We start from the raw sequence: 72,089 nt of genomic DNA, 5'->3' as shown, positions 1-72,089 counted from the left end.
GAGGTGTCTTTTTGTCTCCCAGCGCGCTTGTAAAATGACGGGCGTAACTCCACAATTTGGTCTCACTGGTGATCTGTCAGCTGACATTTGGGTCAGAACGAAAAACAGCTACGACAACAGCATGGTCAGTTGTCCTGTTGGTGAGGATACGGAAATCTTGCCTGTTAGCACTCTGGGACGCATGGCTGACTTTATGTTGCGCTGCCTTTCCCGTGACCTTCGCATTATGAACATTTTTGGTGACACTCATTACTGGTTGGTGACACTTCTAGATCCACGCTACAAGGAGAACTTTCAATCTCTGCTTCCAGAGGCAGACAAGTGTACTAAAATGGTGCAATACCAGAGGACCCTTTTGCGGAACTACTAAAAAAATTCCAATCTGAGAATGCTGGTGGCAGATGTCATAGTTCATTGGACAGCCAAGGAGTACAGGCGAGAGAGATACAGCTCCAATCCAGCAGAGGCAGGGGAACACTGTCAAAGATCTGGGAGAGTGTCTCAGACCCTCCCATCGCTCAGGCCCTAAGGTGCGGGGTACTTTCACAAGGAGTGCAAAGTTTGGGAAGATGCTGAGGGAGTACCTTGCTGACCGTACCAATGTCCTCTGAGATTCCTCTGTGCCTTTTAATTATTGTGTTTCCAAACACGTGGCATGAATTTGCTCTCTATGCCTTGGAGGTCCTGGCCTGCCCTGCTGCTAGCGTTTTGTCAGAGCAGGTTTTTAGTGCCACTGGTGGAGTTATAACTGATAAGCGCATCTACCTGTCAACTGAAAATATTGACAGGCTGACTCTTATAAAAATGAACAAGGGCTGGATTGGGCCTGACTTCTGTACACCACCAAATGATAACAGCGAAACATAACCTCCAATAGTGTTTTTGGGGAGGTGTATTCCCATGCACATCTTCACATCCACACATGGGTATACTGTATGCTTCTTGATTTTGGCTACTTGGTGTTATCCTCCACCTTATCCTCATCATCCACCACCACTAGAACACAAGGGTGAATGTGTTCAGTGCTGCTACAGCCACTCCAGTTTTTTGCAAGGGTGTTTATGATGCCCATAAATATCTATCTATATATATATATATATATATATATATACAGTATATATATATATATATATATATATATATATATATATATATATATACAAACAGGCAAAGGAAGTGAGCATGAGGATGTGGGCTGAATAAACCTCACTACTTTTCACTTTATGACATTTGGAGTGCTGCCTTCCTTTGCCTGTTTGTATACATTTGGGGATAGTGGACCACTTGATCCAGGAGGCCAGGCACCCACCGGTGAGAATTGTGCTGTTCCATTTTTGTTTATATATATATATATATATATATATATATATACACAATGTGTATGTAGGGAGATAGCCCGAACTGCAGGTACCTGCATGCTGGGTCCGGAACTGAAAGGGCTGCATCCTCTGTTCCCAGGAAGAAGCCTGAGGGAGTCTGACCTTCCCCTGCTGCAGGAGGGAAGGAGGAGAGAGACAGAGCTTCCTGCTCATCCATGAGAGCTGGAAAAGCGCGTGCAGCAGCAGAGGCATAAAAAGAGAAAGCGCGCAAAGGAAGTGAGTCTAGAGTGTGGTGAGCAGCGCACATAGCGGTGTGCAGAGCAGTGAGTAGCAAGCTCTGCTTCTTCTATCTGAGTGTACCGGTTTGGCGACAAGCCATATAGAAGGAGCCTCCGTCGCATTCAGAGCAGAGACATACAGAGCAGAGCAGAGCCATGCAGAGCTAAGCTGTATACACCCAGCAGAGCCGTGCAGACTGAGCGGAGCTGAGCCAGCTCTACAGCAGCCAGAGAGAGAAGTGACCAGTAGGGTTGAGCGACTTTTAGTTTTTTAGGGTCGAGTCGGGTTTCGCAAAACCCGACTATCTCAAAAGTCGAGTCGAGTGGAATCGGCCGATTATCGCAAAAAGTCGGGGATCGACCGAAACACGAAACCCAATGCAAGTCAATGGGGAAGCATAGTCGGCAGTGAGTGGAGGCCAGGAAAACACCTACAGTGCCCATTTTAATGGCAAAAACATCCATTCTTGTTACTGAAGCTTGTCAATCGTAATTTACCTTATAATAATAGTTAGGCATTGGAAATTGGGGGTCATTTGGCTAAAGATGTGGGGGGTAGGGCTGGTTCAAGTATTTAGTGGGCCCAGGTAATCTGGACCACCTCAGGGCAGTGGAGCAGGGAGAGGTAAGTATTTAAACTTTGCAAGTGCTGTGATCCTGAGCAAGCAGGGGGGGGCCCACTCGTTGGCATTGGCACTGGCACAGGGCCCCTCAAAGTACAATGGTGTGTTTGCACGGCGGGGGCGCCTCACACCGGCAGCGACACTTTTTGTGTACCATGAGGGGCCCTTTGCCAGTGACTTCGCCAACGAGTATTCCTCCCCCACCTGATGAAGGAACCTGCACTTTCATCTGCACCTTCCTCTTTGTCCCCATGTAAGGTGTTATGGTATGCGGGAAGGGGAACCTGACTTTCAGCAGGGTCACATTCTAGCTGTGTAGCGTGCACGGGGAATGTAGCGTTCTGGGTCAATGTACCAGCAGACTCATCTATCACTGGCTGGGCAATGGGCAGGATGAGGAGGAAACACAGATATAGGCCCAAAGAATAAAGTGGGCTAAATGCAGTTCAAAATTGGTAACAGGACTAACCAGGGGGCATTGCTTTGTTCAGTGGAGTACAACTGTAATGAGAGGCTGACACAGTGAGTAGGCCCAAATCAGTAAGTAGGCTATATGCAGTTCAAAATTGGTAACAGTAGTAAACAGGTGGCACTGGTTTGTTCAGTGTAGGAGAACATCAAGGAGCGGCAGACACCGTTAGTACGGCCAACAAAACAAGTAGGCCAAATGCAGTGTTATATTACAAACAATTTAACGAGAGCCTGAAGATAGAAGCTAGGGAAAGGCAACCTGGAGAACACCTTGGAGCGGAAGACACCGTTTGTAGAACCCAGACCCAACTTGTAGGCCTAATGCAGTGTTGTTTCAACAACTATTTAACGAGAGCCTGAAGATTGAAGCTCAGGAAAGGCAACCTGGAGAACACCTTGGAGCGGCAGACACTGGTGGTAGGCCCCAACCCAACTAGTAGCCCCACTGCAGTTGTTCCATTAAAAAACTATTTAACAAAAGCCTGAAGATTGAAGCTCAGGAAAGGCAACCTGGAGAACACCTTGGAGCGGCATACACCGTTAGTTGGCCCCAACCCAACTAGTAGGCCAAATGCAGTTGTTCCATTTAACAACTATTTAACAAGAGCCTGAAGAGTGAAGCTCAGGAAAGGCAACCTGGAGAACACCTTGGAGCGGCAGACACTGGTAGTAGGCCCCAACCCAACTAGTAGCCCCACTGCAGTTGTTCCATTAAAAAACTATTTAACAAGTGCCTGAAGATTGAAGCTCAGGAAAGGCAACCTGGAGAACACCTTGGAGCGGCATACACTGGTAGTAGGCCCCAACCCAACTAGTAGCCCCACTACAGTTGTTCCATTAAAAAACTATTTAATGAGAGCCTGAAGATTGAAGCTCAGGAAAGGCAACCTGGAGAACACCTTGGAGCGGCATACACTGGTAGTAGGCCCCAACCCAACTAGTAGCCCCACTGCAGTTGTTCCATTAAAAAACTATTTAACAAGAGCCTGAAGATTGAAGCTCAGGAAAGGCAACCTGGAGAACACCTTGGAGCGGCATACACCATTAGTAGACCCCAACCCAACTAGTAGGCCAAATGCAGTTGTTCCATTTAACAACTATTTCACAAGAGCCTGAAGATTGAAGCTCAGGAAAGGCAACCTGGAGAACACCTTGGAGCGGCATACACTGGTAGTAGGCCCCAACCCAATTAGTAGCCCCACTGCAGTTGTTCCATTAAAAAACTATTTAATGAGAGCCTGAAGATTGAAGCTCAGGAAAGGCAACCTGGAGAACACCTTGGTGTGGCAGACACCGTTAGTAGGCCCCAACCAAACTAGTAGCCCCACTGCAGTTGTTCCATTAAAAAACTATTTAACAAGAGCCTGAAGATTGAAGCTCAGGAAAGACAACCTGGAGAACACCTTGGAGCGGCATACACCATTAGTAGGCCTCAACCCAACTAGTAGGCCAAATGCAGTTGTTCCATTTAACAACTATTTAACAAGAGCCTGAAGATTGAAGCTCAGGAAAGGCAACCTGGAGAACACCTTGGAGCGGCATACACTGGTAGTAGGCCACAACCCAATTAGTAGCCCCACTGCAGTTGTTCCATTAAAAAACTATTTAACGAGAGCCTGAAGATTGAAGCTCAGGAAAGTCAACCTGGAGAACACCTTGGAGCGGCAGACACCGTTAGTAGACCCCAACCAAACTAGTAGCCCCACTGCAGTTGTTCCATTAAAAAACTTTTTAACAAGAGCCTGAAGATTGAAGCTCAGGAAAGGCAACCTGGAGAACACCTTGGAGCGGGATACACCGTTAGTAGGCCCCAACCCAACTAGTAGGCCAAATGCAGTTGTTCCATTTAACAACTATTTAACAAGTGCCTGAAGATTGAAGCTCAGGAAATGCAACCTGGAGAATACCTTGGAGCGGCATACACTGGTAGTAGGCCCCAACCCAACTAGTAGCCCCACTGCAGTTGTTCCATTAAAAAACTATTTAACGAGAGCCTGAAGATTGAAGCTCAGGAAATGCAACCTGGAGAATACCTTGGAGCGGCATACACTGGTAGTAGGCCCCAACCCAACTAGTAGCCCCACTGCAGTTGTTTCATTAAAAAACTATTTAACAAGAGCCTGGAGACTGAAGCTCAGGAAAGGCAACCTGGCGAACACCTTGGAGCGGCAGACACTGGTAGTAGGCCCCAACCCAACTAGTAGCCCCACTGCAGTTGTTCCATTAAAAAACTATTTAACGAGAGCCTGAAGATTGAAGCTCAGGAAAGGCAACCAGGAGAACACCTTGGAGCGGAAGAATCAGTTTGTAGACCACAACGAAACTTGTGGCCCCATTGCAGTTTTATAATTCTGACAGGCTGAAATCCAGCCTTTTTTTTTTTCAGAGGAGAACAGCTGTATTAAGTGGCGCAGACAGACACTGCTAGTAGATCTTACACCACAAAGTTGGCTCACTGCAGGTTGAAAAAAAGGTACATGGGCACACGGTCGGCATTGGTGTGCTCATCGGAGGACAAATGGAAGGATGGACCGCAGACAGACTTAGTAGGCCTACAATAAAGAAAGTAGGCTCTATGCACTTTTAAATAGGTTCCAGGGGTACACAGGCAGCATTGGTGTGGTCAGCGGAGGACTATTGGAAGGAGGGACCGCAGACAGACGTAGTAGTCCTAAAATAAAAAAAATTAGGCTCAATGCAGTTCGAATTATCTTGTAGGGGTACACAGGCAGCATTGGTTTGTTCAGCGGAGGACGATTGGAAGGAGTGTCTGACACAGTTAGTACTCCCCAAAAATAAATAGATGTTAATGTCTCTCAAAACAACTAAACCAAAAAACAAAAGGGTGGCATACTTAGGTACAGGGGTGGGTTCCTCTGCTGAGTTTCAGACATAGTAATTTGGCGCCGCTAACTATTTACTGGTGTCAATATAGGACACTGACCCTGACTATTTTAACTAGCATCATACATGTCAACAAATTGGTATTGTCAGTGCCAGGCATTGAAGGATGTCAGCGCATAGACTAAACATTGGTGGAGCTGTGAGAGATAATTTTGCAAGTGGTAGAGCACTGTTTGAGCTGGGGGGGGGGAATCTCTTCATGTTACAACGCTGTGTCTGACGTTGGTTGCGCACCACCACCGCCAGAGACACTTTATTGTACTATGAGGGACCCAGTGGCAGTGCCGTCGGCCAAAAGCGGGCACACCCACCTCTTCAGACAAACGGCACTCTCACGGCCACGTGGGGGGAGTTAGCCCATTTAGGGAGGTGTAAACATGTCGTATGCTGGACAAACGGCTGCTGCAGATTAAGAGATTGGAACAGTCAGTAAGACCAGTCCACAAGCAAGACCTTTTTATAGGAAAGCTAGGTGTCAGCCGGGAAAGGTGGGGCAAAATAATTCGAAATCCATGAGTGGTTCATTATAATGAAGGTTAGATCATCAACATTTTGGGTAGCCAGACGAGTCCTTTTTTCGGTCAATATTGAACCATCAGCACTGAATACTCTTTCTGATAGCACACTAGCTGCTGGGCAAGCAAGCTCCTGCAATGCATATTCTGCCAATTCAGGCCAGGTGTCTATTTTGGATGCCCTGTAATCAAATGGGAATGACGGTTGAGGGAGAACATCAATAAGGGATGAAAAATAGTTAGTAACCATACTGGACAAATGTTGTCTCCTGTCACTTTGAATTGATGCTGCAGTACCTGTCCTGTCTGCGGTCATTGCGAAATCACTCCACAACCTGGTCAGAAAACCCCTCTGTCCAACGCCACTTCTGATTTGTGCACCTCTAACACATCTGCCCTGTTGCCCCCTGCACCTCTTGTGAGAACCATCACCGGCGCTGTGTGCTGGGAATGCCTGAATCAAACGGTCTACCAGAGTTGCTTGTTTGGTTGCTAATATTTGTTCGAGGTTCTCATGTGGCACGGTATTTTGCAATTTGCCTTTATAGCGAGGATCAAGGAGGCAGGCCAACCAGTAATCGTCACCGGTCATCATTTTAATAATGCATGGGTCCCTTTTGAGGATACGTAAGGCATAATCTGCCATGTGGGCCAAAGTTCCAGTTGTGAAATCTGCGGTTGTGCTGGGTTGAAGGGCATTTTCAGGCAAATCTACGTCACTTGTCTCCCTCAAAAAACCTGAACCCGGCCTTGCAACGCCAACAGTTTCTATTGGCCCCTGAGAAGCTTCCTCATTCAAAAAATACTCATCCCCATCATCCTCCTCGTCCTCCTCCTCTTTGCCCGCTATCTCGTCCTGTAGACTGCCCTGACCAGACAATGGCTGACTGTCATCAAGGCTTTCCTCTTCCTCGGCTGCAGACGCCTGCTCCTTTATGTGTGTCAAACTTTGCATCAGCAGACGCATTAGGGGGATGCTCATGCTTATTATGGCGTTGTCTGCACTAACCAGCCATGTGCATTCCTCAAAACACTGAAGGACTTGACACAGGTCTTGTATCTTCGACCACTGCACACCTGACAACTCCATGTCTGCCATCCAACTGCCTGCCCGTGTATGTCTATCCTCCCACAAATACATAACAGCATGCCTCTGTTCGCACAGTCTCTGAAGCATGTGCAGTGTGGAGTTCCACCTTGTTGCAACGTCGATGATTAGGCGATGCTAGGGAAGGTTCAAAGACCGCTGATGGTTCTGCATACAGCTGGAGTGTACGGGCGAACGGCGGATATGCGCGCAAAGTCTGCGCACTTTGAGGAGCAGGTCGGGTAACCCCGGATAACTTTTCAGGAAGCACTGCACCACCAGGTTTAAGGTGTGAGCCAGGCAAGGAATGTGTTTCAGTTGGGAAAGGGCTATGGCAGCCATAAAATTCCTTCCGTTATCACTCACTACCTTGCCTGCCTCAAGATGTACAGTGCCCAGCCGTGACTGAGTTTCTTTCTGCAAGAACTCGGACAGAACCTCCGTGGTGTGTCTGTTGTCACCCAAACACTTCATTGCCAATACAGCCTACTGACGCTTGCCACTAGCTGTCCCACAATGGGACACCTCGTGTGCAACAGTGGCAGCTGCGGATGGAGTGGTCGTGCGACTGCGGTCTGTGAATGAGCTCTCGCTTCTGCAGGAGGACGAGGAGGAGGAGGAGAAGGGGGCGAACGCCTACAGCCAACTGTTTCCTAGACCGTGGGCTAGGCAGAACTGTCCCAATATTGCTGTCCCCTGTGGACCCTGCATCCACCACATTAACCCAGTGTGCCGTGATGGACACGTTACATCCCTGGCCATGCCTACTGGTCCATGCATCTGTTGTCAGGTGCACCTTTGTACTCACAGATTGCCTGAGTGCATGGACGATGCGGTCTTTTACATGCTGGTGGAGGGCTGGGATGGCTTTTCTCAAAAAGAAGTGTCGACTGGGTAGCTCGTGGCGTAGTACAGCGTTGTCCATCAGGGCTTTGAAAGCTTCGCTTTCAACTAACCGGTAGGGCATCATCTCTAATGAGATTAGTCTAGCATAGTGGGCGTTCAAACCCTGTGTACGCGGATACAAGGATGAGTACTTCCTTTTCCTAATGAGAGTCTCATGTAGGGTGAGCTGGACTGGAGAGCTGCAGATGGTGGAACTAGCGGGGGTGCCGGTGGACATGGCAGACTGAGAGAGGGTTGGAGATGGTATTCTTGCTGGTGCCCTACATGCAGTGTTTCCTACCCTGAACCTGGTGATTCCCTGGCTGCTTTGGCCTGGCGATGAAACCTGCACATTTACTGCAGGTGGTGCGGTAAACGGTGGGCTTACAGTGAGGGAAGGGATGTAGTGTTGCTGACAAGCTTCATTGGCCAAGGGTGCTACAACCTTAAGGGACGTTTGGTAGTTAGTCCAGGCTTGCAAATGCATGGTGGTTAAATGTCTACGCATGCAACTTGCATTTAGACTTTTACGATTCTGACCTCTGCTTAAGGTAGTTGAACATTTTTGACAGATGACTTTGCGCTGATCATTTGGATGTTGTTTAAAAAAATGCCAGACTGCACTCTTTCTACTATCGGAGACCTTTTCAGGCATTGCAGACTGAGCTTCTTTAAACGGATGGCCACGCTGTCCTACAACTGGTTTTGCCACGCGTTTTTGACCAGATACGGGCCCAGCAGATGGAACCTGTTGCGATGTTGATGCCTGTTGCGGCTCCTCCTCCTCCGCTTCAGAGCTACTGCCGCCTGCACCCTGTTCCCCCAATGGCTGCCAATCGGGGTCAACAACTGGGTCATCTATGACCTCCTCTTCTATCTTGTGTGCAACTTGGTCTGTGTCACCGTGTAAGCCGGTGGTATAGCGTTTGTGACGGGGCACCATAGTCTCATCGGGTCTGATTCTGGATCAGTACACTGCGAGGGCAATGTTCTGGTCTGAATCAAAGGAACAGCATAGTAATCTGGCTGTGGCTGTGCATCTGTGCACTCCATGTCAGATTCAACTTGTAATGGGCATGGCCTGTTAACTGCTTCACTTTCTAACCCAGGAACGGTATGTGTAAAGAGCTCCATGGAGTAACCCGTTGTGTCGCCTGACGCATCCTTCTCTGTTGTTCTTGGTGAAGAAGACAAGGAAGCGACTTGTCCCTGACCGTGAACATCCACTAACGACGCACTGCTTTTACATTTAGCAGTTTCAGAAGAGGAGGCGAAAGAGCTAGAAGCTGAGTCAGCAAGGAAAGTCAAAACTTGTTCTTGCTGCTCCGGCTTTAAAAGCGGTTTTCCTACTCCCAGAAAAGGGAGCGTTCGAGGCCTTGTGTAGCCAGACGACGAACCTGGCTCAACAACTCGAGACTTAGGTGCTATATTGCTTTTCCCACGACCACCTGATGCTCCACCACCACTACCATCATTACAGCTGGCAATGACCGCGTGGCCATGACCTCTTCCACCAGACTTCCGCATTGTTTGAAAAATGTAACCAAACTAATGGTATTTGTTACTGTAAAACCAGTTACAAGGTAAACTCAAACTTCTGTTGGATTTATATATCCCTTTATAGGTGGGTGAGACTGCAGGGAAAATCAGGACCAATGTATAACAGTACACAGCTTCAGTGGCAGACAGATATGCCACTAACAGGACAGACACTGATGCAGACACTAACAATTAAAATCTCCCCCTTTTTATTTTTTCTGGGAGAATATTGAAGAAATGTGGCCCACTCTTATACAGTATATGTTCTGTGGCACAAAATTAGAGACAGATGCCACACACAGCACTGGCACTGAGGCAGAATTGCCAATCTTAATCTCCCACTATTTGTTTTTTTCAGGGAGAATTTAAAAGAAATCTGGTTCAGTGTTACACACTAGGTTTACTGTGGCACAAAATTAGAGACAGGTGGCACACACAGGAATGGCACCGAAGCAGTAATGCCAATCTTAATCTCCCACTATTTTTTTTTTCCAGGGAGAATTTGAAAAAAATCTGGCCCAGTGTTACACACTAGGTTTAATGTGGCACAAAATTTGAGACAGGTGGCAAACACAGGACTGGCACCGAAGCAGAAATGCCAATCTTAATCTCCCACTATTTTTTTTTCCTGGGAGAATTTAAAAAAATTCTGACCCAGTATTACACACTAGGGTTTCTGTGGCACAAAATTAGAGACAGATGCCACACACAGCACTGGCACCGAAGCAGAAATGCCAATCTTAATCTCCCACTATTTTTTTTTTATTTATGTGAGAATTGGCAAGAAATCAGGCCCACTGTTAGACTGTATGTTTTCTGTTCCAGAAAATGAGACACAGATGCCACAGAAAGGACTGCCACTGATGCAGATTTGTCAATTTTAATCTGCACCCTTTATTTTTTTTTTTCTTCAGGGAGACTAGTGAATAAATCTGGGCCACTGTATTAGAGTATATTTTCTGTGGCAGAAAGTGGCTTGAAGAGATATAACGAAAAAAAAAAAAGGGACTGTCCTACAATTACTATCTCCCTGCAGTAATCTCAGCAAAGTATGGCAGGCAGCAATAACAAGGAGTGGACTGCTGCACAAAAAAGTCAAAAGTTTGGACAAACAAACAAGAAAGCTATGCAGAAAGGAAGGAGCAACAGGATTTGTGCTTTGAAAAAAGCATTTGGTTTGCACAGTGGTGTACAAACAGCAATGCAGATATCAGGGAGCCTTCTAGGGCAGCCCAATGAGCTACAGCGCTGAGGAAAAAAAAATGTAGCCTCCACTGTCCCTGCAAACAAAAGGTGGTGTTGGACAGTGGAAATCGCTACAGCACAAGCGGTTTGGGGGTTAATGTACCCTGCCTAATGCTATCCCTGCTTCTGACGAAGCGGCAGCAACCTCTCCCTATGCTCAGATCAGCATCAGTAAGATGGCGGTCGGCGGGAACGCCCCTTTATAGCCCCTGTGATGCCGCAGAAAGCAAGCCAATCACTGCAATCCCCTTCTCTAAGATGATGGGGACTGAGACCTATGTCATCATGCTGCCCACACTCTGCGTCCACCTTCATTGGCTGAGAAATGGCGCTTTTCGCGTCATTGAAATGTGACTTTGGCGCGAAAGTCGCGTACCGCATGGCCGAGCCCACACAGGGATCGGGTCGGGTTTCATGAAACCCAACTTTGCCAAAAGTCGGTGACTTATGAAAATGACCGACCCGTTTCGCTCAACCCTATTCACCAGAACAAGCAGGAAGTGCCGAGGCTATGCTGCAGAAATACATTTCTGGTGCGGCTGAGGGCTTGTGTTATTAGTATTTGTGGGGCCAATATACATGGCCTCTTACCATAAAGCATATAAAACATACAAAAAAACTAAATGAGCAAAAACCCTCCGGTAGCTAAATAATTAAAAAGCAAAAGTACATCTAAATAACACAGGGTTCTTAGTAATACTGTTTTTGATCAAAAATAGCATAAAAGCCATCCCACTATCGACAAGATGACCCTCATCGAGACAGTCCTACGCTGTCTAATATTAAAAACCTTGCCATGTGTCAAAGTTGACCTCAGTGTGTGAATAATGGCAGATAAGTTTTATATGCTTTATATGCTTTATGGCCTCTTTCCAGCCTATTAATATCAGGCTGCAACTTTCGGCTTTGCCTTAGCTGGTTATTAAAAATAGGGAAGACACCATGTAATTTTTTTAGGGGCCATCCCATTTTTAATAGCTAAAGCAAAGAAGACAGCTGTGATCTGATCTTAATAGGCTGGGCAGCTCCTTGGATATTGGACATTTCCCAGTCAAAAATACCAGATCCCAGTTCTGTTTTCTCCTGACTGATTTTAAAAAGAAAGGGGATCTCACATTTTTTTTTTAATTATTTATTTACTTTACCTGTCCAGCCAATCTCAGTCATTCCATTACGTGACATGGCTGTGATGGAGTCGTAAATGCTCACAGTCTTAAAGCTTGTTGATTGGCTGGGCTGCAGCCTTTCAACAAGCTTTGTTAGACTTCCAGACTCTAACAGGAAACAGGACATACAGTAAGTATTCCATCTTTGGGGTCTGGTACCAGAAACTAGAACTCCGGTACGAACCCCAAACTTTCCAGTTCAGGTTCACTAATCCCTAGTCATAAACCTAGACAACCTCTCTCAGGGAACTTATGTTCTGTTTAAAGCTAGCTTTTTCTGTTCATACATACGTCATCTAGTGCTTATTACATTGTGTCCTTAATTAATGTAACTACATATATATATATATCTGTTTAGTTGTAAGAGGTAATAATTGCTGCTCTCTTTACATGTTAACATTAAGATACAAAAGCTTCAATTAAATCATCATACCAAGGTCACCTACTTACAATAGTTAGTGAGTCACTGATTTCTGATTTATTGTTACCTAATGGACTGAAGAACACATAAGTAGTACCTGAATCAAAAAATAACAATCGTATTCTTCGTCTACACCAGCATTTCTGTACTTGACACTGTAGCGTAATACAAATGTGACTTATAATGAAAAGAAAAGTCATTAAACAACTATGCCTTGAAAAAAGTTAATTGAGATATGGCTTTTGGCTGCTAGGGATACAAAATGAATGAGAAGAATGAAAAATATATGTGACTATTTTCACAGTTGCTAGTTTGTTGGTTTGTTTTTCTCGTTTGTTTAACCAGTTAAAGACCAGGGGTATTTCTGCTTTTGCATTTCCGTTTTTTGCTCCCATTCTTCCCAAAGCCATAACTTTTAAATTTTTCCATCAATATAGCCATGTAATGGCTTGTTTTTGTGGGACAAGTTGCTGGCAGAAGTAAAGGCTCTTTTCACCTACAAGGATTACAGGCAAGGGACACACACTCCAGGTGCAACTCAGGCGAAGGGAAAATGTCCACCAACTGGGCCATTTTCATGAAACTGTCACATCAGCAATGGCTATCTGTGAGTGTAGTTATGACAAGGGGGAAGAAGTTGACCAAGATGGTGAAGGAGTACTTAAGTGACCATACCAGCGTCCTTCCTGATTCTTCAGCGCCCTTTAACTATTGGCTATCCCAGCTGCACATGTGACCCAACCTCTCCTTGTATGCCTTGAAGGTGCTGCCATGACCTGCAGCAAGTATGTTATCTGAGCGGATTTTTAGTTCGAACGGTGAAATCATAACAGATAGGTGAACACGTCTGTCAATGGAAAATGTAGACAGGCTGACTCTTCTAAAATTGAACAAGGGCTGGATTTCCTACAATTTTGTGAGCCCTACAGATGACAGCAACCAAACGTAAATGCAGCCCAAATGCTCTTTTTTGGAAGTTGTCTTAACGCTCATCCCTTACCTTCCAAACCCGTTTTGTTCTGGAAATCATGTCATACACCTCCTGCTTCTGCAACAAGTACGTAGCGGTCATATACAGAGGCGTAGCTAGGGTTTTGGTCCAGGGGGGGCGAAGCTTCTGAGTGGGCCCCTAACCAGGTAGCCTTGAAAACAACTGGGTAACGCCCCCTAATAGTGGAGGAGAACCTCAGCAGATGACCGCGCTATTACTGAAAATAATCTCTATATAAACACCAACACTGATATTACTGCCATATTGTCAGTGGTAGCCAGCCCTACAGAACATATAACAGATCACTGCACAGTTACAGATAAAGTCTTACCGCTGATGTTCTTTTTGATGGAATCGTTCACTTTTCCCATCTTTTCCATCTGGCCCAGAACGACATGACAACTTCTTCCAGCCACGACTCGTCTGCAGAGAATACAACAGACACGTTTCACTTCTCATATTCCAGCCCCATCACCATCTATTCCCAACCTGCACAATCTCCTCATTCTGCTGATAACCCAATACTGAGCCGCTGCTACCATATGTGTCCCTATTATTGCCCCTGATACCCCAATACTGAGCCGCTGCTGTGGTATGTGTCCCTATAACTGCCCCTGATGCCCCAATACTGAGCCGCTGCTGCCGTATGTGTCCCTATTACTGCCCCTGATATCCCAATACTGAGCCGCTGCTGCTGTTGTATGTGTCCCTATTACTGCCCCTGATACCACAATACTGAGGTGCTGCTGCCCTATGTGTCTCTATTACTGCCCCTGATACCCCAATACTGAGCAGCTGCTGCCGTATGTGTCCCTATTACTGCCCCTGATACCCCAATATGGAGCTGCTGCTGCCGTATGTGTCCCTATTACTGCCTCTAATACCCCAATACTGAGCAGCTCCTGCCATATGTGTCCCTATTACTGCACCTGATACCCCAATACTGAGCCGCTGCTGCCGTATGTGTCCCTATTACTTCACCTGATACCCCATTTCTGAGCCACTGCTGCAGTATGTGTCCCTATTACTGCACCTGATACCCCAATACTGAGTCACTGCTGTTATGACCTGGTGGTCAGGACAATAATGGACCTGGTGGTTAAGAGCACACGGAATGACCTGGTAGTAACTGATAATTAAGGACGAGCTCTGGGACGTGGGAACTCTGCTGACCGCAATCCCTAATCCTATCAAACACACTAGAAATAGCCGTGGATTGCGCCTAACGCTCCCTATGCAACTCGGCACAGCCTAAGGAACTAGCTAGCCCTAAAGATAGAAAAATTAAGCCTACCTTGCCTCAGAGAAATTCCCCAAAGGAAAAGGCAGTCCCCCACATATAATGACTGTGAGTAAAGATGAAAATACAAACACAGAGATGAAATAGATTTAGCAAAGTGAGCCCCGACTTACTGAACAGACCGAGGATAGGAAAGGTTACTTTGCGGTCAACACAAAAACCTACAAAAAGACCACGCAGAGGGCGCTCCCTCTGCGTCCCAGAGCTTCCAGCAAGCAAGACAACAATAAAAATAGCAAGCTGGACAGAAAAATAGCAAACCAAAGAAATACAAGCTGGAACTTAGCTTCTGCTGGGAAGACAGGTCACAAGAACGATCCAGGAGAGAACTAGACCAATACTGGAACATTGACAGGTGGCATGGAGCAAAGATCTAAGTGGAGTTAAATAGACCAGCCAGCTAACGAATTAACCTCGTCACCTGTGGAAGGAAACTCAGAAACACCCACCAGAGGAAGTCCATGGAGAGAACCAGCCGAAGTACCATTCATGACCACAGGAGGGAGCCCGACAACAGAATTCACAACACACTGCTGCCATATGTGTCCCTATTACTGCACCTGCTGTGTGGTTCTCTGTGCCCTCTATATTCTAAAGCACCCCTCTATAATATAGTAATGCCATGTGCAAGTGTTCTAGAAAACAGTGCCCATATTTTGACCCCTGGAAAGTAATATTGCCCTGTGTGCCCCTTTGATAGTCACAGTAACCTGAGTTCCCCTATAACAATAAGTGCCCACTTTACATTTAATAATGTCCAGAGTCTCCCCCCTGTGCAGCTCCCCTATACACAGTATAATGCCCCCTAACTGTATAGTACCACCCACACAGTATACTGACCCCTTAGTAGCCTCCAAACTGTTTGATGGCTCCAACAATGTATAATGGCCCCTGCACTGTAATCTCCACACTGTATGGTGGCCCCATAAATAACCTCCATATAGTATAATGTGCCAGATAGTCCTCAATATAATACAAGGCAGCACCCCCATAGGCAGACCCTGTAGTATAAGACAGCACCCCCCATAGGATAGGCAGATCATGTAGTATAAGACAGCACCCCACCCCATAGGCAGATCATATAGGATATGGAGCACCCCATAGGCAGATCCTGTATATAAGGCAGCACCCCCCCAAAGGCAGATCCTATATATAAGGCAGCACCCCCCATAGGCAGATTCTGTATATAAGGCAGCACCCCCAATAGGCAGATCGTGTATATAAGGCAGCACCCCCCATAGGCAGATCCTGTATATAAGGCAGCACCCCCATAGGCAGATCCTGTATGTATGGCAGCACACCCCCATAGGCAGATCCTGTATATAAGGCAGCACCCCCATAGGCAGATCCTGTATGTAAGGCAGTACCCTCCCAAAGGCAGATCCTGTATATAAGGCAGCACCCCCATAGGCAGATCCTGTATATAAGGCAGCACCCCCATAGGCAGATCCAGTATATAAGACAGCATCCCCATAGACAGATCCTGTATATAAAGCAGCGGCCCCCCATAGGCAGATCCTATATAAGGCAGCACCCCCATTGGCAGATCCTGTATATAAGACAGCACCCCCATAAAAAAATACAATAAATACTCACCTCTCTTCCTCCTTGTTCCAGCTACGCTCCTTTCTCCCGCTCATCTCCTGACAGCGGGCGCCGGGCAGTGATGTCATCGCGTCCACTGTCAGACGATGTGGGGGATGATGGGAGAAGGAGCGCAGCTAGCGCTCCTTCCCTCATCACCACGGTCAGCTGTATCGGCTAGATCCACTGCTGGCACCGGGCCCCCCGCCTGCTCAGGGGCCCCATAGCGGCAGAGCAGGGAGATCGATTCTCCCTGCTCTGCACGTACCAATGCAGTTACAGTAACGTAGCTCTGAGTGGGCCCCCTCAGAGCATGGGGCCCGGGGTGATGGCCCCCTCTGCCCCCCCGGTAGCTACGCTACTGATCATATATGTATAACCCATGTGGGTAATGTTTTTAAATTTGTAAAACTTTGTACATTGTGCAATGGTGAAACGTGTACTACCTATCTTTAGCAATTATAATAATTGCAAAATTTATTGAGTGGTCACCAAGGTCACCATCACGTTTTTTTCAGCGTGTATGATACAGATTCTTTGGGTCATTTTTAGAAACCTTTTTATATTGTGGAATGGTGAAACTTGCACTCCCTACTATATCTCAAGCAATTATAATAACTACAACATTTATTGCGAGGTTCCCATCACGATCTCTTTCAGCATTTAAGATGCAGACCCCTTAGGTAATTTTTGGAAACTTTTATATATTGTGCAACAGTAAAACTTGTAGTCTCTGTTAGAGATGATCGAATATTTCAATGTTCGGTTCGGATTACGTCGATTTATTTGTCAAATATTTTCCTAGCACAGACGAGCGCCATTCAAGTTAAAGGGAGGCAAAACTAAACGCATGTATAACACCTTCAAAAGGCCCCAAAAGCTGCCAAAACACATCAAATTATGCGGAGACACCAGTAAAGTGGTCTCAATTCACCCACAGTACAAATTGTAGCATTGCACGGCAGCAATCAGCCATGCATGAGGTATGGGGGTATGGGCCAGCATTTACAGCTTTCAATTGAATGTCAAATTAAGACTAGGAGGGTGGCGGATCGATTGCGGTCTGCTGTGCTGGGAGACCTGATAACACATGCAACAGCTCAATGTGTTTCATGCTCAGCCACATTCAGTTGGCACAAATATTAGTTTCATAGAGTACTATTGTCAGAAAAATCTAAGGCTAGTAGTAACACGAGTAGTTAACTCAAAGGAAGTGGAGGCCTGACGGTCTCGGAGGCATATTGTTACAGGCAAAGTAGACCCAACCAGGAGTCTACACATTAACCAAAATTATTGGCAGACACCACTGAAGTGGCATCAATTTCACCAGAGTACAAAAAGTATAATGGAGAACGATATATCTTTCACTGCAGCCAAACCAGCAGATGGAGAGACACAATCAAGACTCTCCACATTTCTTAAAGTTATTGTCAGACACCACCAAAATGGCATCAATTTCACAACCGTATATATAGTATAATAGGGACCGACAGGTCTTCTACTGCATGCAGCCCTGCATATGTACACCCAACCAGGAGTGTTCACATTTTCAAAATTTAGTGGCACACACCACCAAAGTGTCATCAAATTCACCAGAGTAGAAATAGTATAATATTGACCAACAGGTCTTCCACTACACTCAACTCAACAGATAGACACCCAACCAGGTGTGTTCACATTTCCAAAACTTAGTGACACACACCACCAAAGAGGCATCAATTTCACCAGAGTAGAAATAGTATAATGGAGAACGATATCTCTTTCACTACAGCCAACCTAGTGGATGGAGAGACACAATCAGGACTCTCTCCATGTCATGTCGGACGCTGTTCACACTAGGGCGTCCGACAGACAGCGGTAATTCCACATTTGTCCACTATACGCTCAGTGGCGGCGGCTAGATTTTATCCAGGTTATTCAGGGTTAATCTGGCTGGTAATCTGGTTGGAGGCTGGGTCACGCCCGTGGCCTTTAAATAGTCATTCTGGACTTTGGGCGTTGCCGATTATAGCTTGTGTCTTGTGCCTGGTGATCTCGGTCTGGAGTGGTGGTCTAGGAGTTGAAGTATCGTATCTGGTGGTGTATTATCCTTTGTCATATTTCTCCTTCCTATATTTGTGTTTATTTTTTCCCTGTGCACATTATAGTGTTTTCCTGTGTGTCTGCGGCGTGGTGCGTTTTTAGTTTTCCCTGTCTGTACTTTCTGTGTAGGTTGGTGTGTGGTCTTATCACTGGATGGCGGGTGGAGGTTTCAGCATAGGGCTGAAACAGGAGTCAGGGTCAGGCCTGGCGGCCCAGACAAGCACACCATCAGTGTAAATTCTGGGAGAGGGACAGACAGGGTTAACGTCTGGTCACGAGGGTCAATATGCTGCTTGGACCTGCCCCGGAACAATGCTAAAAAAAATTTGGGCATTACTGCAGATTTCCCCTTTTGACTCTGTGAAGCTTTTGTGAGTACCTCTATTGCCCATGGCAGAGAATATGTGAACAGCTCTTCAGATTCACCCATCTGTGGCTCCCTATAGTCAGTTGTACGGTTGGCGAGTTGTGACGTGGGGTGAAGCAAGGGTAATTTGGGTGCCAGTTCTGTGGACTGTACTGGGTGTGATGTTGAGGTGGAGTAAAATGAAGGAGAGGTCATAGTTAGCTGGATTTTATTTTTTATTTTCTATCCCTCAATATAAAAGTTAACCTACTCTTAAAATTATAGACTGTTCATGTCTTTGTCACTGGGCAAACTTACAAAATCTGAAAGGGATCAAATATATATTTCCCCCACTGTATGCTCAAAGCAATTTTTAAAATTAGATCTCCCTTACTGTATGACGTTAGTCATACAATATTTTTTGGGGCGCCTCTGGATGAGCCCTGTATAACATAGACAAGATGTTACAAACAATTTGAAAGTGAAATATCCCCTACTGTATGACATTAGTAACAGAAGACTTTTTGGAGGCCTGTGGATGTGCCCTCTATAACATAGACAAGATGCTACAAACAATTTGAAATTGAGATGTCCCCTACTGTTTGACGTTAGTAACAGAAGAATTTTTGGGGGGCCTGTGGATGAGCCCTCTATAACATAAACTAGTTGCTACAAATAATTTGAAAGTGAGATGTCCCCTACGGTATGACAGTAGTAATAGAAGATTTTTTGGGTGGCTTGTGGATGAGCCATCTGTAACATAGGCTAGATCATGCAAACAATTCAAACAATTTGAAATTGAGATGTCCCCTACTGTAAGATGTTAGTAACAGAATAATTTTTGGCGGGCCTGTGGATGAGCCCTCTGTAACATAAACTAGATGCTACAAATAATTTGAAAGTGAGATGTTCCTTACTGTATGACGCTAGCAACAGAATAATTTTGGGGGGGCTGTGGATAAGACCTGTATAACATAGAGTAGATGCTACAAACTATTTGAAAGTGAGATGTCCCTTACTGTTTAACATTAGTAACAGAAGAATTTATTTTGGGCCTGTGGATGAGTCTTCTATAACATAGACTAGATGTTAGCACCAATTTGAAAGTGAGATGTCTCCTACTGTATGACGTTAGTAACAGATTAATTTTTTTTCACCTGTGGAGGAGCTCGATATAACACAGAGTAGATGTTACAACCATTTGAAAGTGAGAAGTTCCCTACAGTATGATGTAAGTAGCAGAATAATTTTTGGGAGGCCTGTGGATGACACCTTTATAACATAGAAAAGATGCTACAAACAATTTGAAAGTAAGATGTCCCCTACTGTATGATGTTAGTAATGGAAGAATTTTGGGGGGCCTCTGGATGAGACCTCTGTAACATAAACTAGATACTACAAACAATTTGAAAGTGAGTTGTCCCCTACTGTCAGATTCAGTTACAGAATAATTTTTTTTCCTGTGCATGAGTTCTCTATAACTTAGACTAGATGTTACAAATAATTTGAAAGAGAGATGATCCCTACTGTATGAGGTTAGTAGCAGAATAATTTTTTGGGAGCCCCTGGATGAGACCTCTATAACATAGACTAGATTCTACAAACAATTGAAAAGTGAAATGTCCCCTATTGTATGACTTTAGTAACAGAATAGTTTTGAGGAGCCTGTGGATGAGCCCTCTATAATATAGATTAGATGCTACAACCAATTTGAAAGTGAGATGTCTCCTACTGTGTGACATCAGTAACAGAAGAATTTATTTTTGGCCTGGGGATGAGACCTCCATTATATTGACTAGATGCTACAGCAATTTGAAAGTGACACGTCCCCTACTGTATGACGCTAGTAACAGAAGAATTTTTGGGGGCATGTTGATGAACCTTCTATAATATAGACTAGATGGTACAAACAATTTAAAAGTGAGATGTCCCCTACTGTATGATGTTAGTAACAGAAGAGTTTTTGGTGGCCTATGGATGAGCCCTTTATAACATAGATAAGATGCTACAAACAATTTGTAAGTGAGATATGCCCTACTGTTAGTGTTGAGCGATACCGTCCGATACTTGAAAGTATCGGTATCGGATAGTATCGGCCGATACCCGAAAAATATCGGATATCGCCGATACCGATATCCGATACCAATACAAGTCAATGGGACATCAAGTATCGGAAGGTATTCTCATGGTTCCCAGGGTCTGAAGGAGAGGAAACTCTCCTTCAGGCCCTGGGATCCATAGGGATGTGTAAAATAAAGAATTAAAATAAAAAATATTGATATATTTACCTCTCCGGCGGCCCCTGAACTCAGCGCGGGTAACCGGCAGGCTTCGTTGTTCAAAATCAGCGCTTTTAGGACCTGAGAATCACGTCCCGGCTTCTGATTGGTCGCGGGCCGCCCATGTGACCGCCACGCGACCAATCACAAGCCGCGACGTCACCGCAAGCTATTAACGCGCTCATTTTTAAAAATGAGCGCGGTAATGACTTTCAAAGACATAGCGGCTTGTGATTGGTCGCGGCCACGCGACCAATCACAAGCCGCTACGTCTTTGAAAGCCATTAACGCGCTCATTTTAAAAAATGAGCGCGTTAATAGCTTGCGGTGACGTCGCGGCTTGTGATTGGTCGCGTGGCCGCGACCAATCACAAGCCGCTACGTCTTTGAAAGCCATTAACGCGCTCATTTTTAAAAATGAGCGCGCTAATAGCTTGCGGTGACGTCGCGGCTTGTGATTGGTCGCGTGGCCGCGACCAATCACAAGCCGCTACGTCTTTGAAAGCCATTAACGCGCTCATTTTTAAAAATGAGCGCGTTAATAGCTTGCGGTGACGTCGCGGCTTGTGATTGGTCGCGTGGCCGCGACCAATCACAAGCCGCTACGTCTTTGAAAGCCATTAACGCGCTCATTTTTAAAAATGAGCGCGTTAATAGCTTGCGGTGACGTCGCGGCTTGTGATTGGTCGCGTGGCGGTCACATGGGCGGCCCGCGACCAATCAGAAGCCGGGACGTGATTCTCAGGTCCTAAAAGCGCTGATTTTGAACAACGAAGCCTGCCGGTTACCCGCGCTGAGTCCAGGGGCCGCCGGAGAGGTAAATATATCAATATTTTTTGTTTTAATTCTTTATTTTACACATCTCTATGTATCCGATACCGATACCCGATACCACAAAAGTATCGGATCTCGGTATCGGAATTCCGATACCGCAAGTATCGGCCGATACCCGATACTTGCGGTATCGGAATGCTCAACACTACCTACTGTATGACTTTAGTAACAGAAGAATTTTTGGGGGGCCTGTGGATAAGCCCTTTATTACATAGACTAGATGCTACAATTTGAAAATGAGATGTCCTCTACTGTAAGACGTTAGTAACAAAAGAATTTTTGAGGACCTGTGAATGAGGCCTCTATAACATAGACTAGATTCTACAAACAATTTAAAAGTGAGATGTGTGATAGGGTGGGTTTGTATCATGTTAAGTAGCAGCCTAATTTTAACACCAAAAAATTACAATATGGGATACGGCAGGCTGTATCACATTTACCAACGGAAAAAAAAGTTCTTTTTTAATGTGCGTGAGGTCTGCAGATACCTTCGTTTCACTGCCACAAAATGACAAACTGGGATAAGGAGGGCTGTATCACATTTTGCAACATAAAAAAAAACATTTTTTTATGTGAATGAACTATGCACACTGTGTAATTTCACTGCCACTAAATAACAAGATCAGATATGGCATGGTGAATCACAGCAGCAACTGCTCCCCAAAAATATTTCTTCATGCACAAAATCTCAAATCACAGAACCATGTCACCACTGCACTAAATGACAAAGTGTGATATGGCATGCTGTTTCAAATTTAGAATGGTATTCTCATGCACTGAGCACAATAGAAGCAGCGCACAACACAACACACTTGTATAACATCTCACCTGCTGTGTTTGTCTGTGGACCTCAGTAATGACAAAAAAAATATTGCTGGAGGGTCAATTTCATAGTCACACAGAACACTACCTAGCTAAACTATCTGAGTAAGAGACCACCGCCTAGCTTACTACCTAAAATCTAGCTGCTAATAGTTCCAGCATCAGGAGCATCCTCTCTGCACTGTTACACTGTCAAAGTTGTTCTAAAACAAGATGTCCGCTCTTTATGTGGAGTAGGTCGTGTGATTTCAGCAGCCAATGACACAAGACATTGTGTCAGGACTTTGTGAATGTTTCCTGTGCCCTGTTTGGCTAGCCGCAATATGCAAACATAAAGTTGGAAAAAAGATTACTGTTTACAAGCACGCCACGCCTCTGAGCGCTGCAAACCCCCTCCCCTCATCAAACACGTGTCCCATACTCATGATACACCACCATTATCATAGCCACAGTGCTGAAAATACTTTAGTGGCAACGCAAATATTTTCCCGCAATTTAAACTGAATATTACCAATTTTTTCAGACTTTTACAATTTTGCTTGTGCTTCTGATCTCGAATCCGAATGTGCGATATTCGTGCCAAATTTATGTTTGGCCATGTTTTTCTGAACAAACTCGCTCATCACTACTCCCTATCTTTAGTAATTATAATATCTGCAAAATTTATTGTGAGGTCCCCATCACGGTCTCTTTCTGCGTGTATGATACAGACCCCTTGGCTAATATGTGGAAACCTTTGTACATTGTGCTATGGTGAAACTTGCATGCCCTATCTCTAGCAACTATAATAACTGCAACATTTATTGTGAGGTCCCCGTCACGGTCTCTTTCTGCGTGTATGATACAGACCCCTTGGCTAATATGTGGCAACCTTTGTAGATTGTGCTATGGTGAAACTTGTACTCCCTATCTCTAGCAACTATAATAACTGCAACATTTATTGTGAGGTCCCCATCACGGTCTTTTTCAGCGTGTCATTCTCTATATATTCTGTTAAAGGGAACCTGTCACCCCGTTTTTTGAGATTGAGATATAAATACTGTTAAATAGGGCCTGCGCTGTGTGTTACTATAGTGTATGTAGTGTACCCCGATTCCCCACCTATGCTGAGAAATAACTTACCAAAGTCGCCGTTTTCGCCTGTCAATCAGGCTGGTCAGGTCGGGAGGGCGTGTTCACAGCGCTGGTTCTTCCTCAGCTTTACGTTGGTGGCGTAGTGGTGTCCGCATGTTGAGGTGACTAATCCACTGTGGGCACGTGAACAAGCAGCGCGCGATCTGCGCTGTCATCCCTTTCGTCGGTGGGGGCGGCCATCTTCCTGGGGCCGCGCGTGCGCAGATCGAGTGCTCTGTTGCACGGGGCTTCAGGAAAATGGCCGCGGGATGCCGCGCGTGCGCATTAGAGATCGCGGCGGCCATTTTCCAAAAGCCGAGTTTGCATCTCTAATGCGCACGCGCGGCATCCCGCGGCCATTTTCCTGAAGCCCCGTGCAACAGAGCACTCGATCTGCGCACGCACGGCCCCAGGAAGATGGCCGCCCCCACCGACGAAAGGGATGACAGCGCAGATCGCGCGCTGCTTGTTCACGTGCCCACAGTGGATTAGTCACCTCAACATGCGGACACCACTACGCCACCAACGTAAAGCTGAGGAAGAACCAGCGCTGTGAACACGCCCTCCCGACCTGACCAGCCTGATTGACAGGCGAAAACGGCGACTTTGGTAAGTTATTTCTCAGCATAGGTGGGGAATCGGGGTACACTACATACACTATAGTAACACACAGCGCAGGCCCTATTTAACAGTATTTATATCTCAATCTCAAAAAACGGGGTGACAGGTTCCCTTTAATATAATTTTTTTATTGTGTTGCCCTTCTCAAGGTCTCTTCAAACGTGTATCTGTTAGCCTGATGTTGTCTTTTGGGCTGCACTTGGACATTTTGGACCATAAATGCATTAATATGTTCCACACAATTCTTCAGGTTTCAACCTTAGGCCGGGGTCACAGTTGCGAGTTCAATGCGAGAAACTCACTCGAGTCTCTCACATCAATTTCCAGCACTGCTGCCGGTGGTTCAGACCGGAGCATTCAGCTGCATAGAAATACATGCCGCCGCAAACTCCAGTCCCGAGTGCCGGCGGCAGTGCCGGGTATTGATGCGAGAGACTCGCTTGAACTCACAAGTGTGACCCCGGCCTTACACAGAATAGTAATGAAACTATATATGTATACTGAAATCCTTACCCACACATCCCTTTATAAAGGAAATTCGACATAATACCTCTGTTAGCATATGCCATATACTGCTGACACACTCATTACCACAGTAGGTGGGCGGAACGCCTGGGTACAAAATCTGTGTCTGAAGGTGAAATCACTGGCCCTTCCCCTGTGTTATGTCATTCTCAATCTGCTGTCCAGGAAGTAGTCTCTGATGCCTCTTGCCCACAATCTGCACTTGCACATACAGTAAGAACATACAGCAACCACATCCACTTTTTGGTCACATTGCAGTGTACAGTTTTCCTTTGTCAGCATATATCTCTCTTCACAATTTATTAGTTAGATAGTGCATACATATTAGTTAGCACTTTACAATGTCCAGTGCTGGACAAAGACCATTCTTGGCTTTTCCAGGTTCCTAAATGAAACTTGTGTCTCTTTGTTAAACTGTCATTTCACTTAAATTTTCTAAATTTTGCTAAATTTTGCAGCCGTGTCATATAGCCGCGGGTCACCCCTGTGGTTGTCATTGCTGGATTGCTATGAGCGCCGCCCAGCGGTCGGAACTCATAGCAAGCGAGCATTTCTGCTACACACAGGAGCCTGTGTGTAGCAGAGGCAATCAGACAACTGTAGCTTCTAGTTTCCTATTGAGACTGTTTAAGCATGCAAAAAGTAAAAAAAAAATGTTTTTAAAAATATAAAAAAAAATAAAAAAAGTGTAAACATTCAAATCACCCCCCATTCGCCCCATTCAAAATAAAACAATTAAGTAGAATTAAAAAATACACATATTTAGTATTGCCGCATTCAGAATTGCCCAATCTATCAAGCTATAAAATAATTAATACAATCGATAAATGGCGTAACGTAAAAAAAGTAAAAAATATCAGAATTATATTTTTTTGGTCGCTGCATTAAACTAAAATGCAATAACGAGCGATGAAAAGATTGTATCCACACCAAAATAGTATAATAAAAAATGCCAGCTTGGCATGCAAAAAATAACCCCTCACCCAGTCCCAGATCATGAAAAATGTAGACGCTGAGGGTCTCGGAAAATTATGCAATTTTTTTAAACCCCTTTACCCCGAGGATGGTTAATGACTGAGCCAATTATTACCACTCTGACCACTGTCCATTTATGAGGCAATAACTCTGGAATGATTCAATGGATCCCGGTGACTCAGAGAATGTTTTCTCATGACATATTGTACTTCATGATCATGGTACAATTTCTTTGATATGACTTGTGTTTATTTTTTAACCTTCCTCTAGTGTTAGGGTCGTGACCGACCCGTTTTAGGTTTTAAATGCATACAAATTCTACATACATTTGTTTATTGCATCAATACTTTTTGACTTTTTCAGGAACTTATTGTTAAACAAAATACAATAAAATAAAACTATTTTGCTAAATTGTAAAATGCTCTTGTTAAAATTATAACATTTGTGTTGTTGGGGTCAATTTCGACCCAGGTCTAATATAAGAGTAAAAAAACAATAATAAGTCCCAAAACTGAACTCATAAACACAATATAAACCAACAGCCCACAGCCAGCTCTACCTCCAACAACTTGAGTTAAGGTACCTTCACACTGAACGATATCGCTAGCGATCTGTGACGTTGCAGCGTCCTGGCTAGCGATATCGTTCAGTTTGACACGCAGCAGCGATCAGGATCCTGCTGTGATGTCGTCGGTCGCTGCAGAAAGTCCAGCACTTTGTTTTGTCGCTGGACTCCCTGCAGACATCGCTGAATCGGCGTGTGTGACGCCGATTCAGCGATGTCTTCACTGGTAACCAGGGTAAACATCGGGTTACTAAGCGCAGGGCCGCGCTTAGTAACCCAATGTTTACCCTGGTTACCAGCGTAAAAGTTAAAAAAACAAACGCTACATACTTACTCTGCTTTCCAGCCGCTGTGCTCACAGTCAGTGCAGGAAAGCACAGCACCGGGGACAGACAGCGGAAGGTAAGTATGTAGTGTTTGTTTTTTTAACTTTTACGCTGGTAACCAGGGTAAACATCGGGTTACTAAGTGCAGACCTGCGCTTAGTAACCCAATGTTTACCCTGGTTACCCGGGGACTTCGAGATCGTTGGTCGCTGGAGAGCTGTCTGTGTGACAGCTCTCCAGCGACCAAACAGCGACGCTGCAGCGATCGACATCGTTGTCGGTATCGCTGCAGCGTCGCTGAGTGTGAAGGTACCTTTAGGGACATGTCCAGGCATGTATGGCCAAATCAGCTTAGAGTTGGTACTTTGCAGAGTATAGTTTATATTATTCTCTTATGGTTCATTTGACAATATTTTTATATTGAAAATGAAGGGTATGCTCTCAAATGAAAGGCCCAGGGGGCCACAACAAAAATATTAAAATCAATCCTTCCATGGATGAGAAACCCTAACAAGGTAACTAAGAGGTAAGAAACAAATTGGATCATAAATAACTGTTTTAGGGTATCCTAGGGGTGATTTAAGACTCGGGTCAAAACCGACCCGTTAACATAAGAAAGAGTAACAGAAAGCTAACACTAGAGGAAGGTTAAAAAACGGAAATTTGACAAAAATGTAGAAAATTTCGCAATTTTCCAAGTTTGAATTATCATGCCCCTAAATCACAGAGATATGTCACACAAAATCCTTAATAAGTAACATTTCTCACATGTCTGCTTTACATCAGTACAATTTTGGAACCAATTTTTTTTTTTCATTAGGAAGTTATAAGGGTTAAAAATTGAACAGCGATTTCTCATTTTTACAACACCACTTGTTTTTTAGTGACCACATCACATTTGAATTCACTTTGAGGGGTCTATATATTAGAAGATACCCATTCTAAAAACTGCACTGCTCAAGGTGCTCAAAACCACATTCAAGAAGTTTATTAACCCTTCAGGTGCTTCACATGAATTTTTGGATTGTTTAGATGTTTGGAATGGGCAGCACGGTGGCGCTGTGGTTAGCACTGCAGCCTTGCAGCGATGGAGTCCTGGGTTCCAAACCCACCCAGGACAACATCTGCAAAGAGTTTGTATGTTCTCTCCGTGTGTGCGTGGGTTTCCTCTGGGTACTCCAGTTTCCTCCCACATTCCAAAGACATACTGATAGGGATTTTAGATTGTGAGCCCCATCAGGGACAGCGATGATAATGTGTGCAAACTTTAAAGCGCTGCGGAATATGTTAGCGCTATATAAAAATGAATATTATTATTATTAAAAAAATTGAACATTTAACTTTTTTCACAAAAACTTTAATTCAGATCCAATTTTTTTTATTTTCCCAAGAGTATTGGACCCCAAACGTTGTGCAACTTATCCCGAGTACGCTGATACTCCATATGTGCAGGTAAACTACTGTTTGGGCGCATGGCAGAGCTCGGAAGGGAAGGAGAGCCATTTGATTGAAAAATGGCTGGAATTGTGATCGGACGCCATGTTGCATTTGGAGAGCCCCTGATGTGCCTAACCAGTGGAAACCCCCCATAAATGACCCCATTTTGGAAACTAGACCCCCAGGAACTTATCTAGATGTGTGGTGAGCACTTTGAACCCGTAAGTGCTTCACAGACGTTTATAATGTAGAGCAGTGAAAATGAAAAATCATATTTTTTCCACAAAAATGATTTTCGCCCCCAATTTTTTATTTTATCAAGCTTAAAAGGAGAAATTGGATCCCAAAAGTTGCTGCGCAATTTCTCTTGAGCACACTGATACACCATATGTATAGTTATACTACTTTTGAGGCACAGTGCAAAGCTCAGAAAGGAAGAGGCATAATGGAGTTCAGATTTAGCTGGAATAGTTTGAGGGTGCCATGTCACATTGGCAGAGCCAATATATATATGTGAACTCATTTTACAAACTACGCTCCCCAATGAATTCATCTAGGGGTGCAGTGATCATATTGACACCACATGTGCCTCACAGAATTTTATATTTCTGAGCGGTGAAGAAAAAATAAATTACATCCAGATTCAAGATTCAACACTAAAATGTTGTTTTAGCCCCAAGGTTTTAATTTTTCTAAGGGCTAATAGGTATTTTTTTACAACAACCTGAGGTCCATTTTTTCCTAATTGGTAAATATTTTTCTGGCACAGTGCAAAGCTCAGAAGGCAAGGAGCGCCAGATATTACTGTTATGGTTTGCAGGTGTTTTGACCCATCATATTGACACCATGGATGTGTCACAGAATTTTATTCCATTGGGCAGTGAAGACAAAATAACTACTTTTTTACCACCAACATTTTATTTTAGCCAAAGATTTTACATTTTCACGCAAGAAATGGGTAAAATGGCACCAAAATTTGTCCTACAATTTCTACTGAACATTGCAATATCCTATATGTGGCTGTGCAATACTACTTAGTAATACAGAGACACTCAGGAGGAAAGGAGCGCTATTTGCCTCCTGGAGCGCAGATTTTCCTAGAACAGTGTGCAGACTCCATATACAGAGCTTTTAATTGCTAAAAGAGCAGAATTCCCCCTCAAGAAAATTATGAGAGTTACATTTTTTAACTGATAAAAGAGACAGCAGGCGACGGCTTATGTGACTATTAGGCCGGCGTCACACTAGGCGTAAGTAAATACGGTCCGTTTCTTACGGCCGTAATACGCAGTAATTGTCCCAAAACACTGTTCCATATTCAATGCGAGTATTTTTATGCACAAATTTATCCGTGTGTCATCCGCATAGCATCCGTATGGCTTCCGTACGGTGATTTTTTTCTCGCAGGCTTGCAAAATGGACATATCACGGATCCATCGGCTCAAATATTCTTAAAAACATATATACAGTCTATGTATATATACATATGTATATATATGTCAGTGAGACACACATATATATATACTGTATATATATATATATATATATATATATACATATTTATATTTAATTCAGAGCTAGATAGCAGAAAAGCCGGTAATTCAATTGCCGGCTTTCCCTATCTCCTTCACAAACCCGACAGGATATGAGACATGGTTTACATACAGTAAACCATCTCATATCCCTTCTTTTATTACATATTCCACTTTAGTAATGTGAGAAGTGTCTTTGTGTTAAATATGGGGTCTCTAGCTATTAAAGGGTTAAATCCCGAAAAAAATTGGCGTGGGCTCCCGCACAATTTTCTCCGCCAGAGTGGGAAAGCCAGTGACTGAGGGCAGATATTAATAGCCTAGAGAGGGAACATCGTTATTGCCCCCCCCCCCCCCCCCCGGCTAAAAACATCTGCCCCCAGCCACCCCAGAAAAGGCACATCTGGAAGATGGGCCTATTCTGGCACTTGGCCATTCTCTTCCCACTCCCCTGTAGCGGTGGGATATGGGGTAATAAAGGGTTAATGTCACCTTGCTATTGTAAGGTGACATTAAGGGCTCATCTCCACTTGTGAGGAAAACGGATGAGTGCAATCCGATAAAAAATCGGATTGCACTCGGACCAATGTTAATCAATATGTGACACTCCATTTGCGATTTTTTTCCCAGCCGAAATCGGACTGAGAAAAATCTGTGTCGGCTGAGAAAAAAATCGCAGCATGCTGCGTATTGCTGAGATTCTCGGACGAGACTCGCCAATGCAAGTCAATGCATGCTGCGATTTTTTTCTCAGCCGACACAGATTTTTCTCAGTCCGATTTCGGCTGGGAAAAAAATCGCAAATGGAGTGTCACATATTGATTAACATTGGTCCGAGTGCAATCCGATTTTTTATCGGATTGCACTCGTCCGTTTTCCTCACAAGTGGAGATGAGCCCTTATAGCATGGAGATCTAGCAGCATTGCCATGCTATAGAAACTGTCAGCTCTGCACTGACAGAGAGACTTGCTGATCATGCACTGTGCATGGCATGATCAGCAAGTTTCCTAGCTCTGGTGACCTGAATGTAGGAATCACGCCGCGGGGTCTCCGATCAAAAGGCAGAGAGGATGTCAGCCCCCTGCCGGCTTCCGGAATGCTGTGATAGTGTTTGATCACAACATTTCGGGGGTTAAAATGTCAGGAGTGGTCTGTCACCACTCCTGGCACCTAGTGCCTGGTGTCAGCTGTCAGAATCAGTGTGCGGGGGCGGTCGCGATGACATAATATTCCGTTCATGGTCAAATAGGCCCAAGTCACATGGACGGTATATTACATCCGATGTCAGAAAGGTGTTAACAAAATCTGTTTTTTTTCACCATTTAACCCCTTTCCGTCCTCGGACGGAATAGTACGTCCGAGGTCAGATCCCCTGCTTTGATGTGGGCTCCGGCGGTGAGCCCACATCAAAGCCGGGACATGTCAGTTGTTTTGAAAAGTTGACATGCGCCTGCAATAGTGGCGTGTGGAATCATGATTCACCCTCCGCTATTAACTAGTTAATAGTGATGAGCGAGTATACTCGTTGCTTGGGTTTTCCCGAGCACGCTCAGGTGACCTCCGAGTACTTATGACTGCTTGGAAATTTAGTTTTCATCGCGGCAGCTGAATGATTTACAGCTACTAGCCAGCATAAGTACATGTGGGGGTTGCCTGGTTGCTAGGGAATCACCACATGTAATCAAGCAGGCTAGTAGCTGTAAATCATTCAGCTGCCGTGATGAAAACTAAATCTCCGAGCAGTCATAAATACTCGGAGGTCACCCGAGAGTGCTCGGGAAAACTCGAGCAACGAGTACACTCGCTCATCACTACTAGTTAAATGCCGCTGTCAAACGCTGACAGCGGAATTTAACTAGCGCTTCTGGCCATCGGGCCGGAATTGCGTTCATCGCTGACCCCCGTCACATAATCGGGGGTCAGCGATGCATCGGCATGACAACCAGAGGTCCATTGAAGACCTCTATGGTTGTTGATGCCGAATTGCTGTGAGCGCCACCCTGTGGACGGCGCTCATAGCAATGCAGCAATTCTACTACATAAGAGCGATCTGAGCTTCGCTCCTACGTAGCAGAGCCGATCAGGCTATGCCAGCTTCTAGCCTCCCATGGAGGCTATTGAGGCAAAATTTAAAAAAAAAAGTTTGAAAAAAATTTAAAATATACAAAAGTTTAAATCACCCCCCTTTCGCCCTATTCAAAATAAAACAATACAAAAATCAAATATACACATATTTGGTATCATCGCGCTCAGAATCGCCCATTCTGTCAATAAAAAAAAGGATTAACCTGATCGCTAAACGGCATAGTGAGAAAAAATTTGAAACGCCAAAATAAAATGCAATAATAGGCGATCAAAAGAACGTATCTGCACCAAAATGGTATCATTAAAAACATCAGCTTGGCATGCAAGAAATAAGCCACAACCGACCCGAGATCACGAAAAATGGAGATGCTACAGGTATCGGAAAATTGTGCTTTTTTTTTTTTTTTGCAAAGTTTGGAATTTTTTTCACCACTTAGATAAAAAGAACCTATACAGTACATGTTTGGTGTCTATGAACTCGTAATGACCTGGAGAATCAAAATGGCAGGTCAGTTTTAGCAATTAGTGAACCTAGCAAAAAATACAAACAAAAAAACAGTTTGGGATTGCACTTTTGTACAACTTGTCCTGCAAAAAATAAGCCCTCACATGGCCATATTGACAGAAAAATAAAAAAGTTATGGCTCTGGGAAGGAGGGGAGCAAAAAACGAAAACAAAAAAACGAAAATACAGTGGGTCATGAAGGGGTTAAATAAAAAACAACCTTATACATGTTTGGTATCTACGAACTAGTACTGACCTGGAGAATCATAATGGCAGGTCAGTTTTAGCATTTGTTGAACATGGTAAAAAAAAATCAGTTGTGGAATTGCACTTTTTTTGCAATTTCACCGCACTTGGACTTTTTTTCCCGTTTTCGAGTACACGATATGGTAAAACCAATGGTGTAGTTCAAAAGTGCAACTCGTCCAGCAAAAACAAGCCCTCACATGGCCATATTGATGGAAGAATAAAAAGTTATGGCTCTGGGAAAAAGGGGAGCAAAAAACAGAATGCAAAAACGAAAGGACTGCAGTGTGAAGGGGTTAAAAAAAATGGTGATGAGGTAATGGCCATTTCCTGGACATTTTAAGCAGATCTAAGAGACTGGGTTAATATGCTCCACAGACCTATTCAGGCTGCAGCCTTGCACATTTTGGATCGGAGCATGGTCATTGTTTTAGCCCTTTCCCATCCATTTCAGCTTTTTTCTCAGGCCCCGAGACCTGTTTGTTGGGTCCAGCAGAAAACTATTAGGCTATGTCCACACGTTGTGGATTAGGCTTAGGAATTTCGGGTGCGGATTCTGCCTCTCCTGGCAGAAAACGCACCTGCGGATTTGTCACGTTTTTTGTGCGGTTCTGCAGCATTTTTTGTGCGTTTTTGCTGCGGTTTTATTGCGGATTTGCTGCGTTTTTGGAATGGGTACAAAAACGCTGCAGATTCACAAAAAAAGAAGTGACATGCTACTTCTTTAAAACCGCAGCGTTTCCTGCAGTGGAATTTCCACAAAGTGTGCACAGCATTTTTTTTTTCTCATTGATTTACATTGTACTGTAAATCAATTGCGGATCTGCAGCGTTTCTGCACCTCAAAAAACGCTGCGGATCCACAGAGAATCCGTAACGTGTGCACATACCCTTAGGCTTTCCCATTGACTTGCATTGGATTCGTTATTCGGTACATGGATATTAGAAATTATTCGAACTGATTTTCCGGAATCTGAATATTTCACTATTTAAAGGGACTCTGTCACCTGAATTTGGCGGGACTGGTTTTGGGTCATATGGGCGGAGTTTTCGGGTGTTTGATTCACCCTTTCCTTACCCGCTGGCTGCATGCTGGCTGCAATATTGGATTGAAGTTCATTCTCTGTCCTCCATAGTACACGCCTGTACAAGGCAAGATTGCTTTGCGCAGGCATGTACTATGGAGGACAGAGAATGAACTTTAATCCAATATTGCAGCCAGCATGCAGCCAGCGGGTAAGGAAAGGGTGAATCAAACACCCGAAAACTCCGCCCATATGACCCAAAACCAGTCCCGCCAAATTTAGGTGACAGAGTCCCTTTAATCATCACTAGTTGCTATGAACAATTTCACGTCAATGGCATCTTTAGAAATATATTTACTTAGGCCGAGTTCACATTTGCTTTTAGGAGGGCTGCTGATGGCTTTGTACTTCCTCCCTTCTTCCTCCCTGAAGCTCCGCTTAGTTCTGTATGCATCCTACATTTCCCTGCATACCTATCATTAACATTGGGTATGCAGCGACATGCGTTGTATGCGGATGCATCCACATGCGGCGATTTGACATGTGATGTGACCGCACGTAAACACAAATTTTTGCATTTTCGTGCGGTCGCCACACACATCAATTTACTGCATGCGGATGCATCCACATGCAATGCATGTCCCTGCGTACCCAATGTTAAAGATAGGTACGCAGGATGCATACAGAAGTAGGCGGAGCATAGGCGGGGCTTCAGAGCAGAAGAAGAGAGGAAGTACGCCAGCCATCTGCAGCCCTCCTGAACGCAAACGTTAACCTGAACCTAGCCTTAGAAGATTGGTGATGTGCTCAATACTTAATTTCACCATTTCATGTATGGTAGAGGACATGAAAAGAAGAAAAACGCCAAAAAATGTGTTTTTCAGTCACCGCATCTCTCTAATAAGTACTAAAAAGCAATGAAATTGCTGTATGTACCTCAAATTGGTATCAATAAATCTGTCAGCTTGCCACGCAAAAAAACAAACCTTTACCCAAATCGATCTACAGAAAAAAAACTATAGATCTCAGAAAGTGGCAACACAGACCAATTTTTTTTTTACAAACTTTTATATTTTTCATCACTTAAACTTAAAAAATATATGTACAAGTTTTGTATCTCTGTAATTATATGGACTTGGAAAATCATGTTTCCAAGTCATTTTACCAGACAATGAATACTGTAAAATCAAAACCCAAAAAGGCAATGGCAGGGTTTCATTTTTCTCACCATTTCATCTCCTTTTGAATATTTTTACCATAGTAAAATGGATGATGACTTTGCAACCTACAATTCATCCTGAAAGAAACAAGCTGCTATGCTGCTATGTCTTTGGAAAAATAAAGAAGTTAATGCTTTTGCAAGAAGTGGAGGAAAAGATACAAGATTTAAATTGAAATTTGGCTGCGGAGGCAAGGGGTTAAAGCTTTCATGATTTACATGTCAACATCATATTTGCAAATGGGTGGGGTAAGTCTAGGAAAGCTGCACTGTCATAGAGATCAGAGAGTGTTGTGACTTTGTAGCATATACACTACTTCTATTCTGTGTGATTATGTGCTTGATAACATTGAAATGACTTCCAAAGAGCTGTCTACCGGATAACCGGGCCTCATGTGCAAGAGACACAACCCAGAAGTACATCGTTTTGAACCAGGTATTGTGCTAATTTTTGTCATTTTTTGTTACAAACATCAACATAACATTTTAAATCACTGTTGTAATCAAAGGAATTCACATACCGGTCTGGTTAGAAAGTGCAAATGTATTTTAAGTTAAGCTATTGCCCCAAACACAAATGAAGAAAAAAGAAACATGAATTCTGAAATATACCAACAGAACACACCTCGATTTATCGTGATGCATAACTCATCATTCATTCTGTTACTTTTACTTGCAAAGAGAACAAATGCGTGCCAGGACTAAAGCAAATACAATTATTTATTTTAAAACAAATCATTTTATTGAATATTAAACTGCCATATAGAGATCTCCAACAAGACAGACACAAGAACAAATTGATGGGTGTCCCAAAAGTAAAAAGGCACCAATCACTATACAAAATGTTAAACACAGACAAAGTACTTATAGAAATATAGAATTGTACAAATAGTTAACGAGAACTTAGTATCATGTGTGTATATATATATATATATATATATATACACTGAGTATTTCAGATTGGAGTTCCAAATAAAGTCACTCCCAAATATTTAATCATATATAGTGCAGAAGGTGCATAGAGTAAATGAAGGCTCACCCGCCAAACACCCGAAGCACGTTTCACAAATGCTCAATCTGGGGACAAAGAATTGCTTTTATTAAAATAAATGATTGCATTTACTTTAGTCTTGGAATACATTTGTTCTTTTTGGTTTCTTATCACGGTCGTGCCTTTGGGACATCTCGCTATAGTTTTACAATTTCTGGCATTACCTATTTTTATTAAAAGTGTCAATAGTTTGTCTAGCAAAAATATATCTAAACATACATGCAGTACTACATCAGCAAGAGGATACTATATAACACAGTAAATGTACTACTTCTGTGACAAAAAAAATGCCTTCCAGAATTAAAGGACATTTTTTACTATAAATTGAAAATGTCACTATGCTTGTTTAAAAGAAATTAGCATGTTCCTTCTTTGGAAATGGGAGTATGAGGACTCACGGTATAATTATTTATTTATGTTTGTGTCAACTGTAGGACTGGGGTTCTAAGAACCCACCAGAAACATTGGGGGCCCATAGTTCAGCTACATGCAAATATTACTGTATATTACTCTGATTCAAAAATGTACCTCTGCCTCTTTATAATAATTCGTAATAATACACTATGTATTTTGTTAAAGTAATGAAGAGATGCTGAATGTATCTTGACATCGTGAATCAGGTGTATTATGCACAATACTGCTCATATAGGGTGGTGAGGGCCGATTCCTGCACATGTGCTCATACGAGGATTCACCTATTGCACTGTGGGCCAGTCCAAGCTTGATAGTATCTCTATGGAGTGAATGTGAGCATAATATATATAAACATGGTGATAACGTATAAGGCTTGATTCATATACTGCATCACAGACTTATCATAAGCTATACTGCTGGTCGTATGTATACATGGATACCACTATGCTTGCAGCCCATGATTACTGATTACTTTGTGCAATTAAGCAACATCACACCATGCAGTAAATACTTTGCTGAAGCTGCAGGATCCCAATGCATCCTTACCAAATTTGGGCAAGTAGGACACCCACTTAGCATATGTTTGCTCATCAATAGCTCATTTTATTCTCTATATTTTGATTGCTAACATTTTCACAACTCTGAGAATAGTTGTATCTCCAATTAATTTTTACAAGTGGAAACACAGGAATTGAAAATGTTCGGGTCATGCGATCTAAACTATAATGTGAATAAATGCACTAAGATTAAAATGATATGACCAATTTGGTAGTGAAAATTAATATAGAGGTTTACTGATGCATGACTGCACTCCCAAGGAGAAGAAAGATACCTTGTACAGTAAATTATCACAATGCATTATATTGTATGGGGATATTAAGATGTTTGGTAATACAATTTTTCTCAGTAAACTCCTTTTTTTCAACAGAATGACAATGAACAATGAATCCGAATATATTTTTAACTCCACCTTTATGACCTTAACCGAACAAACGTCAACAATGAACAATGAATCTGAATACATCTTTAACACCACCTTTATGCCTATCACCGAACAAGCAACCACAAACTGTACTGACCCTTTCGTAGAGAAATTAATAAAGATGTACTTTCTACCCGTGATGTACAGCATTATTTTTATAGTTGGAATTCCAGGAAACATTATTGCAATATCAGTATATATAATAAAGATGAGACCTTGGAGAACCAGCATCATTATTTTACTGAATTTGGCCATCACGGACCTCCTGCACCTCAGCAGTCTTCCTTTCTTGGTTTACAATTATGCTAATCAGGAGAAGTGGACACTTGGAGACTTTATGTGCAAGCTCATTCGAGTTGCCTTCCATTTCAACCTCTATGGCAGCATTCTCTTCCTCACCTGCTTCAGTATCTTCCGATACTTTGTCATTGTTCATCCAATGAAATTTCACTCCATCCATAAAAGAAGATGGGCAGTCATAGCTTGTGCCGCTGTGTGGGTAATAGCCGTAATTGAGGTCCTTCCGATGGTTATTCTCATGAGAAATGTGCAAGATACTGTGGCTTGCATGGACTTTGCTGTGTCTTTCGATACATATAATGTACGTTGGTATAATACCTCCCTCACTTCTATGGGATTTGCATTACCTTTATTAATAGTGACTCTTTCCTATACTAGTATTAATTGCAGCCTGGCAAATGGACCATATACCAATGATGCTCAAAAGAAAAAGGCTCGCCGCCTTGTTGTCATTCTTTTAGTTGTATTTTATGCTTGTTTTTTACCTTTACATATTTTCAGAGCTATTCGGATTGAAACTCGGCTGTATCCAGTAAGTTGTATATATGAAAAATATATCCATGCCACATACATAGCATCTAGACCCATAGCTTCCCTCAATACCTTTGGTAATTTGTTACTTTATGTTGTTGTAGGGGGAAACTTCCAGCAAGCCATTCAGTCAGTTTATAAATTTAATCCTTATAAACAGCAACCATAAACTAGATTACATTTCTATATATAAATATTATCCTATCATTCTCCATGATTTTCGGCATGACTTTACAGTACAGACATCTTCCTTGTTTAAAAGTGAAGTTCATGGTATGCCATATACAATTAGGATATTAGTAACAGAGGCAGATATACAGTGTTGTAACATTTGGAAGGCATGTGGCAATCTTTTGTTTTTTAAGAAAAAAAAATGTATTTAATAAAAAGTGGAAGCTTAGGATGTTTGGTTTGGCTTCGTTAGTTATCTATGCATCAATGTATTGTAGCTTATTTCACCCTTCTAAAATACGGACGCCCGCATTATAGGTACATGAACTGCAATATCTAAAAACGTAACAGACTTCATTAGCGTTTTTTGATCAAAGACCGCAAAAGCCATCCAACCACGTAAAGGTGACCTTTTAATATGGATGATCCCATTAAACCATTAAATGTCCTATCTCTCCATGTGCCAAACCAGCGTCATGTGAATGGGGAGTGAAAAGGAAACCAGGGATAATAATAATAATAATAATATTTTTTATTTATATAGCGCCAACATATTCCGCAGCGCTTTACAAATTATAGAGGGGACTTGCACAGACAATAGACATTACAGCATAACAGAAATACAGTTCAAAGTAGATACCAAGAGGAGTGAGTGCCCTGCTCGCAAGCTTACAGACTATGAGGAAAAGGGGAGACACGAGAGGTGGATGGTAACAATTGCTATAGTTATTCGGACCAGCCATAGTGTAAGGCTCAGGTGTTCATGTAAAGCTGCATGAACCAGTTAACTGCCTAAGTATGTAACAGTACAGACACAGAGGGCTATTAACTGCATAAAGTGAATGAGAACATAATGCAAGGAACCTGATTATGTTGTGTTTTTTTTTGTTGATTTATTTATTTATTTATTTATTTTAATGGGCCACACAGGGATCGTTAGGTTAATGCATTGAGGCGGTAGGCCAGTCTGAACAAATGAGTTTTTAGGGCACGCTTAAAACTGTTGGGATTGGGGATTAATCGTATTAACCTAGGTAGTGCATTCCAAAGAATAGGCGCAGCACGTGTAAAGTCTTGGAGACGGGAGTGGGAGGTTCTGATTATTGAGGATGCTAACCTGAGGTCATTAGCGGAGCGGAGGGCACGGGTAGGGTAGTAGACTGAGACCAGAGAGGCGATGTAGGGTGGTGCTGAGCCATGGAGCGCTTTGTGGATGAGGGTAGTAGTTTTGTACTGGATTCTGGAGTGGATGGGTAACCAGTGTAATGACTGGCAAATAAAACTTTGTGTGGGGAAAAAGGATGGTTAAGGGTGCTGAGCCCTGGAAGGGGCACACCCCCGATATATATCCTACACAAAAAGAAAAAATAGGTCCCGAACACCTTTAGCATTAAATTACTGTACATGTGCATAAAAAGGGGTCATAGTACTGCAATTAATTAATACATAAACTTCAATATTGCTGTAAACATTAAAAACATAAAGTACTCAGCGTGTTAAAGGTACACCTTGACGGGGTTGGATGGCTTTTTCACTCTTTTGTAACATTTTTTACATTTACAGCAATATTAGAGGTCATCACACAAAACTCACAAAAATTTCCATAAATTTTTGGCCGAGAGAAAATAATTATATCTCTCCCAATGTTTTTGCCCAAATCTCTGGGACAACCTAGGATACTCTCCAATATATATAGAACAGAGAAACGGAGTATATACAGTGGGGCAAAAAAGTATTTAGTCAGTCAGCAATAGTGCAAGTTCCACCACTTAAAAAGATGAGAGGCGTCTGTAATTTACATCATAGGTAGACTTCAACTATGGGAGACAAACTGAGAAAAAAAAATCCAGAAAATCACATTGTCTGTTTTTTTAACATTTTATTTGCATATTATGGTGGAAAATAAGTATTTGGTCAGAAACAAACAATCAAGATTTCTGGCTCTCACAGACCTGTAACTTCTTCTTTAAGAGTCTCCTCTTTCCTCCACTCATTACCTGTAGTAATGGCACCTGTTTAAACTTGTTATCAGTATAAAAAGACACCTGTGCACACCCTCAAACAGTCTGACTCCAAACTCCACTATGGTGAAGACCAAAGAGCTGTCAAAGGACACCAGAAACAAAATTGTAGCCCTGCACCAGGCTGGGAAGACTGAATCTGCAATAGCCAACCAGCTTGGAGTGAAGAAATCAACAGTGGGAGCAATAATTAGAAAATGGAAGACATACAAGACCACTGATAATCTCCCTCGATCTGGGGCTCCACGCAAAATCCCACCCCGTAGGGTCAGAATGATCACAAGAACGGTGAGCAAAAATCCCAGAACCACGCGGGGGGACCTAGTGAATGAACTGCAGAGAGCTGGGACCAATGTAACAAGGCCTACCATAAGTAACACACTACGCCACCATGGACTCAGATCCTGCAGTGCCAGACGTGTCCCACTGCTTAAGCCAGTACATGTCCGGGCCCGTCTGAAGTTTGCTAGAGAGCATTTGGATGATCCAGAGGAGTTTTGGGAGAATGTCCTATGGTCTGATGAAACCAAACTGGAACTGTTTGGTAGAAACACAACTTGTCGTGTTTGGAGGAAAAAGAATACTGAGTTGCATCCATCAAACACCATACCTACTGTAAAGCATGGTGGTGGAAACATCATGCTTTGGGGCTGTTTCTCTGCAAAGGGGCCAGGACGACTGATCCGGGTACATGAAAGAATGAATGGGGCCATGTATCGTGAGATTTTGAGTGCAAACCTCCTTCCATCAGCAAGGGCATTGAAGAGGAAACGTGGCTGGGTCTTTCAACATGAAAATGATCCTAAGCACACCACCAGGGCAACGAAGGAGTGGCTTCGTAAGAAGCATTTCAAGGTCCTGGAGTGGCCTAGCCAGTCTCCAGATCTCAACCCTATAGAAAACCTTTGGAGGGAGTTGAAAGTCCGTGTTGCCAAGCGAAAAGCCAAAAACATCACTGCTCTAGAGGAGATCTGCATGGAGGAATGGGCCAACATACCAACAACAGTGTGTGGCAACCTTGTGAAGACTTACAGAAAACGTTTCACCTCTGTCATTGCCAACAAAGGATATATTACAAAGTATTGAGATGAAATTTTGTTTCTGACCAAATACTTATTTTCCACCATAATATGCAAATAAAATGTTAAAAAAACAGACAATGTGATTTTCTGGATTTTTTTTTCTCAGTTTGTCTCCCATAGTTGAGGTCTACCTATGATGTAAATTACAGACGCCTCTCATCTTTTTAAGTGGTGGAACTTGCACTATTGCTGACTGACTAAATACTTTTTTGCCCCACTGTAGATCCCAATACACATATTTAAAAATATATGTTTTTTATTGGTCATCAATATTATGCAAACATTACATCAATAATATAAATACATATACAACACAGGATAAGGTGAGGAGGAAACGGATGGTAGCGGCGAAACAAAGGGAGAACTATATCACATCCCTGGGACTGCTAGTACAAACTCACAGATATGAGAACTTCATGTGAAAAATATCACAATCCCCCATAGTTAAATTATTAAAGTGCCATAGTGCAAAAATATTATCATTTCTAAGTAACAAGCAGCTTACCCATCATGTATGGATGTCTTCCCAAGTTCCGCACGCAGCCCCCCTGACGCACGTTTCGCGGTCTGCTTTTTCAAAAAGGGGTCTGTGACATTAAGGGGTCATGTATTCATTAATCACAGTGTGCTGACGCATCATGTATATTAGTATATTGGCGACATAGGATATTTATGCACTTGTACACTGATTTAATACTAAAGGTGTGCAAGCCCTATTTTTTCTTTTTCTTTTTTTGCCGTTTGTATTCTGGGCGTCTGGCTCAGACCCATCAAAGTCTGACCCACTTTATATAACAGATCTCCATTCTGGCTTACAGAAGGCAGTACAGGGAAAAGGAGCTAATGTCCTAAACATATTCCATAACTGGGCTTTTTTCATTTAATACCATCTGAGCAGAAGAAACAATTTTAATTAATGGCACACAACACTGTATACAAAACATGATGTGAATGATAAACTATAATTACAGGTCACGCGTACTCTCCTCTGACATATATTCTACTGTGCCAGGTAATTACACTGTTATTATAGTCCACTATGTCAAAGGTATGTCCATACAATGCAATGAAATCTATGCAACGTGTGGATGATATTCAGGGAACTCTCATCCCTTTTGCTGGTACTGTAATATGTTTTTTTTTTCAAGAAAATCTGGACAGAGAATTTGCAGTCTATCAACCATGTGCTAGTATATCCTAAAAGTTTTAAAGGGGAAGTTTATGAGTGTCAGAATTGATGCCTCAATAATTTACAGTACAATACTTACAAAAAATGAGCATGCAGTAAGTTTTACATCTAGAGTTGAGCGACCTTGACCTTTTTAGAGTCGAGCCGGGTTTCGCGAAACCCGACTATCTCAAAAGTCGGGTCGAGTGAAATCGGCCGATTATGACGTAAAGTCGGGATCGACCGAAACACGAAACCCAATGCAAGTCAATGGGGCAGCATAGTCGGCAGTGAGTGGGGGCCAGGAAAACACCTAGAGTGCCCATTTTAATGTCAAAACCATCCATTCTTCTTAATGAAGCTTGTCAAGCGTAATTTACCTTATAATAATTGGAAGGCATTTGAAATTGGGGGTCATTTGGCTAAGGTTGTGGTGGGTAGGGCTGGTTCAAGTAATTAGTGGGCCCAGGAAATCTGGACCACGTCACGGCAGTGGAGCAGGGAGAGGTAAGTATTTCAACTTTGCAAGTGCTGTGAACCTGAGCAAGCAGGGGGGGCCCACTCGTTGGCATTGGCACTGGCACAGGGCCCCTCAAAGTACAGCGGTGTGTTTGCACGGCGGGGGCGCCTCCCACCGGCAGCAACACTTTTGCGTACTATGAGAGGCCCTGTGCCAGTGACGTCGCCAACTAGTATTCCTCCCCCCACCTGATGAAGGAACCTGCACTTTCATCTGCACCTTCCTCTTTGTCCCCGTGTAAGGTGGTATGGTATGCGGGAAGAGCAACCTGACTTTCAGCAGGGTCACAATGTTGTTGTGTAGCGTGCACGGGGAATATTGCGTTATGGGTCAATGTACCAGCAGACTCATCTATCACTGGCTGGGCAATGGGCAGGATGAGGAGGAAACACAGATATAGGCCCAAAGAATAAAGTTGGCGAAATGCAGTTCAAAATTGGTAACACAGGAATAACCAGGGGGCATTGCAGTGGAGGACAACTGGAATGAGAGGCTGACACAGAGAGTAGGCCCAAATCAGTAAGTAGTCGAAATGCAGTTCAAAATTGGCAACCGTAGTAAACAGGCGGCACAGCTTTGTTCAGTGGAGGAGAACAGCAAGGAGTGGCAGACACCGATAGTAGGCCCCAACCCAACCAGTAGGCCAAATGCAGTCTAACATTAACAACTACTTAACGAGCGCCTGAAAACGGAATTTCAGGACAGGAAACCAGGAGAACAGCAAGGAGTGGCAGACACCGATAGTAGGCCCCAAACCAACTAGTACGCCAAATGCAGTTGTTCTGTTTAACCACAATTTAATGAGAGCCTGAAGATAGAAGTTCAGGAAAGGCAACCTGGAGAACACCTTGGAGTGGAACACACCATCTCTCTACACCCCATACCCAATTTGTAGGCCTAATGCAGTGTAGTTTCCAAGAACTACTAAACGAGAGCCGGAAGATCGAAGCTCAGGAAAGGCAACCTGGAGAACACCTTGGAGTGGAACACACCATCTCTCTACACCCCATACCCAATTTGTAGGCCTAATGCAGTGTAGTTTCCAAGAACTACTAAACGAGAGCCGGAAGATCGAAGCTCAGGAAAGGCAACCTGGAGAACACCTTGGAGTGGAACACACCATCTCTCTACACCCCATACCCAATTTGTAGGCCTAATGCAGTGTAGTTTCCAAGAACTACTAAACGAGAGCCGGAAGATCGAAGCTCAGGAAAGGCAACCTGGAGAACACCTTGGAGTGGAACACACCATCTCTCTACACCCTGTTAGGAGTCGAGTTTCCTCTGCTGCACAGGGGGAATCTCGATCCGTCTCCGCTGCGGTCTCCCATTCTCCTCCAGCCGCAGTGGAGCCTGCTCAGCAGGGACGTCGATCCCAGCGTCTCGCTCAGTCTGACTCTGTGAGAAGAGTTACTGCTGCTTCTCCAGCTTCTGCCTTTAAAGCCAATACTGGTCAGCAGCGAGTGGACTTCTCTGGGACTAAGTCCTTGTCTGCGCACACTGAGCATGCCCAGGGCAAGATCTCCCGTTGGAGATCGAGGGTCATGTGCTCAGACTCTGCAGCGCATTCTATTGGTCCTCTTGGCAGGTCTTGGAAGGGCAAAGTTTCTGTGGCCGCTTCCTGTCCTGCAGCTATATAAACTGCGCATGACCGCACGGCCAGACAGGCATCGAAGGCCTAGAATAAAAAAATTGGGCTGGCTGTAGGCAATTTTAAATTGGTTCCAGGGGTACACGGGCAGCAGTGGTGTGGTCAGTGGAGGCATATTGTAAGGAGTGACCGCAGACAGGCATCGAAGGCCTAAAATAATAACACATGGCTGTAGGCAATTTTAAATTGGTTCCAGGGGTACACGGGCAGCAGTGGCCTGGTCAGTGTAGTAGTAGTGGAAAGAATGGACCGCAGACAGGCATCGAAGGCCTAGAATAAAAAAATTGGGCTGGCTGTAGGCAATTTTAAATTGGTTCCAGGGGTACACGGGCAGCAGTGGTGTGGTCAGTGGAGGCATATTGTAAGGAGTGACCGCAGACAGGCATCGAAGGCCTAAAATAATAACACATGGCTGTAGGCAATTTTAAATTGGTTCCAGGGGTACACGGGCAGCAGTGGCCTGGTCAGTGTAGTAGTAGTGGAAAGAATGGACCGCAGACAGGCATCGAAGGCCTAGAATAAAAAAATTGGGCTGGCTGTAGGCAATTTTAAATTGGTTCCAGGGGTACACGGGCAGCAGTGGTGTGGTCAGTGGAGGCATATTGTAAGGAGTGACCGCAGACAGGCATCGAAGGCCTAAAATAATAACACATGGCTGTAGGCAATTTTAAATTGGTTCCAGGGGTACACGAGCAGCAGTGGCCTGGTCAGTGTAGTAGTAGTAGAAAGAACGGACCGCAGACAGGCATCGAAGGCCTAAAATAAAAAAATTGGGCTGGCTGTAGGCAATTTTAAATTGGTTCCAGGGGTACACGGGCAGCAGTGGTGTGGTCAGTGGAGGCATAGTGGAAGGAGTGACCGCAGACAGGCTTCGAAGGCCTAACATAACAAAAATGTCAATACAATGGTATTGTCAGTGGCAGGCATTGAAGGATGTCAGCGCATAGACTAAACATTGGTGGAGCTGTGAGATAATTTTGCAAGTGGTAGAGCACTGTTTGAGCTGGGGGGGGGAACTGTCTTGTGGCCGGCGGTACAGGCCCAGGGCCCCTCATATTACAACGGTGTGTCTGACGTTGGGTGCGCACCACCACCGCCAGAGACACTTTATTGTACTAGGAGGGACCCAGTGGCAGTGCCGTCGACCAAAAGCGGGCACACCCACCTCTTCAGACAAACAGCACTCTCACGGGTGCTGTCGCCAAGTGTCGATACCACGGCCCCGTGTGGGGAGTTTGGCCATTTAGTGAGGTGTAAACATGTCGTATGCTGGACAATCAGGTGCAGAAAATTACGAGATTGGAAAAGGCATTCAGAATAGTCCACAGGCAAGACCTTTTCATAGGAAAGCTAGGTGTCGGCCAGGCAAGGTGGGGCAAAATATTTCGAAATCCAGTTGTGGTTCATTTTAATGAAGGTTAGATCATCTACATTTTGGGTAGCCAGACGAGTCCTTTTTTCGGTTAGTATTGAACCTGCAGCACTGAATACTCTTTCTGATAGGACACTAGCTGCCGGGCAAGCAAGCTCCTGCAATGCATATTCTGCCAATTCTGGCCAGGTGTCTAATTTTGATGCCCAGTAATCAAATGGGAATGACGGTTGAGGGAGAACATCGATAAGGGATGAAAAATAGTTTGTAACCATACTGGACAAATGTTGTCTCCTGTCACTTTGAATTGATGCTGCAGTACCTGTCCTGTCTGCGGTCATAGCAAAATCACTCCACAACCTGGTCAGAAAACCCCTCTGGCCAACGCCACTTCTGATTTCTGCCCCTCTAACTCCTCTGGTCTGCTGGCCCCTGCAGCTCGTGTGAGAACGATCACGGGCGCTGTGTGCAGGGAATGCCAGAAGCAAACGGTCAACAAGAGTTGATTGTTTGGTTGCTAATATTAGTTCCAAGTTCTCATGTGGCATTATATTTTGCAATTTGCCTTTATAGCGAGGATCAAGGAGGCAGGCCAACCAGTAATCGTCATCGTTCATCATTTTAGTTATGCGTGTGTCCCTTTTGAGGATACGTAAGGCATAATCCGCCATGTGGGCCAAAGTTCCAGTTCTCAAATCTGCGGTTGTGCTTGGTTGAGGGGCAGTTTCAGGCAAATCCACGTCACTTGTGTCCCTCCAAAAACCAGAACCCGGCCTTGCCGCGCCACCAATTTCCAGTGGCCCCGGAAAAGCTTCCTCATTAAAAATATAATCATCCCCATCATCCTCCTCGTCCTCCTCCTCCTCTTCGCCCGCTAACTCGTCCTGTACACTGCCCTGGCCAGACAATGGCTGACTGTCATCAAGGCTTTCCTCTTCCTCAGCTGCAGACGCCTGATCCTTTATGTGCGTCAAACTTTGCATCAGCAGACGCATTAGGGGGATGCTCATGCTTATTATGGCGTTGTCTGCACTAACCAGCCGTGTGCATTCCTCAAAACACTGAAGGACTTGACACATGTCTTGAATCTTCGACCACTGCACACCTGACAACTCCATGTCTGCCATCCTACTGCCTGCCCGTGTATGTGTATCCTCCCACAAAAACATAACAGCCCGCCTCTGTTCGCACAGTCTCTGAAGCATGTGCAGTGTTGAGTTCCACCTTGTTGCAACGTCTATGATTAGGCGATGCTGGGGAAGATTCAAAGAACGCTGATAGGTCTGCATACGGGTGGAGTGTACGGGCGAACGGCGGATATGTGAGCAAAGTCCACGCACTTTGAGGAGCAGGTCGGATAACCCCGGATAACTTTTCAGGAAGCACTGCACCACCAGGTTTAAGGTGTGAGCCAGGCAAGGAATGTGTTTCAGTTGGGAAAGGGAGATGGCAGCCATGAAATTCCTTCCGTTATCACTCACTACCTTGCCTGCCTCAAGATCTACAGTGCCCAGCCACGACTGCGTTTCTTTCTGCAAGAACTCGGACAGAACTTCCGCGGTGTGTCTGTTGTCGCCCAAACACTTCATAGCCAATACAGCCTGCTGACGTTTGCCAGTAGCTGCCCCATAATGGGAGACCTGGTGTGCAACAGTGGCAGGTGCGGATGGAGTGGTTGTGCGACTGCGGTCTGTGGACGAGCTCTCGCTTCTGCAGGAGGACGAAGAGGAGGAGGAGGGGGTGCGAACGGCTACAGCCAACTGTTTCCTAGACCATGGGCTAGGCAGAACTGTCCCAAACTTGCTGTCCCCTGTGGACCCTGCATCCACCACATTTACCCAGTGTGCCGTGATGGACACGTAACGTCCCTGGCCATGCCTACTGGTCCATGCATCTGTTGTCAGGTGCACCTTTGTGCTCACAGATTGCCTGAGTGCATGGACGATGCGCTCTTTAACATGCTGGTGGAGGGCTGGGATGGCTTTTCTGGAAAAAAAGTGTCGACTGGGTAGCTCGTAGCGTGGTACAGCGTAGTCCATCAGGGCTTTGAAAGCTTCGCTTTCAACTAACCGGTAGGGCATCATCTCTAACGAGATTAGTCTAGCTATGTGGGCGTTCAAACCCTGTGTACGCGGATGCGAGGCTAAGTACTTCCTTTTTCTAACCATAGTCTCATGTAGGGTGAGCTGGACTGGAGAGCTGGAGATCGTGGAACTAGCGGGGGTGCCGGTGGACATGGCAGACTGAGAGACGGTGGGAGATGGTATTGTTGCCGCCGGTGCCCTAGATGCAGTGTTTCCTACTACAAAACTGGTGATTCCCTGACCCTGACTGCTTTGGCCTGGCAAAGAAACCTGCACAGATACTGCAGGTGGTGCGGAACATGGTCGCCCTACACTGCCGGAAGGGATGTTGCGTTGCTGACTAGCTTCATTGGCCGAGGGTGCTACAACCTTAAGGGACGTTTGGTAGTTAGTCCAGGCTTGCAAATGCATGGTGGTTAAATGTCTATGCATGCAACTTGTATTGAGACTTTTCAGATTCTGTCCTCTGCTTAAGGTAGTTGAACATTTTTGACAGATGACTTTGCGCTGATCAATTGGATGTTGTTTAAAAAAATGCCAGACTGCACTCTTTCTAGCATCGGATACCTTTTCAGGCATTGCAGACTGAGCTTTAACCGGATGGCCACGCTGTCCTCCAACAGGTTTTGGCTTTGCCACGCGTTTTGGGCAAGATACGGGCCCGGCAGATGGAACCTGTTGCGATGTTGATGCCTGCTGCGGCCCCTCCTCCTCCGCTTCAGAACTGCTGCCGCCTGCACCCTGTTCCCCCAATGGCTGCCAATCGGGGTCAAGAACTGGGTCATCTATTACCTCTTCTTGTAGCTCGTGTGCAACTTCGTCTGTGTCACCGTGTCGGTCGGTGGTATAGCGTTCGTGATGGGGCAACATAGTCTCATCAGGGTCTGATTCTTGATCATTACCCTGCGAGGGCAATGTTGTGGTCTGAGTCAAAGGACCAGCATAGTAGTCTGGCTGTGGCTGTGCATCAGTGCACTCCATGTCAGATTCAACTTGTAATGGGCATGGACTGTTAACTGCTTCACTTTCTAAGCCAGGGACGGTATGTGTAAAGAGCTCCATGGAGTAACCCGTTGTGTCGCCTGCTGCATTCTTCTCTGTTGTTGTTTTTGCTGAAGAGGACAAGGAAGCGACTTGTCCCTGACCGCGAACATCCACTAACGACGCGCTGCTTTGACATTTACCAGTTTCACGAGAGGAGGCAAAAGAGCTAGAGGCTGAGTCAGCAAGATAAGCCAAAACTTGCTCTTGCTGCTCCGGCTTTAAAAGCGGTTTTCCTACTCCCAGAAAAGGGAGCGTTCGAGGCCTTGTGTAGCCAGACGACGAACCTGGCTCCACAGCTCCAGACTTAGGTGCAATATTTTTTTTCCCACGACCAGCTGATGCTCCACCACTACCACTACCCTCATTACCAGCTGACAATGAACGCCCCCGGCCACGACCTCTTCCACCAGACTTCCTCATTGTTTTAAAAACGTAAACAAACTAACGGTATTTGTTGCTGTCACACAAATTACACGGTGAGCTATAACTTCAGTATGATTTAGCTACCCCTTTACAGGTGAGTGAGACCACAACGAAAATCAGGCACAATGTTACACACTCTGTTGTTGGTGGCAACAAATGAGAGAGATGCCACACACGCAGGACTGTCACTGAAGCACAAATGTAAATATTAATCTCACACTGTTTTTTTTTTTTTTTTTTTTTCAGGGAGACTTTAGGAAATAAAAATAATAGAATAAAATGATTTTTTCAGGAAGAATTTAGAAACCAAATAAAATAAAATGATTTTTTCAGGGAGAATTTAGAAAACAAATAAAACAAAAAAAGGCTTTCTATGGCCCACTGAGTGAGAGATGACGCACACAGGAGTCAGGAGTGGCACACAAGCCCAGAGGCCAATATTTATCTCCCACTGATTGATGTAGTGATTTTTTCAGGTAGATTTTGGAACCCAAATCAAGCTAAAAAAATAATAGGCTTTCTATGGCCCACAATTGGAGAGAGAGAGAGAGATGGCACACCCAGGAGTCAAGACTGGCACACAAGCAGAAAGGGCAATATTAATCGCCCACTGATTGATTTATTGATTTTTTCAGGTAGAATTTAGAACCCAAATAAAGCAAAAAAAAAAAAAAAAGGGCTTTCTATGGCCCACTGAGTGAGTAATGATGCACACAGGAGTCAGGAGTGGCACACAAGCCCTGAGGCCAATATTTTTCTCCCACTGATTGATGTAGTGATTTTTTCAGGTACATTTTAGAACCCAAATCAAGCAAAAAAATAAATAGGCTTTCTATGGCCCACTATTTGTGAGAGAGATGGCACGCTCAGGACTGGCACACAAGCCCAGAGGCCAATATTAATCTCCCACTTTTTTTTTTTGTTCCAGGGAAAATTTATAAACCCAATAAAAAAAATAATAAATAGGCTTTCTATGGCCCACTATCTGAGAGAGAGAGATGGCACGCTTAGGACTGGCACACAAGCCCAAAGGCCAATATTAATCTCCCACTGATTGATTTATTGATTTTTTCAGGTAGAATTTAGAACCCAAATAAAGCAAAAAAAAAAAAAAAAAGGGCTTTCTATGGCCCACTGAGTGAGTGATGATGCACACAGGAGTCAGGAGTGGCACACAAGCCCTGAGGCCAATATTTTTCTCCCACTGATTGATGTAGTGATTTTTTCAGGTAGATTTTAGAACCAAAATCAAGCAAAAACATAAATATGCTTTCTATGGCCCACTGACTGAGAGATGGCACACACAGGAGTCAAGAGTGGCACACAAGCCCTGAGGCCAATATTTTTCTCCCACTGATTGATGTAGTGATTTTTTCAGGTAGATTTTATAACCCAAATCAAGCAAAAAAATAAATAGGTTTTCTATGGCCCACTATTTGTCAGAGAGATGGCACGCTCAGGACTGGCACACAAGCCCAGAGGCCAATATTAATCTCCCACTTTTTTTTTTTTTGTTCCAGGGAAAATTTATAAACCCAATAAAAAAAATAATAAATAGTCTTTCTATGGCCCACTATCTGAGAGAGAGAGATGGCACGCTTAGGACTGGCACACAAGCCCAAAGGCCAATATTAATCTCCCACTGATTGATTTATTGATTTTTTCAGGTAGAATTTAGAACCCAAATAAAGCAAAAAAAAAAAAAAGGGCTTTCTATGGCCCACTGAGTGAGTGATGATGCACACAGGAGTCAGGAGTGGCACACAAGCCCTGAGGCCAATATTTTTCTCCCACTGATAGATGTAGTGATTTTTTCAGGTAGATTTTAGAACCAAAATCAAGCAAAAAAATAAATAGGCTTTCTATGGCCCACTGACTGAGAGATGGCACACACAGGAGTCAAGAGTGGCACACAAGCCCTGAGGCCAATATTTTTCTCCCACTGATTGATGTAGTGATTTTTTCAGGTAGATTTTATAACCCAAATCAAGCAAAAAAATAAATAGGCTTTCTATGGCCCACTATTTGTGAGAGAGATGGCACGCTCAGGACTGGCACACAAGCCCAGAGGCCAATATTAATCTCCCACTTTTTTTTTTTTTGTTCCAGGGAAAATTTATAAACCCAATAAAAAAAATAATAAATAGGCTTTCTATGGCCCACTATCTGAGAGAGAGAGATGGCACGCTTAGGACTGGCACACAAGCCCAAAGGCCAATATTAATCTCCCACTGATTGATTTATTGATTTTTTCAGGTAGAATTTAGAACTCAAATAAAGCAAAAAAAAAAAAAATGGGCTTTCTATGGCCCACTGAGTGAGTGATGATGCACACAGGAGTCAGGAGTGGCACACAAGCCCTGAGGCCAATATTTTTCTCCCACTGATTGATGTAGTGATTTTTTCAGGTAGATTTTATAACCCAAATCAAGCAAAAAAGTTAATAGGCTTTCTATGGCCCACTGACTGAGAGATGGCACACACAGGGATGGCACTCTAGCAGAAATGTCAATCTTAATCTCCCACAAAAAAAAAAAAAAAAAAAAAACAGGGAGTGTCCTTCAATTACTATCTCCCTGCAGTAATCTCAGCCAGGTATGGCAGGCAGCAATAAGGAGTGGACTGATGCATAAATTAAATAAAAAGTGTGTACAAACAAAAAAGATAGCTGTGCAGAAAGGAAGGAACAAGAGGATTTGTGCTTTGAAAAAAGCAGTTGGTTTGCACAGCGGCGTACACACAGCAATGCATCTATCAGGGAGCCTTCTAGGGCAGCCCAATGAGCTACAGCGCTGAGGGGAAAAAAAAAAATGTAGCTTCCACTGTCCCTGCACACCGAAGGTGGTGTTGGGCAGTGGAAATCGCTACAACACAAGCGGTTTGGTGGTTAATGGACCCTGCCTAACGCTATCCCTGCTTCTGACGAAGCGGCAGCAACCTCTCCCTAAGCTCAGCAGTAAGATGGCGGTCGGCGGGAACGCCCCTTTATAGCCCCTGTGACGCCGCAGACAGCAAGCCAATCACTGCAATGCCCTTCTCTAAGATGGTGGGGACCAGGACCTATGTCATCACGCTGCCCACACTCTGCGTTTACCTTCATTGGCTGAGAAATGGCGCTTTTCGCGTCATTGAAACGCGACTTTGGCGCGAAAGTCGCGTACCGCATGGCCGACCCCGCACAGGGGTCGGATCGGGTTTCATGAAACCCGACTTTGCCAAAAGTCGGCGACTTTTGAAAATGAACGACCCGTTTCGCTCAACCCTATTTACATCTACTGCGTGCTCAGTAACCTGCATAAAAACTGCAGATCTCAACATTTAATGGGTAAATTCACATGTAACATGAAGATTGTGATGCAAAATGGCTGCACATTCAGATTTGCTGTAAAATCTGCGGTGGAAATGTTTCACTATGTGTGAACTTAGCCGAAGACTTATTATTGATGCATCCATTAGGTCTTGATGCCTGACCACAAAAAGGGACAAGACAAGCAGTAAACTTAGTTACAATGAGGTCTGCTTTCATTTAAAGTATGGAGAAAAGTGAAAATGGCAAATAATTAGCCATATAAAAATTTCAAAGTTATTCTCCATCCTAACTAACAGAAGTCATATGTTTGATTAACATTTTAAAGGGATGCTCTTTATCTCTTTATATTTTAGCATGTTCCCAAATTTCCCCCTACTGGTTAAAACGTATATTGATATTAAACTAATGGGTGACAGATGATATAGTTTTGCTCACCAGCTATGGACCGCTGAGAGAAACTGATGACAATCTAAGGGTGGAGCTAATTATAGCCATAATTATAGTAAATATATTGGCGCTTAGCTAGCTATGCACCATCCCTTTTATTGCCACCTTTGAATAGTAGCAAGAGTGGTGAAAAGCAGAACAAAAATTGCAAAAAGGAGTGTACACAAAAATGTGTCATAAATATGGCATAAAGTCCTTGATATATACCTCCTTTTCCCTTGTCATATTTTTTCAAAATTTTTTCAAAATTATTGCAATATATCCATTGTAAACTTAAAAACATAATAAACATAGTGTGTGCTAGTAGATACCCCATCATTTGGTACAAATGGTTTAACTAGGTATAAGAGTGTGGTATAAAACATAAACTAATTGTTACTGGGCTAACAGTATTTTGTTATTGTCCCCATAACTGAATATTGTTACGGAACTGCAACACATAACTAGGCTAGAAGGGGGAAAACTCTGGCACACTACAAAGTCCAAAGAAATTTGCTTGTAATAACAAAGGGGGATTCTTTTATACATCCCCGTTCTGGAAAACGTTTTCTCATCAGAGGACATTTTACCTGCAACTCATCATTTGGGTATATTTAATTAAGTGCCCTTGCGGTCTCGGATATGTTGGGGAGACCACCCAGCATGTCCGGGACCACATTTCAAAACATAAATCCACCATCCGTTGTGGGAGGTCCCTTTTACCCATTCCGGCCCATATTTTACAGCATAATCATACTGTGGCACAATTGAGATACCAGGTGATAGACCATGTACCGTTATCCAGGAGGGGGGGTGACAGAATCAAAAGGTTAAAAGAGCGTGAATCCTTTTGGATTTACACGCTACAGACATTATCTCCACATGGGTTAAATAGGGAGTATGAAGTTTCATACTAATATACTGATGTGATCCTTTATTTTCTCCAGATGGCTATGGGTTAAATCATCCTCCATATGGGTTTTATGGCTAAAGTTGTACAATATTTGTGATACTCATATTTTTTATATCCTCCGTAGGTCATTTATCAATAATGTTGTCCGATAAGATTGTTTTGATTTAACATTGTGGTACCTGGTTGTATATTGTTTGTTATCTGTTACATTATTTAGTCTAGCGCTAATATGGTGTCTCTCTCTTCTTCCCCCTCCCCCCTTTTTTTCCAGCACCCGAGCGGTGTATAGAGCAAGAGCCGTGATTTCTTCTGCGCGTGCGCACAATCTCGGCACTTTCCGGCTTCTCTCGGCTCTCACTCGGCCTTCACCTTCCGCTCTGATGCACGGTATCCTTTTTCACCTTGACCTGGAAGTACCCATACCAGATCAGGTAAAAGCCGATCGCACGCTTGCTTCTTCTCACATGCCTCCACAACAGCGGTCACAGCTTTCCGGTCTCCTGCATTTTTATGCGACGCCTTCTTGTGGCTTTCTATCAAGGTATTGTTCTAGTGCTCATTCTGTGTATACTGTTGAGGTACCTCCCATTTTGCCTTACACTTACGAGTTTTCGTACGTATTTCTCTACAGTGGGTTTCCCTACCCGGTACCTTGTATTGCAAGTATGGTTTTTTTCCCTTCTTTGGTTTACATACATGGTGGTGGTATATTGGTACCCTTCATATTCGCAGTTATTTCTTTACTTCTCCAGGGACCTACATACTAGTTTCTTTTGACATATAGGGAACTAGATTCTTATTTGTTACATATATGGTGACTCTTTAGATGGTTCTCCATAGACGCATTGGTTACATTTTGATGTTTGGAAGCCTTTAATATAAATATTACTCAGTGAGTGTATATAACTCTATATTAGCTCGATGACATCTTTATTTTGTATATATACCATGTCACATTATATAAGGGAAACATGAAGTAATGTTTTTCTGCAGTTTCCTTTTATTTTATAGTGGTTTATTACCGTCTTTGAACTATATTATACTTATGCCTGTATATATTTCAGAAGGACATCTTAATCTCTTGAAAAAGGCTTGTCCAGCCGAAACGTTGAGGAAGATATTACATTTGTCCACGCAGAGTATATATTTACGTTTTGGAAACCTGATGGTGTGTTATGCATTTATGAAAACTGCTGATGCATTGATGAAAACTGCTGATAAATAAATTACAAGCAAATTTCTTTGGACTTTGTAGTGTGCCGGAGTTTTTTTCCTTCTATATATTTTGATTCTCCTGAGCACCTCCATTTTTAGTGAGCATCTTCGTGATCGTGATATTAGTATTTTTCTGAAGGTAGCTCCTAATTATACAGATGTCTTTTTCCACCTTATCATATAATCAAGAAGAGGCTTCTAACATTGTTGCTCAAATTACCACATCTGGGACTTTCTTACATACTCCCTCTGAGGAGTTACGGACCAGGGAGTTTGAGAAGGACCTGAAACGGTATACGGCCTTAGATCTTCATAGTATAACCTTGGCAGAATATCACCGAGTTCAGCGGATACCCCGAGGTCTCAGGGTTCCTCTTAGACCCACCCTGTTTCAGGATAACTCCGATTACTGTGGTAAATTTGAAGCTATTTTGAACAAGTGTTCTATGGACTTAATAGTTCTGACCATTGACTTTTTACAGAAAGAAATTACAGAATTGAACTCGAAGATCTCATCAACGGAGCAACAACTGAAGAGTACATCATCACCGGAGGACTTCAAATTATTGAAAGATAAAGTGGACAAGGCTGTATCTGATTTACGTGAGACCTTGCAGACTAGGAAACGCAATAAATTCCTACGCGACACCGAGGACTACAAGAGTAACCAAGTATACAAATGGCAATCTTCCAATTATTCAAGGTATCGGCGGCCTGTAAGACGGGACTACAGCCCTTTCTCCACCAGTTCAGAGAGCGATGTTGGCACCTCACGTTCAACTTTTTTAGACCAACGCCCAGGACGTCCCTACAAAGGAAAACGAGGAGGGGGCAACGGACACGGATCGGAACAACGCAGAATGGCGACCAGATCACAGGTATCACCGATAACATTGTCTACAACATTTCCTCAACGTGTTTATCACCCTCTGAAATGACTGTATTGCAGAAAGGATTAAGTTTCTGTCCGGTCCCCCGTTTCAATCCATTTCAATTAGATCAGGAGTTGTATCGTTTTTTTCGGAATGTGCGCCTTAAAGCTCACTTCTCTGGGACTTCGACGGTCTTACCTACCTTACCTGATCAGAGGAGTTCCGAGTTTACCTTGAACAGTTTGAATTTACGGTTACGTAGTTCTTTTCAGCCTCCACATGTCTATCACCCAGTTGAAACTTACATTGAATTTGTGAAAAATGACGTCACGAAAGTGTTACAATCCATTGAGAAGGGTGATTATCATATTAAACATAACCTTACTATAGAGGAAAAACAGGCCTTGGTATCTCTAAAAGAGAATAAACAAATTATAGTAAAACCGGCCGACAAGGAGGGTTCAATAGTGGTTCTGGATCGGGACTATTACATGCAAGAGATAAAAACACAACTTAGCGATTTGGACACATACCAACCTATAAATCACAATCCCACCTTTGAAATAGGGCGAGAGATTAAAGATTTAGTTACCTATTATACTACTATGGGTACTATTGATACTAAATTGGGAGAATTTCTTATCCAACAACATCCGATTATTCCCGTCTTTTATACTCTCCCCCAAATTCATAAGCATCCGTCCAAGCCCCCAGGGCGTCCTATTGTTGCCTCTACGGAATCCCTGTTGTCTCCCCTAGCCATCGTATTGGATAAAATTTTATCACCCCTGGTACCACGCATTAGATCCTATCTCAGAGATACATCTGACTTTTTGACATCCCTTGCAAGTATAGGCAGATTACCGCCCAATTGTCTTCTGGTAACCATTGACGTCAAAAGTCTTTACACTAGTATTCGACATTCCGAGGGAATTGAGTCCGTCATGTCCTTTTTATCACGTCATACAGACTTTTCTGACCAGCAGCGTAAATTTTGCAAAGACTGTTTAACCATGGTATTAACCAGGAATTTCTTTATGTTTGAGGACCAGTTCTTCATTCAAAAGAGGGGGACTGCTATGGGGTCTAACATGGCACCCCCATATGCAAACATCTTTATGGATCAATTTGAAATGTCCTTTGTTTATACACATTCCAGCTTTAAGTCCTATGCGGCCTATTGGCGTCGATACATAGATGACGTTTTTCTTATTTGGACTGGGGATGTTGATACACTTTTAAGTTTTCACACGCATCTCAATTCGAGTTTACTAGGCCTTACCTTCTCATTATCATATGATTACACTTCTATGAATTTTTTGGACACTATAGTCATTATTAATGCGAGCAGAAATATTGAGACTGACCTGTTTGTAAAACCTACTGATAGAAATAGCCTTCTTAAATACGACAGCTGTCACCCCCATCATATTAAAAGAGCTCTCCCCAAATCCCAGCATGATAGGGTCGATAGGATTGTATCCAATCCGGATACCAGTCGCCTCAGACACGCAGAGATGAGTGCCAAATTTCGCAGTAGGGGCTATCCTGATCATGTTCTTGAATTTAAACAGAACACGCTGGGCTCTGATGTGTCACTACGAGTACCTAGATTGGCATTTGTTAGCACATTTCACCCGTTTAATTCTCTTATCAACAAGTGTATTCTTCAACACTGGGATATTCTTAAAAATGCATATCCACAGGTAAAAGAATTTAATGTGAAACCAATTGTCTGCAACAAACGTTGTTCTAATATTAAAGACTGCCTGGTCAAGGCGGATGTGGGATCTAACATCAGGGAACCGATACAAAGAGTCTTATCCGCACCACGTAATGGCACTTTTCCATGTTTAGGATGTCACCAATGCTCCAACATAACAAAGGGGGATTCTTTTACACATCCCCGTTCTGATGTTTTTCTCATCAGAGGACATTTTACCTGCAACTCATCATTTGTGGTATATTTAATTAAGTGCCCTTGCGGTCTCGGATATGTTGGGGAGACCACCCAGCATGTCCGGGACCGCATTTCAAAACATAAATCCACCATCCGTTGTGGGAGGTCCCTTTTACCCATTCCGGCCCATTTTTTACAGCATAATCATACTGTGGCACAATTGAGATACCAGGTGATAGACCATGTACCGTTATCCAGGAGGGGGGGTGACAGAATCAAAAGGTTAAAAGAGCGTGAATCCTTTTGGATTTACACGCTACAGACATTATCTCCACATGGGTTAAATAGGGAGTATGAAGTTTCATACTAATATACTGATGTGATCCTTTATTTTCTCCAGATGACTATGGGTTAAATCATCCTCCATATGGGTTTTATGGCTAAAGTTGTACAATATTTGTGATACTCATATTTTTTATATCCTCCGTAGGTGATTTATCAATAATGTTGTCCGATAAGATTGTTTTGATTTAACATTGTGGTACCTGGTTGTATATTGTTTGTTATCTGTTACATTATTTAGTCTAGCGCTAATATGGTGTCTCTCTCTTCTTCCCCCTCCCCCCTTTTTTTCCAGCACCCGAGCGGTGTATAGAGCAAGAGCCGTGATTTCTTCTGCGTGTGCGCACAATCTCGGCACTTTCCGGCTTCTCTCGGCTCTCACTCGGCCTTCACCTTCCGCTCTGATGCACGGTATCCTTTTTCACCTTGACCCGGAAGTACCCGTACCGGATCAGGTAAAAGCCGATCGCACGCTTGCTTCTTCTCACATGCCTCCACAACAGCGGTCACAGCTTTCCGGTCTCCTGCATTTTTATGCGACGCCTTCTTGTGGCTTTCTATCAAGGTATTGTTCTAGTGCTCATTCTGTGTATACTGTTGAGGTACCTCCCATTTTGCCTTACACTTACGAGTTTTCGTACGTATTTCTCTACAGTGGGTTTCCCTACCCGGTACCTTGTATTGCAAGTATGGTTTTTTTCCCTTCTTTGGTTTACATACATGGTGGTGGTATATTGGCACCCTTCATATTCGCAGTTATTTCTTTACTTCTCCAGGGACCTACATACTAGTTTCTTTTGACATATAGGGAACTAGATTCTTATTTGTTACATATATGGTGACTCTTTAGATGGTTCTCCATAGACGCATTGGTTACATTTTGATGTTTGGAAGCCTTTAATATAAATATTACTCAGTGAGTGTATATAACTCTATATTAGCTCGATGACATCTTTATTTTGTATATATACCATGTCACATTATATAAGGGAAACATGAAGTAATGTTTTTCTGCAGTTTCCTTTTATTTTATAGTGGTTTATTACCGTCTTTGAACTATATTATACTTATGCCTGTATATATTTCAGAAGGACATCTTAATCTCTTGAAAAAGGCTTGTCCAGCCGAAATGTTGAGGAAGATATTACATTTGTCCACGCAGAGTATATATTTACGTTTTGGAAACCTGATGGTGTGTTATGCATTTATGAAAACTGCTGATGCATTGATGAAAACTGCTGATAAATAAATTACAAGCAAATTTCTTTGGACTTTGTAGTGTGCCGGAGTTTTTTTCCTTCTATATATTTTGATTCTCCTGAGCACCTCCATTTTTAGTGAGCATCTTCGTGATCGTGATATTAGAAGGGGGAAAACTGACCCTGCACTGAGACTAGGCTGATACCCTACGATGCAGTGGGTGACCCATTCCTTGCGAATAGCCCCACCGACGATCCTAGGTTAATCTCAGCGAAGACCTATATAGGGGGAAGGAGGTCCCTGAAAGATCTAAGGACTGGGTATAAAAACAGGTCACCTCCTAACAGAAGCACAGAGATGGCTGCCGAAACCAACTGGAAACAGAAACTAAAGATAGCAGAACCAGATTAACAGCGGATTAACACTGTTGTCCAGCAATGATTGGCAGGCAGGTGTTGGGTAACAAAGGATGATACAATCACCTGACCTAAGACAACCCAGCACCAGGGTAAAAAGACCAGCAGCTAGAAAACCCCAACAAGATGGCGGATGGTAAAAAAAAAAAACAGATTCTAACAAATATTAGGTATGAAACAAAAACATAGTCTACTCATTTATCAATAAATCCATGTAATGGCCTGCAGAGAGTTGAGAGTTTAAATGTGTACAATAAAACATGACGTTCCAATCAATCCAAGGAACCTGAAGACCTACCTCTTCCGACAAGCCTACAACCTGCAGTAACCCTCATTCCACTATGCTGCTTCACGACCAGCTCTACCCTCACCTACATTATCCTCACCCATTCCTTGTAGACTGTGAGCCCTCGTGGGCAGGATCCTCTCTCATCCTGTACCAATTGGGTGATTAGTTTTGTTCAAGATTATTGTACTTGTTTTTATTATATACACCGTTTTTCACATGTAATGTGCCATGGATTAAATAGCGCTATAATAATAAATAATATTTGTGACCACTGTACAGCTCCTCACTTTCACTAGTATCACAAGTCGACCACCTGAGGATGACACTGTTGTGTTTCAAATGTTACATTCCAGCACGTTCTACCTCCTGCACCACAAGAATACTATTGCATACCTTAATCATCTCAGCAACATTTTTCTCTGTGGCATTGTGACTTCCGATATAGCACTCTTAGGCTGCCGTCACACTTGCAATATTTGGTCAGTATTTTACATCAGTATTTGTAAGCCAAAACCAGGAGTGGAAAAATAGAGGAAAAGTATAATAGAAACATGTGCACAACTTCTGCATTTATCACCCACTCCTGGTTTTGGCTTACAAATACTGATGTAAAATACTGACCAAATACTGCTAGTGTGACGGCAGCCTTATACCCTTCCCCCTAGTTTCTTCTCTACCGGTGCCTTCACTGGCTACCCAGAATCCAGAGGATACAGTTGAGAATAGAAATAATGGCTTACAAAGCTTTTCAAAAAATATCCTCTCCATAAATCTAGGATCTAATCTCCCATTGCTCGCACCCACTCTTTCGTGGGTGAGATGGGAATAACTCCGTTTAGGCTGAGTATATGTGGAAGTTGCCTGGTTGCTAGGGAATCCCCACATGTAATCAAGCAGGCCAGTAGCTGTAAATCATTCAGCTGCTGCGATGAAAACTAAATCTCCGAGCAGTCATAAATACTTGGAGGTCACCGAGCTTGCTGGGGAGAACTCGAGCAACGAGTACACTTGCTCACCACTAGTGCTAACACCTCCAGTGATTGGAGCTTGGAAAAACTTATTCCCATTGGAGACATAAAAGGCTAAAAAGGGAATAATTCTTAGATCTCTGGTCCTTAAAACACCTCATTCTTTGCGCTTCTCTTGTCTGCTCTTCACATAGCCATCTCCAAAGCTTTTTCTTTATAACACCCATATCTGGAACTCACTTCCCCACCATGTCTAAAATTCAGACACCTTAGAAACTTCAAAATTGACCTGAAAACTCACTCTTCAAGAAAGCCAACAACCTAGCATAACACTGAGGCTATTACACTGCAATAGCTACCAAAACTTGAAAACCTGGAAGAGTTTGTCCCAAATGCACTGGAAGATAGATAAACTGAAAAAAGGAGACATAAGTGCTAGGACTGAATTATACAAACAATGAGTTAAAAATTATAAACTTCGGGGGGGGCGTGGTTTGCGAGGGACAAGAGTGGACGTGCTTTTGAATAGCTCCTGAAAATCCCCTATTTTCAGCTACCTAAAGCATACTTAATTATGGAATACCTGGTCATAAAACCTGTGAGATTATGCCTGGACTGGGTTATAAGAAGAAAAAAGACCATTCATCCAAGAAAATTCCTTTATTGAAACAGAGGGACACCGCGAGGAGATCTAATGGAGGCCTGCTTTCTTCTGAGGTAAAGTTGAATAAGCATTTACCTCATAATATGGATCCCTGCCAAAACCCGATGGAGTTGCGGCTTCATGGTGCTCAGATCGCCTGTCGGTCATCAGCTGTAAAGCTCCCTGCACTTACCGAGGCTCCACTATCAGCTGACGGTGTCCTGAGGAGAAACCGGGTGGACATGAAAGATCCTGAAACAATGACGCAGCAGAAAAAAGAAAATGGTGACATGGCTGAGATTCCCGCCCTTTCAGAAGCTCCAATGCCAGCTGATAAGATGCGCCGAGGGATCGCAGTGTTTTCTGGGGCTGCGGCTCAAAGGAGAGGAGAGGTAATTAAAGCGACGAAGATTCCCGCTCCTATCCAGACTCCAGTGCAGGCTGTCAGTTATAAGAAGAAGCGCAGAGGGACCACAGTGATCACTGCAGCCATGATGCAGCAAACAGGAACAGATGGTGAGTCACTGTCTTCAAAGCTGCATGGCCTCGTCAGTGTTTACTCGGCTCTCCAGATCCAGAGTGTTGTGAATTCTGCTTTTGGGCTCCCTCCAGTGGTTGTAGAGGGTAATGCAGTTGTGCCTGGACTGCAGGATTGGACAGGTGTATCTGCTAATTGCAAAGCTGACTGGGGTATTTAGCTTTGCAGGACTCATTAGTCCCTGCCAGTTGTCAATGTTTCTTTGGAAGTGTTGGTCCTGCCTGGCCTCTCCTGCTTGCTGCCAATTCAGCAAAGATAAGTGTTTGCTTCATTTTGTTTTAGACACACTGCTGTGTGTTTATTTTCTGTGCTATCTTGTTTCTATTTTGTTCCTGCTAGACTGTGCCTGATGTTTTTCTCAGTCTAGTTGGATTCGCTGGAGTCGCAGATATACTCTCCACATCTTTAGTTAGGTGGTGGAGTTTTTGTATTTTTCTGTTGTGGATATTTTGTAGTGTTTTATTCTGACCGCATAGTATCCTGTACTTTCCTTTCCTATCTAGGTAGAAATGGCCTCCTTTGCTTATCCCTGTTTTCAGTCTGCGTGTGTCTTTTCCTCTCCTACTCACAGTCATTATTTGTGGGGGGCTGTCTATCCTTTGGGGGTCTACTCTGAGGCAAGAGAGTTTTCCTATTTCCATCTTTAGGGATATTTAGTCCTCCGGCTGTGTCGAGGTGTCTAGGTCTGGTTAGGCACACCCCACGGCTACTTCTAGTTGCGGTGATAGGATCAGGGTTTGCGGTCAGTAAAGTTACCACTGCTCCAGCGAAGGTCATTTCATGCTGCTCCAAGGCCACCTGATCATAACAGTACAACTGGCCAGCAATGAGTTAAATGCATCTCAGAAGAAGGGAGGAAAGGTCTTGAGCCATTTTTTTTTCTTCAGTTTGATCTGTCTTCTCCTCCCTCTTAATCTCTGGGTGGTTGAGGAACCTAGTACTAACATGAATGTTCAGGAGTTAGCTTCTCGTGTGGATCAGCTTGCTGCTAGGGTACAGGGTATTTCGGATTATATTGTTCAGACTCCTGCTTTAGAACCTAAGATTCCCACTCCTGATTTATTTTTTGGTGACCGATCCAAATTTTTGAGTTTCAAAAATAACTGTAAACTGTTTTTGCATTGAGACCCCGGTCCTCTGGTGATCCCATTCAGCAGGTTAAAATCATCATATCCCTGCTGCGTGGTGACCCACAGGATTGGGCATTTTCCCTGGAATCTGGCAATCCTGCTTTGCTTAATGTTGATTCTTTCTTTCAAGCATTGGGGTTATTGTATGATGAGCCTAATTCTGTGGATCAAGCTGAGAAGACCTTGTAGGCCCTATCTCAGGGGCAAGAGGCAGCTGAATTGTATTGTCAGAAATTCAGAAAATGATCTGTGCTGACTACATGGAATGATGATGCTTTGGCGACAATTTTCAGAAAGGGTCTTTCTGAATCCGTTAAGGATGTTATGGTGGGGTTTCCCATACCCTTCAATCTGAGTGATTCTATGTCTTTGGCCATTCAGATTGACCGGTGCTTGCGGGAATGCAGAACTGTGCGCGCTATGGCGTTATCCTCAGAGCAAATTCCTGAGCCTATGCAGTGTGATAGGATTCTGTCTAAAACGGAACGACAAGGTTTCAGACGTCTCAACAGGTTGTGTTTTTATTGTGGCAACGCTTCTCATGTCATTTCTGTCTGCCCTAAGTGGACAAAGAGGATCGCCAGTTCATTTACCATCAGTACTGTACAACCTAAATTTCTGTTATCTGTGTCTTTGATCTGCTCATTGTCGTCATTTTCTGTCATGGCATTTGTGGATTCAGGCGCCGCCTTGAATTTGATGGACTTTGACTTTGCTAGGCGTTGTGGTTTTCCCTTGCAGCCTTTGCAGAATCCTATTCCTTTAAGGGGAATTGATGCTACACCCTTGGCTAAAGATAAGCCTCAGTTTTGAATACAGGTGACTAGGGATGAGCGACCTTGACCTTTTTAGAGTCGAGTCGGGTTTCCCGAAACCCGACTATCTCAAAAGTCGAGTCGAGTGGAATCGGCAGATTATCGCGAAAAGTCGGGGATCGACCGAAACACGAAACCCAATGCAAGTCAATGGGGGAGCATAGTCGGCAGTGAGTAGAGGCCAGGAAAACATGTACAGAGCCCATGTTAATGGCAAAAACATCCATTCTTGTTACTGAAGCTTGTCAATCTTAATATAGCTTATAATAATTGTAAGGCATTTGAAATTGGGGGTCATTTGGCTAAAGTTGTGGGGGGTAGGGCTGGTTCAAGTAATTAGTGTGCCCAGTAAATCTGGACCACGTCACGGCAGTGGAGCAGGGAGAGGTAAGTATTTCAACTTTGCAAGTGCTGTGATCCTGAGCAAGCAGGGGGGGCCCACTCGTTGGCATTGGCACTGGCACAGGGCCCCTCAAAGTACAGCGGTGTGTTTGCACGGCGGGGGCGCCTCCCACCGGCAGCAACACTTTTGCGTACTATGAGGGGCCCTGTGCCAGTGACGTCGCCAACGAGTATTCCTCCGCCCACCTGATGAAGGAACCTGCACCTTCTTCTGCACCTTCCTCTTTGTCCCCGTGTAAGGTGGTATGGTATGCGGGAAGGGGGACCTGACTTTCAGCAGGGTCACAATCTTGCAGTGTAGCGTGCACGGGAATGTTGCATTATGGGTCAATGTACCAGCAGACTCATCTATCACTGGCTGGGCAATGGGAAGGATGAGGGGGAAACAGATATGGGCCCAAAGAATAAAGTGGGCTAAATGCAGTTCAAAATTGGTAACAGGACTAACCAGGGGGCATTGTTTTGTTCAGTGGAGGACAACTGGAATGAGAGGCTGACACAGAGAGTAGGCCCAAATCAGTAAGTATTCTAAATGCAGTTCAAAATTGGCAACAGTAGTAAACCGGCGGCACAGCTTTGTTCACTGTAGGAGAACAGCAAGGAGCGGCAGACACAGATAGAAGGCCCCAACCCAACTAGTAGGCCTAATGCAGTGTTGTTTTCAACAACTACTAAACGAGAGCCAGAAGATCGAAGCAATGGAGAGGAAACCTGGGGAACACCTTGGAGTGGAAGACACCGTCTCTACACCCCAGACCCAACTTGTAGGCCGAATGCGGTGTTGTTTTCAACAACTACTAAACGAGAGCCAGAAGATTGAAGCAATGGAGAGGCAACCTGGGGAACACCTTGGAGCGGAAGACACCGTCTCTACACCCCAGACCCAACTTGTAGGCCGAATGCAGTGTTGTTTTCAACAACTACTTAAGAAGAGCCAGAAGATCGAAGCAATGGAGAGGCAACCTGGGGAACACCTTGGAGTGGAACACACCGTCTCTACACCCCAGACCCAACTTGTAGGCCGAATGCAGTGTTGTTTTCAACAACTACTAAACGAGAGCCAGAAGATTGAAGCAATGGAGAGGCAACCTGGGGAACACCTTGGAGCGGAAGACACCGTCTCTACACCCCAGACCCAACTTGTAGGCCGAATGCAGTGTTGTTTTCAACAACTACTTAAGAAGAGCCAGAAGATCAAAGCAATGGAGAGGCAACCTGGGGAACACCTTGGAGCGGAAGACACCGTATCTACACCCCAGACCCAACTTGTAGGCCGAATGCAGTGTTGTTTTCAACAACTACTAAACAAGAGCTTTAAGATTGAAGCAATGGAGAGGCAACCTGGAGAACACCTTGGAGCGGAAGACACCGTCTCTACACAACAGACCCAACTTGTAGGCCAAATGCAGTGTTGTTTTCAACAACTACTTAGGAAGAGCCAGAAGATCGAAGCAATGGAGAGGCAACCTGGGGAACACCTTGGAGTGGAACACACCATCTCTACACCCCAGACCCAACTTGTAGGCCGAATGCAGTGTTGTTTTAAACAAATACTAAACGAGAGCCAGAAGATTGAAGCAATGGAGAGGCAACCTGGGGAACACCTTGGAGTGGAACACACCGTCTCTACACCCCAGAACCAACTTGTAGGCCGAATGCAGTGTTGTTTTCAACAACTACTAAACAAGAGCTTTAAGATTGAAGCAATGGAGAGGCAACCTGGGGAACACCTTGGAGTGGAACACTGTTATGATAGGCAATTCAGTGACACAATGTACATAGCGATCAGAGCACATACAGTGATCTGACAATAACCCAAAATAATAGAACGAGCTCTGAGACGTGGGAACTCTGTAGACCGCAATTCCTGATCCTCTCCAAACACAACTAGAGGCAGCTGTGGATTGCGCCTAACGCTCCCTATGCAACTCGGCACAGCCTGAGAAACTAACTAGCCTGAAGACAGAAAAATAAGCCTACCTTGCCTCAGAGAAATACCCCAAAGGAAAAGGCAGCCCCCCACATATAATGACTGTGAGTAAGATGAAAAGACAAACGTAGGGATGAAATAGATTCAGCAAAGTGAGGCCCGATATTCTAGACAGAACGAGGATAGGAAAGATAACTTTGCGGTCTACACAAAACCCTAAAGAAAACCACGCAAAGGGGCAAAAAGACCCTCCGTACCGAACTAACGGCAGGGAGGTACACCCTTTGCGTCCCAGAGCTTCCAGCAAAACAAATAGACAAGCTGGACAGAAAAAATAGCAACAAATAACAAAGAAGCACTTAGCTATGCAGAGCAGCAGGCCACAGGAATGATCCAGAGAAACACTAGTCCAACACTGGAACATTGACAGGAAGCATGAATCAAAGCATTAGGTGGAGTTAAGTAGAGAAGCAGCTAACGAGCTCACCAGATCACCTGAGGAAGGAAACTCAGAAGCTGCAGTACCACTTTCCTCCACAAACGGAAGCTCCCAGAGAGAATCAGCCGAAGTACCACTTGTGACCACAGGAGTGAACTCTGCCACAGAATTCACAACAGCACCCCCCCCTTGAGGAGGGGTCACCGAACCCTCACCAGAGCCCCCAGGCCGACCAGGATGAGCCACATGAAAGGCACGAACAAGATCGGGAGCATGGACATCAGAGGCAAAAACCCAGGAATTATCTTCCTGAGCATAACCCTTCCATTTAACCAGATACTGGAGTTTCCGTCTAGAAACACGAGAATCCAAAATCTTCTCCACAATATACTCCAATTCCCCCTCCACCAAAATCGGGGCAGAAGGCTCAACAGATGGAACCATAGGTGCCACGTATCTCCGCAACAATGACCTATGGAATACGTTATGTATGGAAAAAGAATCTGGGAGGGTCAAACGAAAAGACACAGGATTAAGAACCTCAGAAATCCTATACGGACCAATAAAACAAGGTTTAAACTTAGGAGAGGAAGCCTTCATAGGAATATGACGAGAAGATAACCAAACCAGATCCCCAACACGAAGTCGGGGACCCACACGGCGTCTGCGATTAGCGAAAAGTTGAGCCTTCTCCTGGAACAAGGTCAAATTGTCCACTACCTGAGTCCAAATCTGCTGCAACCTGTCCACCACAGTATCCACACCAGGACAGTCCGAAGACTCAACCTGTCCTGAAGAGAAACGAGGATGGAACCCAGAATTGCAGAAAAACGGCGAAACCAAGGTAGCCAAGCTGGCCCGATTATTAAGGGCGAACTCAGCCAAAGGCAAAAAGGACACCCAGTCATCCTGATCAGCAGAAACAAAGCATCTCAGATATGTTTCCAAGGTCTGATTGGTTCGTTCGGTCTGGCCATTAGTCTGAGGATGGAAAGCCGAGGAAAAAGACAAGTCAATGCCCATCCTACCACAAAAGGCTCGCCAAAACCTCGAAACAAACTGGGAACCTCTGTCAGAAACAATATTCTCTGGAATGCCATGCAAACGAACCACATGCTGGAAGAACAAAGGCACCAAATCAGAGGAGGAAGGCAATTTAGACAAGGGTACCAGATGGACCATCTTAGAAAAGCGATCACAGACCACCCAAATGACTGACATCTTTTGAGAAACGGGAAGGTCAGAAATAAAATCCATAGAGATATGTGTCCAAGGCCTCTTCGGGACCGACAAGGGCAAAAGCAACCCACTGGCACGAGAACAGCAGGGCTTAGCCCGAGCACAAATCCCACAGGACTGCACAAAAGTACGCACATCCCGCGACAGAGACGGCCACCAAAAGGATCTAGCCACTAACTCTCTGGTACCAAAGATTCCAGGATGACCAGCCAACACCGAACAATGAAGTTCAGAGATAACTCTATTCGTCCACCTATCAGGGACAAACAGTTTCTCCGCTGGGCAACGATCAGGTTTATTAGCCTGAAATTTTTGCAGCACCCGCCGCAAATCAGGGGAGATGGCAGACACAATTACTCCTTCCTTGAGGATACCAGCCGGCTCAGATACACCCAGAGAGTCGGGCACAAAACTCCTAGACAGAGCTTCCGCCTTCACATTTTTAGAGCCCGGAAGGTACGAAATCACAAAGTCAAAACGGGCAAAAAACAACGACCAACGAGCCTGTCTAGGATTCAAGCGCTTGGCAGACTCGAGATAAGTCAAGTTCTTATGATCAGTCAATACCACCACGCGATGCTTAGCTCCTTCAAGCCAATGACGCCACTCCTCGAATGCCCACTTCATGGCCAGCAACTCTCGGTTACCCACATCATAATTTCGCTCAGCAGGCGAAAACTTCCTGGAAAAGAAAGCGCATGGTTTCATCACTGAGCAACCAGAACCTCTCTGCGACAAAACAGCCCCTGCTCCAATCTCAGAAGCATCAACCTCGACCTGGAACGGAAGAGAAACATCTGGTTGACACAACACAGGGGCAGAAGAAAAACGACGCTTCAACTCTTGAAAAGCCTCCACAGCAGCAGAAGACCAATTGACCAAATCAGCACCCTTCTTGGTCAAATCGGTCAATGGTTTGGCAACACTAGAAAAATTGCAGATGAAGCGACGATAAAAATTAGCAAAGCCCAGGAACTTTTGCAGACTTTTCAGAGATGTCGGCTGAGTCCAATCATGGATGGCTTGGACCTTAACCGGATCCATCTCGATAGTAGAAGGGGAAAAGATGAACCCCAAAAATGAAACCTTCTGCACACCAAAGAGACACTTTGATCCCTTCACAAACAAAGAATTAGCACGCAGGACCTGAAAAACCGTTCTGACCTGCTTCACATGAGACTCCCAATCATCCGAGAAGATCAAAATGTCATCCAAGTACACAATCAGGAATTTATCCAGGTACTCACAGAAGATGTCATGCATAAAGGATTGAAACACTGATGGAGCATTGGCAAGTCCGAACGGCATCACTAGATACTCAAAATGACCCTCGGGCGTATTAAATGCAGTTTTCCATTCATCGCCTTGCCTGATTCTCACCAGATTATACGCACCACGAAGATCTATCTTAGTGAACCAACTAGCCCCTTTAATCCGAGCAAACAAATCAGATAACAATGGCAAGGGGTACTGAAATTTAACAGTGATCTTATTAAGAAGGCGATAATCTATACACGGTCTCAGCGAACCATCCTTCTTGGCTACAAAAAAGAACCCTGCTCCCAATGGCGACGATGACGGGCGAATATGCCCCTTCTCCAGGGATTCCTTCACATAACTGCGCATAGCGGTGTGTTCAGGCACGGATAAATTAAACAGTCGACCTTTTGGGAATTTACTACCAGGAATCAAATTGATAGCACAATCACAATCCCTATGCGGAGGTAGGGCATCGGACTTGGGCTCATCAAATACATCCCGGTAATCAGACAAGAAATCTGGAACCTCAGAAGGGGTGGATGACGAAATTGACAGAAATGGAACATCACCATGTACCCCCTGACAACCCCAGCTGGACACCAACATGGAATTCCAATCCAATACTGGATTATGGGCTTGTAGCCATGGCAACCCCAACACGACCACATCATGCAGATTATGCAACACCAGAAAGCGAATAACCTCCTGATGTGCAGGAGCCATGCACATGGTCAGCTGGGTCCCGTATTGAGGCTTATTCTTGGCCAAAGGTGTAGCATCAATTCCTCTCAATGGAATAGGACACTGCAAGGGCTCCAAGAAAAACCCACAACGTTTAGCATAATCCAAGTCCATCAAATTCAGGCCAGCGCCTGAATCCACAAATGCCATGACAGAATACGACGACAAGGAGCATATCAAGGTAACGGATAGAAGAAATTTTGACTGTACAGTACCAATGGCGGCAGACCTAGCGAACCGCTTAGTGCGCTTAGGACAATCAGAAATAGCATGAGTGGAATCACCACAGTAGAAACACAGCCCATTCAGACGTCTGTGTTCTTGCCGTTCAACTCTGGTCATAGTCCTATCGCACTGCATAGGCTCAGGTTTAATCTCAGGTAATACCGCCAAATGGTGCACAGATTTACGCTCACGCAAGCGTCGATGGATCTGAATGGCCAAAGACATAGACTCATTCAAACCAGCGGGCATAGGAAATCCCACCATGACATCCTTAATGGCTTTAGAGAGACCCTTTCTGAAAATGGCTGCAAGCGCAGATTCATTCCATTGAGTGAGCACGGACCATTTTCTAAATTTCTGGCAATATAGCTCTATCTCATCCTGAGCCTGACCAAGAGCCAGCAAATTTTTTTCTGCCTGATCTACTGAATTAGGCTCATCGTACAGCAATCCAAGCGCCAGGAAAAACGCATCGATATTACTTAATGCAGGATCTCCTGACGCAAGAGAAAATGCCCAGTCCTGAGGGTCGCCACGCAAAAAAGAAATGACGATCCTAACCTGTTGCGCTGGGTCACCAGAGGAGCGAGGTTTCAAAGCCAGAAACAGTTTACAATTATTCTTGAAACTCAGAAATTTAATTCTATCTCCAAAAAACAAATCTGGAATAGGAATTCTCGGTTCTAACAAAGAATTCTGAACCACAAAATTTTGAATATCTTGAACTCTTGCCGTGAGCTGATCTACACATGAAGACAGACCTTTAATGTCCATTGTAACACCTGTGTCCTGAACCACCCAAATGTCTAGGGGAAAAAAAAGACAAATCACAGTGCAAAGGAAAAAAAATGGTCTCAGAACTTCTTTTTTCCCTCTATTGAGAATCATTAGTACTTTTGGCTTCCTGTACTGTTATGATAGGCAATTCAGTGACACAATGTACATAGCGATCAGAGCACATACAGTGATCTGACAATAACCCAAAATAATAGAACGAGCTCTGAGACGTGGGAACTCTGTAGACCGCAATTCCTGATCCTCTCCAAACACAACTAGAGGCAGCTGTGGATTGCGCCTAACGCTCCCTATGCAACTCGGCACAGCCTGAGAAACTAACTAGCCTGAAGATAGAAAAATAAGCCTACCTTGCCTCAGAGAAATACCCCAAAGGAAAAGGCAGCCCCCCACATATAATGAC

The 72,089-nt window shown here is 44.0% G+C and overlaps 1 protein-coding gene across 1 annotated transcript; it reads left to right on the top strand.

The window, feature by feature from the left end:
- The first annotated feature begins 35,162 nt into the window (after positions 1-35,162).
- OXGR1 (oxoglutarate receptor 1) lies at positions 35,163-38,457 on the top strand. Its single transcript, XM_069760211.1, has 2 exons — positions 35,163-35,301; positions 37,259-38,457. The coding sequence occupies exon 2, from the start codon at positions 37,260-37,262 to the stop codon at positions 38,310-38,312; it is 1,053 nt and encodes a 350-aa protein (XP_069616312.1). The 5' UTR covers positions 35,163-35,301; position 37,259; the 3' UTR covers positions 38,313-38,457.
- The last annotated feature ends 33,632 nt before the right edge of the window (positions 38,458-72,089 follow it).

Source organism: Ranitomeya imitator, chromosome 3, assembly GCF_032444005.1.
Source record: "Ranitomeya imitator isolate aRanImi1 chromosome 3, aRanImi1.pri, whole genome shotgun sequence".
Taxonomy (NCBI): Eukaryota; Metazoa; Chordata; class Amphibia; order Anura; family Dendrobatidae; genus Ranitomeya; species Ranitomeya imitator.
This window is presented reverse-complemented; position numbering and strand designations above follow the sequence as displayed.

Coding starts and splice junctions, on each gene's coding strand:
- OXGR1 (XM_069760211.1), top strand. CDS start 37,260: ATGACAATGAACAATGAATCCGAATATATTTTTAACTCCACCTTTATG.